This window comes from Hibiscus syriacus, unplaced genomic scaffold, assembly GCF_006381635.1.
Source record: "Hibiscus syriacus cultivar Baekdansim isolate YM2019G1 unplaced genomic scaffold, ASM638163v2 tig00110934_pilon, whole genome shotgun sequence".
NCBI lineage: Eukaryota > Viridiplantae > Streptophyta > Magnoliopsida > Malvales > Malvaceae > Hibiscus > Hibiscus syriacus.
In genome coordinates, this window is record NW_024062920.1 from 1 (window position 1) to 72,089 (window position 72,089).

The window sequence follows — 72,089 nt, forward strand, 5'->3', positions numbered from 1 at the left end:
ACTAATTTAGATATGGGATGGAAGATCCTCGCATCTATGAATGTATAGGTAGCCAGGTCAGATTAGAGCCCTGTTCGAACATGGAAATTTGTTACTCTGTTGTTTCTAGTTGTCGATGATGGATTAAACGTTGTTTTATCCTTGAAAGATATTATGCCACTGGTATAACCAGAAGCTATGGTTGCACTATGGTTATTACGATGTACTTAAATTGCTGTACCCATAGTTAGTCTCGGATTAAGAGGGAAAATGAAGCCATCAACCAATTTGAAGTCTAGTTGAAACCCATTTATGGTTGATCATGAAAACTGTCTTGAATCATCTTCAATAAGATGAAAATCAATGTCATAATCGTCATTTTCGTCTTCATATTACTACTTTTATTTCTATGTTTGATTTTTAATTGAGTTGACGAATAATATTTATCAAAAAGTTTGATTTGAAATTTTTAACCAATGTTTAATAACCAATTGAGTTGAAAAAAAGAAATTTGAGACGATTGATGTTGAAATAAATCTATTATCTATATTAATATTTAAGTTTTGATTGAACTTGGTGTCACTCGTTAACATAATGTGAACATAGTTAGAAATTACAGAATTATCCTTATTTATAAAGTGCGGTTAATTATTGAAAGTGTATTGTTGTAATGCCCCCAAGTTCTTGGCGATCAAAGGATATCGTGAATCGATATGTATTGTTGGTCTGAACCTTTAGATGAGAGGTTACGAGTCTTAAATTGATGCTAATGTCAAGATTGAATGAAATTTGTGGAAGTTTGGGGTATAATTGTACTAAATCAAAGCATAAGGATTAAATTGAAGAGTTGAGCAGTTTAAGGGTCAAGTCGTGAAATCAGCCCGTAAGTATCGATATATTAGTAAGATATGATACCTAGGGGTGCACAAAAAATCCGAATATCCGAATATCCGAAAAAAATATCCGAAACCGGTTTGGGAAAAACCGGTTTTTTTTTAACCGGATTGGATTTTTTTTAAACCGGTTATTTTAACCGGTTGGAGAAAAAAACCTAGACCGGTTTTTTTACCGGATAAAAAACCGGTTTGAAAAAACCGGTTAAAAAACCGGTTTTTATCCGAAAAAAAAAAATCGGTATGGGTTTAAAAAACTAGCCGTTAATATAGCCGTTTGTGACCGTTTTTGACCGTTTTTTCTTTAAAAAATTACCATTTTACCACCCTAAACATGTATAAATAGGTTGGGGATGTATTTGGTGATTACAACTTTCTCAAATCTTATTACACAACACTTAAACATCTCTCAAATCTTAGTTTGTAATTTTTATTCATCATGAGTAACATGCTGAATCTTCCGTCGGGGAAACCTTGAAGTCGTGAGAGTGATCGAACACACTCGAAACAAAGATATTTGGGATCACTACGATTTATGTGAGATGTCAAATGGCTCGAGGAGGGCGCGTTGTAAACTTGTCTAAAGTTTCTTGCATCGGAAGGAAACACAACGTTGAAGAACCATTTGACAAAATCATGCAAGGCACTTCGCTCAAGATCGGATCCTAGTCAATCGAATCTTACACCGCAAGGTGGTGTTTTTGTTTACGACAACGAAAAATTACGAGAAGCGTTTACAAAGTTCGTGATTACAAAAGCATTGCCGTTCGACCACTTTGATGATGAAGATTTCACGACAACAATTCAACAACTAATGCAACACGTTATACTCAAGTAAGTCGTACTACCCTTAGAAGAGATGCTATAAAAATGTGGCGTACGGCGAGGGAAAAAATGATTTTAGGATTTCAAGAACACGTTATGGTGTGTCGCTTACATGTGACGTTTGGAGTTCCCTCATAATACCGGAAATTCTTTTTTAGCCGTTACGTCACATTGGTTAGATCAAGAATTGGCAAATGATGAAAAGAACAATCGCGTTGAATTATTCGGTGAGCCGCTACCGGTGCTAATTATTTACACTTTTAAAACGGGTAATTTGTCTTTATAAATTAGAAAAAAGTTTTTTCTATCTTTTGATAATGCATCGAATAATACAAACGCGATTCCAAGATTAAAAATATTACTTTCACCGATTTTAGACGGTGCGTTTTTTCATACCCGTTGTGTTGCACATAATTAATTTATCCGTGCAAGCCGGTTTGGAGGTTATTGAGCCAATTAGATTAGAATTTAAAACAATGATAAAATCGATTCTTTGTAACAACAACAAAAGACTAATGATTATAAACGATTTTGTAAGTCTGTTAATAAAAAAACTTTGGGTCCTAATTGGATTGTCCAACTCGTTGGAACTCAACTTGGATGATGATGCATACTGCCTTAAGGCAAAGGGAAACATTGCAAACATTTCACGATCGGCTTTCGAGAGGGGTCATGTCCCAGACATTTATCCGGATTCGAGTTGGGAAACTATAGCCAAAATAACCGATTTACTTGAGGTTTTTAAAAATGCAACAACTTTTTTATCCGGTGTTTATTACCCTACTAGCCCGTTGGTTCTTAATCAAATATTTTGTTGGCTACCCGACTAAATGACTTTGAATTTGAAACCGAAGTTTTTCAAGAAATTGGTTCTTAATGAAGGAAAACTTTTAAAATATTTTAAGGAGATTCCCCCCATTTTACTTGTGCCGCCGCTTTAAACCCAACGTTAAATGTTGGTGGGGTTGAAACACTAATTGAACAAATTGCGTTTGCTTTTAATCTAACCGATGATGAACCCAACTTTGTCCAAAACCAAATAAATTATTTTAACAAATGTTTTCGAGACATGTTTGCAATTTATTTAAATAAATACGGATCAAGTAGTGTAATACACGATCAAATGAGAATGAATGCGGAATCATCTAGTAGACGTCCAAGTAACATAAATTTGAATCTTTTTAACACTCTTGTAAATTCCCAATCCAAACGATCACGTACTACCACCCCAAGTAGCGAGTTGGGAAATTATATGTCATGCGATTTTCTATCAAAATGACATTTGAAGAGTTTGAAAGTTTGGATATTTTGGCTTGGTGGAAAGAAAAGGAAGCACAATTTCCGATTCTAGCCGCCATGGCCCGTGATTTACTAACCGTCCAAGCTTCTACGGTAGCTTCGGAATCCGCTTTTTCTGTTAGTGGCAGGGTTATATCGCAACGGAGATCAAGACTAAGTCCCGAGTCGGTGGAAGTATGCATTTGTTTAAAGGATTTGGATGGAGCGGCTCGTAAGCAACATATCACCACCCTAGAAGATGCAATTGATGCCGATTTGGAAGCAAACTTACACATTGAAGAAGTCGAACTTGGAATATCCCCTCCAAACGAAGAAGGCAAAGATGATGAAGAAGAGATGGCAATGTAGTTTATTTTATAACTTTATTTCAATTATCGTAAACTTTGTTTCAATTATCGAACTTGAAGTTTTTAAGTATTTGAATTTATCGAACTTGGAAGTTTTTAAGTATTTGAATTTATCAAACTTGGAAGTATTTAAGTATTTCAATTATGTTGAGTTAATTAAGTATTTCAATTAAGTATTTGAATTATCGAACTTGAGGTTTGATGCTTTTCTTTGATTCTCTCTTGATTCTAGTTGCTTGATGTTTCTTGTCTTTGATCAATGACTTCTAAGCTTGCTTAAATACACCTTGAATCACTTCTGAACGTTAGTGATAATTAATGAAGATAATATAGCCGTTTAAGTGTGAAAACATTTAATAAAAATGCTTAGAGCGTGGGGGAATCGGTACCCTCTCATAGGGAATCGGTTCCCTAAGTGTAAAATTCAAATATTTCGACCGTTGAATAGGGGAGAATCGGTACCCCTATGGGGGAATCGGTTCCCTCCGAGCATTCTGGAAATCTCGGAGCCAAACATTCAGTGAGGAATCGGTACCCCCTTGGGGGGAATCGGTTCCCTATGAGCAATCTGGAATATTAAAATCGGTTTTTTTATAACCGGTTTTTTAAAAAAACCGGTTTTTTTAAAACCGAAACCGGTTACACCGGTTAGGATATCCGGCCCTCCAAACCGGTTAGAAACCGAACCGGTTATTTTATAAACCGGTTTTTTTTTCTATGGGAAAAAACCGGATCGGATAAAAATCGATCCGGATCGGATTGAAATCCGAATTATGTGCAACCCTATTGATACCTATCATACGATATGGATACTCTTTGATATCAATGCCCATTTCATTTCTTGAATTTTAAAACATCAAAACCAAAGAAATATATATTTGAGCACATTTAAAAACTAACATTTGATTAATCAAATTAAATTTTAACGCATTTATAGCCTAAGGATCATACTAGTTGGAGTTAAAAAAAACTCCCCAAAGTTCAACAAACAAAACCCACAAGTGACCTATAGAGTTTTCGTTTTATGGATGCAGACTCCTAGTCCTATATAGAAAAGTGGCTAAAAAGGTTTAATCACCGAGAAATCCTTTTTAATGAGTTTCCTACTATAAATACATTAATAAAGCGAGGGTTTCGGGTTCGAGCATGATTTTTACGGGGTGTTTGACATTTATTTTCAAATGGTCGAAAGTCTTTTGAACAAATATTATTTTGTAATAACTCCATATTAAAAAAAATCCTACTATTTAATTTATTATTTATTCGAGTTGACATAGAATTAACTTGAATGATTTAATTGAGTTGAATTTTATTACTCCTTATTTGTGGTGGCGGATCCATCCTTTATTCACGATGTGCACGTACCTACTTGAAATTCAAATTTTCTTTAATTAGTTATCTATTTATTGTTTTTGTCAATCCTAAAATTTTATTTATACATCAAATATAAAAATTTTGTGGTCCTACAAAAATTTGTAGACCCGACTGCTTATTTGTCACCTTATATGGCGCCAAAGTTTGTCGGCCCTCTCGAAGCTAAACAATTACACCTTGTAGGCAATTAACAAAGCCTTTTTTATCAGTCGCCTTGGTGGTTTGATTTTAAATTATTTCTAAACACATTTTTAATTGTAAACGCTCGTTCTTTGGCTAACTTCATCATAAAAATACTTTAAAATGACAAAAACAATACTAAACACATTTTTAGTCTAAACTAATGAATTCAATTCATATTCACAAAATGTCCACGATGAGTTAATACTAAAATTTGAAACAATGATTTTTTAATAAAAAATAATTTCTAAATTTAATATTAAAATAATTTTAAAAAAATAAAAATAGATTTTCGGAGATAAAATAAAATTAAAAAATGCATTTATAGTTTTCAAAAATAAGATATGAAGTATTTGAAAGATAAATTTTGATTTGAAATTAAAGAATGTGAAAAGGAAATAGTATAAATACATGAAAAATAAAAAATAAATATTTTATAATATATTATATATATACAAAATTTGTAATAATAATGTAGGGGGGTGATCAGATGTTTAACTTTAAAAGTTGTTCATTATATGTTTGAATTTTTAGTTTATGATTATTTTATTAAATAAATTAAAATTTGAAGGTCTAAATTGATATTATTTTTATATATATTTTTAATGATAAAAATTTAGGGGGCAATGGCCCCCAACCCAACATAGTTCTGTCACCGATTAAAAGTGATAGTATATGTTCTAGAGATTCAATTATTTGATAATAAACGTTTAAATATCATGTAATCGTTGATTGTCGAACATATGACCTCTAGAGATAACAATAATCAAATTAATATCGAATTAACTTATCACATTCATTATGATTCTAAATAACATAAATGATTACATTACTTTTTTTATCATTGTATAATTCGCCAAGGAATGAGTATATACCTATGGGTCACAATGTAAGCCGGCTTCTTGTTTTACGAATTCTAATAAATAATTACAGGGCCTCCTTTCATTTGCTAAGTTTCCAACATTAAGTTTTGCTATATAGCAAGTTTAACCCAGAGAAAAAGAAACTAAAATCAACAACAAAAAATGGCAAAGTCCAATAACAAAATCTCACCAACTGGTCTTGATCGTTGCAGTCTTGGTCCTTGTTTCCATGGCTGAAAGCCGTGGACTTGTGAGTAAGTTCTCTAATCTAAAGCTAATAAAGCATAGTTTTTTTTTTTTGAATAGTTTGAGGTAATTACAATATGTAGTGTCTGTTCATAATTTTTTAATCTATGACACACAAGCATATTATATATACGTAGTTGCTCGAATCCAATACCTCTAGGGAGAACAACAATCCTTTTTGTCATTGAGGCCACTTGATGGATTCTAATAAGCATAGTTTTTAAGTGTTAATTAGGATTTAATGATTAAAAAATGTGCAGTTTCAAGGAAGAGCATACCGAGCTGTGTTCAGGTTTACGGCGTGGAGAGTGGCGATACATGCTTTGGCGTAACACAGACGTTTAACTTGACCACTACGTTCTTCGATTCGGTGAACCCTAACATCAACTGCGATTCGCTCTTTGTTGGTCAGTGGCTTTGTATCGCCGGAACTGCATAACAATGTTAAGCAGCTCGTTCAACATATAAAAAAGTACCTAAGTCCACGAATAAGGAGAGAGCTAGGTTTTCTCCATGTCAACTGCTTCTTTTTCTTGTATGTTTGCAGTACGATTCATCTTTAAAATGTGTTACTGTTACCAATGAATTATGTTTAAAAATTTTAAATATCTTTTAAAAATAACATAAATATAAAGCGATACATTATAAATCAATACAGTTACATATCAATGGTAGTAAAAAATTAATTATTAGTTTAATAGTAGAATGAAACTATATATCCCTCAAGAAAGATATATGATTCGAATTCAAACGATGGATTAAGTATGTTAGATTAGGAAAACCGTCTCTTTAACAAATCTCTTTAATACTTGATCTATATTAATTAGTCAAATTCCTAATTAAATAAACTTAATCACCAAATAATCTTCAACCAATAGAATTATAGCAAAATCCAACTTAATTTCTAATTAAAATCTAAGTCAATATCTAACCGATGCAATCTCAGTAAGGGGAACTATAAGTGATGGCACCTGAATGGGAGGTTTCACGCCAGCTTCGCCAAAACGTCCTATAGCTTGTTACCTTTCCGGTAGACATAATTAAAACGGAGGTTCAAATGATCAAATCACAATTAAGAAGGTCCAAGATATGAGGCATCGTAGACGATCCAAGGCTAGCAGAAATTCTTCATTCCAACAGATGTAATACCCCAATTTTTATTCATCTCAACTATGACACGTCGTATCCACTTATATTTCAAACCCTCATAGATACTCCAAAGTTCCACATCTAACATATAATATTCCGATAGACTTTGAGAATCTGACCAGCCAATTTCCAATAGTGTCTCATGTAGTTCCTCCCGATGACGCAAAACCATCCACCATCCTCCTTGCTCCGTCAGTGTAAATCTTGAGCCACTCTAGTGACGATGGCTTCCACCTCCCTTGGTGCCGACTACACATTTGGGTTTTGATCCACTTAATATCTTCCTTTTTCTCTTGATCAGATTCTCATTTTTTCTTTCTTTTATTTTCTCGCCTTCCTTTTCAATCCATTCTTGCAACCCAAACAAAAATCAATAAAAATAATAACACATGTCAACTAATATAGGAAGATCATCTACAGTAAATACATGTATTTTCCTTTTATCTATGCTATAGATGTTGTTGGTGCATAGGTTTGGTTCCTTGGGTAGTTCCCTCGGTTACAACTTGAACGCATTATAATTTGTGTACAATAACGAATTTAGAAATATTTTGAAGATTGGTAAGTATATATGTTAAAAATATAAATATCTAAATGGGATAAACATAAATAAATTTTAGGATGAACACTATCAGTAAAATAAATAATAACTGAAAAAAATTTAGATTTCAAGATAGACCCGTACTCAACCTCGAAAACTATAGATCCACCACCGCCTGTGCCGTAGGTTGTATATTGGGTTTTTTACTTTATTGGTAACCCTAAAACAAGTATTGAAGTCTACGAATAGAATACTATTTACGTTGCAATGAGATGCGATGGCGAAATAAATTAGATAATGGCTCGTGCCAAAGAGCTGGTGTTGGCAGTAAATGAGGAAGGCGAGAGGTTGGTGAAACTTACTGCCTCATAATCGTTAAAGCCAGCAAGCAATTTGTGGTGGTGTACCGCACCACCAGAAATGAAAATCTCGACCTCATTCACCGCGCTGCTTAATAAATATACTCAACCGTGTTGCAGTAAAAAGAAGACGATGACAATTGTAAATAAAGAGTTTGTAAGAACCCGAACCCCAACATCGCGTGATATTCACTGTTTGTAGTAAATATCAATGAGTAATTACCTTACCTTCTCAATCAATATCAATGAACTAAGACATTCATGGGTTTAAAATGTTGTGTTCTGAGAGTATTATAGTCATTAATGTTGGTAAAATCAACACGACCTTGTATTGATTCAAACGGTATAACAAGTATACTAGAATTTCGAGATTTTGTTAATTTATAAATTTTAACTTATTGATGATGTTTTAGCCCTTCAAGATAAAGTATTTAAAGTTATCGTCTGATATATCGCATTTTAACTTGAAAAGGGCGTTGGGACCATTTCTTTATATCGCATATTTTATAGGGATGTTGGGAGATCACACTAAATATTTTGTTTAAAGGTCATTTTAAGATAAACACGTACAACTTGAGTTAATGGATTTTCAACATTTAGGAGGGATGTGTTCGAAGTATTTCATTGAATAATCGATAGAGTCTAAACTATAAGCTCTAAATTATAAATCCTTCAATATTAAACCCATTAAAAGATCTAGCCGCTGTTCAATGGTTAATACTTCAAAGATTATTGTGTAATATTAAAATTAGATCCCAACGTTTATCAAAATAATCATTTTAGCCTTTATTTTGCTTTTTAGAGTATTTTAGTCCCAATATTTTATTTTAAGGCAAAAAAAATCTTAATGTTTGACTGAATAGTTAGTTTGACTCTTATTCTCTCTCCTTTTTTTTTCTAGATTATTTGGCCCACAACATTTTATTTTAGGGTCAAAAGACCTCTATTTTAAAGTGTTAACTATTTGTTAACTAACGGATTTCATCTACATATAGACCTTTCTACCCCAAAATAAAACGTTGAGGGCAAAAATGCTCTAACAATAGGGACCAAAATGATTATTTTAATAACATCGGGATTAATTTTGGCATTATGCCAAGATTTATATAGAAAGTAAAAGAAATCCAACAACAAAACTAAACAAAGGGAAATCTAGGTTTTATGAAAATGGTGTGTAGTTGACTCTATGTAAATCTTCCTAGAGTTATAATATTGCTACTGTTATTTAGTTCCACTTGCAGGCAGGACCACAATGGCATTTGTCATTGGATCTTGGTAAATACCATTTCTCTTGAGTCATTCAAGAGGTTCTCAAAAGCAATTGATATTAGAATCAGCTAGCTGCGTGGAACACATTTGGGCTGAAAATTTCCATGTCTGGTTTCATGACTCCAACCCAGCCTGTCAGAAAATCAAGTTGGCTAACTAATCGCCATTATATTTGTGTACCCTAACAATATAGTTCGGTCCCAACATTGGGGGGGTATGAAACCATAGTTTGACAATCTAATTTAAAAAACGTAAATTGTCTTAGTGTTGGCAAAATGACAAGCAAACAGAGATAGAACCTTCATCTATCACTATCCCTTTTGTCCCACATTGACAGGATACAAAAAGCTTGATTGCCACTGTTCACATGTCCTTCTGGTTTTTCCATAACTTTCCCACATGCAAGAAAACTGCACTTTTCTTTCTGATGGTTAATTGTAATAACAGTACTTATGTAAAATATACAGTGGAGAAAACAAAAATTACACTCAAGAATGCCAGAAACGGCTCAAAAAGCTATGGAATCTATTGCTGGACAACTTCCTGACAAGTCTTTTGGCGTCAGAGACTTGTTCTTCTGCAAGTTTTTCTATGTTCTTTAGATAGCCAGAGCTGGCGATTTTCCTTCTTCCACTGTTGCAACTTGTCAACGACATTAATATGGAGAGTAAGAGCTGCTTGTTGCCCGAAATTCCCTCGTCTTCGTCGAGCAATTGAAGAAGGTACTGGATGTTTCTGTCGTCTTGAACGAATCTCTTTCGGTTTCTCGGGACCGAGACTAAGCTCGAGAGTGTTTCGATTGCCATTTCGCGCATATCGTACGACTTGGCATTGAGCAATCTGGCGAGCTCTGGCATGAAACCGGCGTCCCCTATTGTCTTTTTAGCATCGTCCGATGTGCCACAAAGCCTAAACGTTAACTTGAGTGCCAATTCTTGAAGTGAAACCTCACCGTTGCGTAGGAAGAAAAGTAAATGGTCTGTGAACATGTAGTTCATCAGCATGTTTATGTGATTCTGTGATGAAAAACAGAGATTCTCGATTGTTCTTAATGCTACTTCCCTTGTTTTCGAGGAGGTTGCTGATTTCGGATCCGAAATACGCACCAACGCTCGGATTCCTCCTGCTTTCACAACGGTTTCGTGAACCAATTCGTCCCCGGAAGATATATGTTGAAGGAACTCGACTGAATTTATCTGCACGATTTCGTCTTTCGATCTAGTTAGCTTGATGAATGTCGTAATAGCACCTTCTTCGACCATAAACCTCTTGATCTCTTCGACACCGACAAGATTCCTCAACACCCCACAAGCGAGACCGATCAGTTCCCCTCCGAATTCACTGCTCGAACATATCTTCAACAGTGCTGTCACCCCACCGTGAGCCGAAACAGACCAAGCATTGTCTGAATTTACAGTCAATGTCTGAAGACACTTAACAGCTCCTTCTCTGCTCAAACGACTTCCGGTTTCCAAAACACGATTCAACGGCCCGACAATCCCGCATTCAACAAGAACCCTTTTGTACAAATCGAAACCGGACATCAAAGACACAATCTTCGAAGCCTCTTCTTGAATCTCCATCTCCGGTGAATCGAGGAAATCGACTAAAACTTTCACAATGTCACCAACTTCAAGTGCTACGAGTTTAACATACCTTTCGTCTTCATCCATAACTTGATAAAACTAACCAACGCTTGCCTTTTCATTTCTGTATCACCAATCTTCATCCTCGTCAACAAATCTCTCACGTAAAACCTCATGTCGTCTTTGCAAGCACCGAGACCGGGCCTGGAAACAACAATGGCGGAACCGTGAGTTAAAACTCCGGCAGTCCAAATCCCGGAAATGTTCTTAACATGGAGACCGACTTTCGCAGCCATAACATCGAGGTCGCTTTGCATCAAGAGCTTCCCACTGTAAGAAAGATCCACGCATCTTCTTGCAAGATCACAACACTCGTTTACAGTAACCAAAATGGAAGGAACCAAATCGGAAAAGGCTGCAGTGTTTTCACTTGAATCATTACAGCTCTCGACAGCCATTAACCCAGAACTCAACTCTTCAAGCTTCTTTCGAATAAGTTGCCATTTAACATTGAAAACTTTGATGGAATGAGAAAGGGAAATCAAAGAAGATATAACCTCAACAGCCTGCTTCACACTAGATTTCATCTTTTTTTTTCTTCAATTTGAATGCTTCCTTTGAAGAAATGAGTCAAACCAACCAACTAAAAAGGTAATCTATATCAGAAAAAGAGAGAAAGAGAGGCAATGAATGCAGATGATTTAATGGTGTACATTTAGATTAGAGTGGTGACCTTTTGGGGTAATGTAACAATGACAAGTCAATAGGAAGAAGATAAGGGTATAAATGTTGTACGCCATTACAAATTTACAACAATGGTTAGAAGGGTAGCTAAAAACACTCAAGTGCGATAATGCAACTGAGAAAGGAAGATTAAAAGTACTGAGGGTGTTTGATCATAGGGATTTCATCAATTTTATGATGATTTTATCTGTACTACTATGTATAGATATGAATGTGTTTTACAATGGGTTGCTCTGGGACACCTATCTACAATTAAATTCTTCTTTTAAAATCTGATCAGATTCGATCAACTTTCTGCTACTTTTTTCCACCGGTTGATATGGTTGGACAATTTTAATAGTATTGGAATTTGTACAAGGTAAGAAGATGAACTTTTAATTGTATGAGCTGATGTATTAATAGATAATGGATGGTCCCAAGAATTGAGACTTTTATTGTACAAGGTAAGAAGATGAACGTTTAATTGTATGGGCTGATGTATTAATAGATAATGGATGGTCCCAAGAATTGAGACTTTTAGATTTACTTTACCATTAATTTTTGGCCGTTGATGGTACGGGTATCACAACTAGCTTCGTGGCATTGATCTCATACATGCATCATATGGTGCACTCAATGCTAATCAATTTTCCTTAATTTTATGGGATTTAAAGGTATAGTCGAAATTGAATTATAATTTTATAATTTTTAAGATTAAATTATAATCTTATTATTGTAGGAGTTAAAATATTTTTATATTGCATTAACTTAAATTTAATAATTTTAGAAGAACTTGTACTCTATTTTACTTTTGTAAGGAGACCAAAGTCTACAATATTTAGAACATCTCACCAACTTCATTCTTGTAAAGCAAGAAAATGAAAATTTATACTCTATTTATGACATTAACATATTTTATACTTGTTCATATTTGGTTAGTCATAGTAGTCTTAGATTCTGAATAAATCTCTAATCATAGATAAACAATTCGACCATAAAAGAATATAACTTTGATAAAAATAAATATATTCGTGTCATGCTTCAAAATTGAACTTAATTTGATTTAATTTCAAAGTGTTTTTCGTTTTTTTTTCAATCTCACTTTGCTTATTTCTTTTTGGAATTGAAAATGAAATCACAAGGCTTTACTTATTTAACAAGTAAATGAATATAGTATTTAAGAATCACTTAGAAAAATTACCGATTAGAATAAAAAAAAGACAAAGTTGGTGGTGGGATTTTAATACTTTGAGAAACAACAAAACAAAGCCTTTATGGACCACTAAGTTATGAGGATTCCCTTCCCATTTGATGCAAAAGAAAGAAAGTAGCTTGCTTTCAAGAGGTTCTAAAGTCCAACTCGGTTTGAGAAATTGTAAAATTATATTTATATTTAAATCAGAATATTTTTATTTAATAGTTTATTTTAATCAAATAAATATTCATATTTCAACATGCCTAATTTAAATTCAGATGATCTGAATTATTTATCAAATACTTGAGCAAATCTAATTTCTATTTTTCAACCCATGAAGCCCTAATCTCTTTGTTAGATTCATTGAGTCAGGGATAGATCGAGAAGTGTTTATGTATTTTCTTTATATTTTCTATAATGATTTAATTTCACAACTCGAAAATTTTATAATTTTATGATAATTATGAATATCGGATAATTTCTTAAATTCATACTCCAAACATAAATTTTGCACATGTACTTATTTTAAACAATCTCAGCAGCCACCTTGTCAACAGGAAGTTGACATGAAGCAATATCATTTATCATATTGGCAATAAAGCTATCATTCATTTTCTGAACTTTTTTTTTCCTTAAAGAAAAAAAAAGGCAAAAGATGTGTTCTTTGTCAAAGTAAAATATGGTATATGTGCTTACAAAATAATGAGATAAAAGCATTATATGATTAATATCCCACATCGACTTTCTCCTAATTCTACACTGAGTTCTTACCGTCTTTGAGCAGTCATGATAAAGACTACTGCTACTACTACAGGTGGAGCCAAGGGTGGCAAAGCTAATGGGTTTTTGGCACTCTATTGTAGCTATCTGTGAACATATGAACAGGAGACCATGAATTGCGACAGATCGATGCAAATAGAAACCTCAAAACATGTGATTAAACCCTGAAATCATGGGGATTTAATGCCCTTTTCAACTATCCCAATTTATGCTTACTTTCCTTGCCATCGGTTCTTCTGGCATGTAAAACACGAGTGCTTTTCAGTTGAAAGCTTTCGCCTCTTTAGATTTTAAACATTATATTTTACGAAATGAAATATAAACATTTAAATACGTATGATTTTGCACAAACCAAGCGGTTTCAGTGGTTAAAGGGGTGATTGTTATCCATAATGGTCCCGAGTTGGAGCATACCATCTACAGGGATGTTTGAGTGTTTATTGTTAAATGGTTAAAAGTTTTTTGAATATATATTATCTTGTAATCACCCAGATTAATAAAAGAAAATTTGGTTTCATAATTTTTTGTATGTTACATCAATAATAATTAGGGATACTTAAGTTATTAAAACCCGACATGTTATAATGAAAATTTTACGTTCGAATTCAAATTAAATTTTGTAAATGATAAAATTATATTGAATTCAGGTTTATGAGGAAAGACTCTCTCTAATTTGATCCGGTTTGAAATAATATTATAATTCTCCTATACATTAATTATTACAATACCCCGTATATATATATATATATATATAATATTCCGTTATCTCTCTATTTTCTTTTAATAAAAACAATAAGAAAAATTGTATCAGACGGGTTTTAACCTATAAACATATCATACTCAAGGCAAATGGAACACCCTCAACTTAGGAGCCGTTTGTTTACTGTTGAATGGAACGATTCAGCGCCGAATGTTGAACCGTTCAACGTTGAATGCTGAACCGTTCAACATTCAGCGTGTTTGATTCTCACCTCTGAATGAAACTATGTTGAATAAAACAACAAAACATTGCTGAATGATTCAGCATTAAAGTACATTCTGAATCATTAAGCATCCGATATTTTACCATAATACATATTTTTTCACATGTTGTCTTATTAAACAATCATATCTATAATATAATAAATCAATATGAAGGTAAAAATGAAAATATTCATAATTCAGATTGTACATTCAGAACCATTATCAAACAACATGTCACATTCAGAGCCAATTCATACAGAGCCATTGAATCATTCAGGCCATTGAATCATTCAGTGCTTAATCATTTTATTTTATCAAACAACCTCTTAGGTTAGGGTCTAGTAAGAAGTAAGACTATATTGTCGACTTATATAGTGAGTAAATAATACAAATTAGATTAGAATGATCATCTCATGACCTACATAAACCTCTGCAAAACATAATCTAAATTAATCGACTAATAAATTGAATATAAGTAATTAATTAAAAAATGTTATTTGTACACTTAGGATATAGATAACACATATTTAAAGTTACACTTACGTAGTTGTTGATTGGTTTTAGATTAATAGAAATCAAACTCATCCAAAAAATAAATAAATAAACTTCATCTTCCGTTGAACCAAAAAATAAAACCATCTTCCTCTGTTTTGCAATTAATGAATTAATTGTTTTAACAAATTCACGTTATATTTTAAACCCTTAAAAACTGTAATTTCTTCGAGTGTAAATTATATAAATAAATAATCACTGAATTTTTAAGGCATTGTATTTTGATCATCAAGTTTTAAAACTTGTAATATAAACACTGAACATTTAATTCGTTTCACTACAATTACTAACATCAACTATCGTTAAGAAAGTCTAGCATTTCAAGTTAGTCATCTTATCTAACCAAAAATCCTATAATCTTACTTCAAATTAGTAATTGTCAGCCTCCTTTTGCCTACGTGGTCGACGTTCGACGTTTTTTTAATCGTTGTTGTCACTAAACACGACCCCCCCCCCCTATACTCAAGAACTTCATCACTTTCCCATTGAATCATTCATCACCAAGAACTTCATCACTTTCCCATCTTATTGTCTGTTTTCATACCAACTCAAAACCGGAAGAAAACCCATTTCCAAAAAAATAATTCAACTAAACTGAATTTTTTTAATCTTTATGATCTATCAAGTCTTTGTTTAGACAGCATAAAGTTTTCTGATAACAGAATTTTTGTTTCGGGACAAAAAATAAATAAAATTTATTTGCAAAACCGCCTAAGCTCTGTTGCAAGGCAGCAATTATTGACAAATGAATGAATTGCTAAAAAGGGGAAGGAAAAAACTTCTTTTTTTCCTACAGCAATCCATCAAAACTGTAGACCTTGTCATGTTTAATATAAGCTGCTTTGAAAGTGACACTCTTAAATGCCACTGGTATCCCTCCCGAAAATAAAACGCCTCAACCAGTCCGAGACCACCAATGCCCTTGGGCGCCAACTAACTTGTTTGCTGAGTTTAAAGTAAAAAAGAATACATTTTAGACTAACAAGTCTGATGTTGAACATGGAAAAGAAAGAATCTTGGAGTAGAAAACTAATTCGTACCTTGCGTAGACGGAATACCAGAGCCACTGTGAACTGTGTCCGATAGAGACCCAATCACCAGGAAGTTGTGCACCTGTTTGTTCCCCTCCCAAAGGAGCAAATTGTCCCAAGTGCCTGTACCTGTAACAACCATCACCAACGTTTATGGCAAGGGTTATTTTTTCCTTGGTTGATGTACTAAAGCATCACATTTGAGGTGTTATATTCATAGCTTTCCCCAAGCAAGTATAAGATGGAAAATGATGCTCTTTAAATAGATAATATTTGACTTGGACAACAACCATGTACAGAGGCGGGATATAAGTCGATAAGTACCTGAAGGGGTGGAACCGATGGAAACCTGTTCCCCTGAACCTAGGAGGACCTTCAGGATTCTTTTCACACTCTTCCATACGGTTGAAGCATTTAGCAAGATAGGCACCTTGCTGATTTGCAACCTGAAACATTTGTAGATGGCTAACGTGTTAGGCATTATTTTAGTCCGACTGCAAAATTAAGTAGAATAATTACTTGTGCTGTTGCAGGAAGATTCTTCATCTGAGAATCGACTTCAGACAGAGCTGCTTTAAATTCTTCGATATTGAGCTCCATGGATTCTTTAGCAGCATCCCCATTGGCTTCTTACACAAGATCAACAATGTTGCGCTTCTGCTTGTTCTTGAGATAAAGCTCCACTTGGGGGTATCTTTCACAAATATCAGTAAGGGTTTCTTGAAATTCCTTGACTGTAAGTGTTCCTGAGTTGTCCTTGTCTGCTTTTTTAAATATTTCTACTATATCTTCCTATACTTTATAGGAATTTAGAAGAGGAAGAAGAAAGAAAAATAAAATAACAGCCATAACCAAAAATCATCAAGGAATAGCAGAAGTTTACAAATGTGTACCATGACTTTCCGCTGATTAATAGTTGCACAGTCACCGAGTGCATATATGTTATCAAATCCCTCAACTCGCAGCCATTCATCAGTCGCTAGAGCACGCCTATTACCCTTTTACAACAGAATCAATAGTCGTACAGTGAGTATAATTAGAAGAAACAAAATTACTTGTGAGAGTGACGTCGAAAACACAGTTAGTGGAGGATGTAAAGACTTCAATGAGATAACTTAGTTACAAAAGTATATCACCTGACCAATTTGCTTCATAAACTCCTTTATGAGAGGGCGAGGCCCAATGCCAGTTGACCAGAGAACCATACCGTATGGAGTAGAAGTTGTTTTGCCATTACCTCTGGCTTTTGTAGAAATTTCATTTTCATTTATTCCTGTGACCATTGACCCCAATTTCACATCAATGCCATCTCTTCCAAATTTATTTTCTGCAAAATTTGTGATTCTTTTGTCAAACCTGAAAACAAGAATGCATTAGAAGCATTAGAAAACTTCAGATTGTGAAATAAATACCTTGAATGTAAAGAATTCGAAATGTTTTCTTAAGTTATTTCATGTTAATATGCGCAAAAGTAAATCGATGTACTGGTATATTAATATTAGGCTTCGCATTCTTACATGTTCAAAATATGATCTGTAGCCTCAAGAAGTGTTATTTTCACCAAGTCTTTGACCTTTGGATATAGTTTGACAACATCCTCGTTGACAAAGTCATGAAGTTCTGCAGCAAATTCTACACCTGTAGGGCCACCACCAACAATCACAAAGTGAAGGATTTTCTTCCTTTCCTTTTCACTTAAACTTGGTAAGCTTGCCTTCTCAAAGGACTCAATAACATTCTTACGAATCTTCTGAGCATCTTCAATTTCCTGCACAGAGAATCACGTTGCTTAAAATGAAAGAAAAGAAAACAAACATATTGGTATATGAAATGGAAATGGCTCTTATCACCATAAACCCCAAAATTCTAAAGGCAGTATGGAAACAGACATCACCTTTAAGAAATGGCAATTTTCCATGACACCAGGAGTATTAAAGGTGTTAACCTGAGCTCCCACGGCTATAATAAGGTAGTCATAGTCTACTGCATTCTCTTCTCCCCCTTTGAATGGCTATCTGTAGTAGCGCGACAGTAAATTTTCTTATTTTGAGGATCTATTTTGACACATTCAGCTTCAGAGAAACTGATGTCAACATTTTCTGCTCAAACATGAAGCAGGAAAACCATAATCAGCATCCATCTAGAGCTGATTTTTCTGAATTCCACAATATATTTACATCTTCATAGTAAATCCACATTACCTTTATGATGATGTTGCGAATTGGTTCAGCAATGCTGCGGGCTTCTACTTTACCACATGTAACACTTGGTAGCAATGGAGTAAACACAGAAATTACGAGACACAACTTCCACCTCGTAAGTAGGGTTATTCAGATTCTTCAAGAAACTCATTCCTGCCCACCCAGTTCCTAGCAGCACCGCTTTCTTTTCTTGGGAACTACTTCAGATAAAGCATGACCTCCATCGGATGCAGTTGCATCAGCATGAGCAATGTGGCCCTGACTGCCATTGTATGTGTTTGCCTCAGCATAAGCTATAAGGCCCCCACCACTGCACAAAAGAAGTAATAGGCCAAGCTGAAGGAGAGTTTCAAAATTACAGTTTTCTTTTAATTTATCCAAAGAAGCAGCTGAGTTGCTACAGCAGACAATATATACGTTAAATTACTGTATCAGTATCAAAGATTAGCATAAGCTATGTGAAGCAAAAACAGCCACACATACAAAAGAAAAACATTAGTTATGTGCAACTGCAGCAAAACAGCAGGATAACAACCCAATATCCGTTTATGAAAACATATCAGAATTTGGCTCCCAATTTCCACAAAGACTTCGATTTAAAAAGTCGGGTGTGATCAGAGATGGACGCGAGGGGCGACTAAAAAACTAAAATTATCATATATTTAATTTTTTCTATTAAAAATCTATTTTCACCCACCATAGAATTTTATAAATTAGTCAATTCTTAAAATTTTAAAAGTTTATCCCCTAACATAAAATCTTGCGTCTATCTCTAGGTGTGATATCTTTTATGCATTAGCCTCATTCTTATTACTACTTTTAGCCTCCCCGTTAATGCTTCTGGTGATGCAAGAAGCCTGTTCAAGCATCTATTATTTTGTTCCCACCATATTAGGTAAAAAGGTAGTATTAAACGAATAAAAGAAAATACAGAAGAAAGTGTATTAAATCACTGTCACTATTAAACTATTATCATCACTGTCAGTCTATAATAACTGCTGGTACATGTAGATAATGGGTGTTTTGGTGAAGAGAACTAGCTGTTTCTTCTAGTTTTTCTCATTCAATAATCAGCCTTTTAAAAGGCTGGTTACAAGGAGTTAGACTAGGATTAAACTCAGTAAAGTTAAGACTTTATCTACATTATCTATATCAACAATTTAGATAAGAGTTGGGATATAACGTAACTACTAATGTTTAATCTGTACAATACATACTTTACCCTACACGTCTACAATCTACATTCCCCTCAAGCTGGAGAGTATATTGTAGAGTCTCAGTTTGAATGTTAACTCATCAAAGGTGGTGCTTGGAAGCAGGGTTTTAAATCACGGTCCGAAAACGTGATATCGCCTGTGAAATAGTGATTTTGCCGCGTCCGAGTTACATGCAATAGCGCCCGTGACAGCCACAATCACGGTAAACTCGAAATGACCGAAAACGCGATCGAGATCGCGATTTGAAACCCTGCTTGGAAGTGCCTTGGTGAGAACATCAACTAGTAATTTTTTAGTGCGAGCAAAAACTCATTATAACTGCACCACTGTAACTTTCTCGAAAATGAAATGCCTTTCTATCTCTACGTGGTTAGTCCTATCACGAGGAACAAAATTATTTACAATGCTGATGGCAGATTGGTTCACTTTGCAAATCAAAGTGATCACTTTAATTAAGCTTTAACTCTGTAAGCAACCTTTGTAATCATAAACCTTTGCAACTCCCATGGGCTAGTGCTCGGGACTTTGCTTCAGCACTGTTTCTAGACACCATCAACTGTTTTTTGCTTCGCCAAGTGACCAAATTGCCCCAAACAAAAGAGCAGTAGCCGTTGGTAGGCTTCCTCTCTGTTAACTCACCAACCCAGCTTTTCTTGAAAATGAGGCCATGTCCAAGTGTCATCTTGAGATACTTCAAGATTTTGTTCATTACTTCAAGGTGTTCTTCTCTAAAATCATTCATGTATAGACTTACCACACTTAAATTAGAATAAGGGTTGGATGATGATCTAAGGGCCAAAGCAGATCAAGACAAGGTGAAGTCACAACTTTTGAGCTGCCCAATGGGAGATGGGATATTTTCAGTGGCAAATCATCTTTTAGGGTGGGAACAAATATGTTAACAACATAAATTTTTTAGATAGGGCAGGTACAAATAAAATTTCATGGTGGGCATATTAATAAAATAAGTAACTAATTGAATAAAATTTAGATTTAAGGGCGAGCACGTGCCCACCCTCGACAAGTTGTAGCTCCGCCACTGGATATTTCAAAGAGAGCGGCTGCTAAGAGTGTTCAACTTGAGCAGGTGTAGTTGTTCAATTTGACTCATGGCGGCAGTGATTTAGAATGTGAGAAAGTTGTTCAGGCTGAGTTGATTGAGTTGGAGGCTGCTTAGATTTCTTTTTATAAGCAAAATGCTAAAGTTCATTGGGTGCAGGAAGGGGATTTAAGTACTAGATTTTTTCATTCTATTGTTGATAGAAATAGGGAAAATAATACAATTAGATTGCTTCATGATTGTGATGGTAATCGGTTGGAGACTTTTGAAGTCATGTCTAATGAAATGATCCAGTTTTTCACCAATTTTATTGGAAGGTCTGATCCTCAAGTTTAGGACTGCTCTGTGGATGTTCTTGGAGATTTGTTGAATGGGGTCTTACATGAGTCTGTTGGCCCTGAGTTGGAGAAAGAGGTGACTGATTTGAGATAAGGGAGGCATTATTTAGGCAAGGGGATGATAAAGTCCAGGTCTTGATGGGTTTACTACTGGGTTCTTCAAAGCTGCGTGGGATGTTGTTAGGGGTGATTTATTATAGATGTGAGGTTTTTCTTTCAAAACTCTTATTTGTTGCCCGCATTTAATGCCACAACCATTGTCCTTATTCCTAAAGTCCCTAATGCTTCTACAACAAAAGATTTTCGGCCTATTTATAAAACGATCACTAGTATTCTTGTTAGCATGCTTGCTGTTTATTTTCCTAATTTGATTTATCCAAGCCAATCTGCTTTTATCAAAGGTAGGAGTATTGTTGACAACATTTTAATGGCACAGGAATTGGTTAAAGGTTATTCTCGTAAGACTCTCTCCCTGAGGTGAGCCATCGAGATAGATCTTTAAAAAAGGCATTTGATTCTGTTAGCTGGAATTTTTTGTTGAAGGTTCTTGAAGCTGTGGGTGTGCCTCCTAGCCTTCAAGGCTGGATTGAAACTTGTATCACCAACTCTAGATTTTCAGATTCCTTCAATGGTAGCTTGGTGGGTTTTTTAGAGGTGAGAGAGGGGTTAGACAAGGTGATCTTCTATCGCCCTATCTCTTTGTTCTGGCCATGAATGTGCTCTCTGCTCTTCTGGATAAGGCTGTCAAGGAGGGAATTTTTAGATTCCACTCTAAGTGTAGGAAGGCGAGTTTTACACATCTAAGCTTTGTAGATGACTTATTAATTTTCTGCCATGGCTCCATAGATTCTGTTCTAGGGGTTCTTAGTGTCTTAGTGCTATTTTATGATATTTCTAGCCTAAAGCTCAATGCTGCCAACACAGAGTTGTTTGTTTGTGGCTTGACTGATGATCAGATTAGCTCCATCCAGGCTGCTACTGGGTTTAAGCTGGGGCATTTTCCAATTCAGTATTTGGGTGTTCCTTAGTTACAAGGAAACTGAATGACAAGGATTGTTCGACTTTGGTTGACAAGATTAAAAGTAAATTGGGGCAGTGGGCTAGTAAGAATCTCAGCTATGGAGGTCGGTTGCAGTTGATCAAAGCTGTTCTTTGTAGCATGGTGAATCATTGGAGCATGCAACGTATTGCCTAAGGCTGTGGTTTGGAAGATTGAACAATTGTTCATGAGGTTTTTCTGGCGCGGTATTGATTGTTCTGCTAGAAAGGCTCGTGTCAGTTGTACCCAAATATGTTCTATCAAGTCCGAAGGTGGCTTGGGGTTGAAGAGTCTTCTTGGCTGGAATAAAGCATGTTGTTTGTTGATAATTAAAAAGATTTTGGAGGGAGATGACTCTCTTTGTATGGTTTGGATTGGGGCTTATGTTTTAAAGGGGATTGATTTCAATGTTTATAATATACAAGGACCAAGTTCCGTAATTAAAATAGAGGGATTAGTTTCTCCATTTCTCCCCCTTCGACAAAAATCAAATCAAATATTACTGTTCAATAGAATTTTAACTTTTTTAATTGTAATTGCAAATCTTATTATAATCATGGATATTACCTTTTTTTTTGATAAAACTAACTGATTCTTTCAACAACAACAACAACAAAAAACTTAACAGGCTTTACGTATTTCTTTTGTATGTTCATCATAAACATGGCTGAAAGCCTGAAACCCATTGTTTTCCTTTGCTCACCAGATTCATCCTATGTTGCTCTCAAACAACAATGAAAACAATAAACATATAACAGCAACAACGTGGGAGACGAGACAAACAATGAAACAACAGTGACGTCTTCGCTTGGATTTGGCGTTTTTTGTCACCACTGCACTAGCAGCCATAGCCACCTGGATCTTATAAAATGGGTAAATTATATGATTGATCCCTTATGCTTTTAGTCCATCTGATTTTGATTGAAAAATAGGACTCTGCATAATTCAACTCTATTTAAAAAAATAAAATCAAATTTGAGTTATAAAATAAAACTCATCTACTCTATCTTTTTTTTACTCGACTTGACTCAACCAAATTCGAAACTTTAAAAAATAATAACTCTTTTACTACTGAAGTCTTTAATTCATAATGTGTAATTATATTGAATTCTCTTAAATTCTTCAACTTGTTCTTTATGAAGAAACGTTTAACTTATTTAAATTTTCATGAAGAAACTTTTAACGTGTAATTATATATAATATTTATTCATTTTTTAAAATAATTTAAGGTGATTATAGAAATTTTATTAATGCACACACCTTGCAAACGTAACTGTTCGATAAGGTGAACAAAAATTCCCTTTTAATATTGAGACAATTAGAAAAGCACACTAAACAAACCAAAAAAAATCATCGAATGCTCCGAAACTATGTCGTATAGAGCCGATGAATAAGGGAAAGATTCATTCCCGTATATTCCTGCACTTATCTTTCTCATTGTCAGCTCACATAATATGATACCGCAGCTTTCTTCTTTATAAATGTATATTATTTCTGTATCTCTATATCGTCAAAATATGTTATGCTTATTTTGCTCAACAAACTTCCTTGCGCCTCAAGTTGGCTGCTTTGGGCTTTGAGCATAGAGCTTGATCTATGCTTCATTTTAGTATTTTTATTTTCTTTTAGCTCACAGCATCACCAATCATGAAAGAAACTTTCTTGGGTTTTTTATTCTTAGTGTGAAAAGCAACGCCGTTAACATTTCTCTTAAAACCCTTTCCAAGAATCTTGGGTGCAATCGCCACGTCAACAACAGAAAGCTCAAATATTTCCAAAGTATTCTTTTTCTTGTTTTCAGTTAAGCAGATCTTTGTGCTTAAAGGCTCTTCATTTATTACAATTCCTTCTACCGCTTCACCGTATATGTGTATGTTATGTGTTTGATATTATTTTTCTGTTTGGGGGGGGGGGGTTACAAATGTGCATTCACTTTGCCAAAGTTTGTCAAACTTGATATTGTAGCGAAACTCTTTGTTTTATAGGAATCTTTTGTCCTTAAGCTTTGTACGTATATATATACGAGGCAATGGTTATTTGTTTGTGATTTCATAGGTTAAACATTTCATTGTGCTTCTTCATTTTTATTAATAGAAGGGTATTTATCATTTTCAAATATTGATTAAGCCCCCTCTGTAGTCTTCCCATGTTGATCCCAGTAACCAAACGAAGATTCTTGAAAGAGATGTCCACTTTTCTTACCACTTTGTCGTTTATACTTTGTAAATTCTGCTATTCCCCCCATTTTTGATCTTATTTGTACAAATTGTCGTTGCTTCTAATGTTACATTTGTTGCAAATTCAGAACTCTCTTGGCAATGATCGATTAAGTTTTCTTCATATGTAGTGTTTTGTGATGGGTTTTAGCTGGTATTGTCACTCCCTTAAGCAAATGTTTTTCACATGTAATGACTTGAAACTATCTTTGGTTAATGTGGCCAGTCAGTTTGTTTTAACCTTGTTGTATCATGTGTTTGACCTTTGTGAGACTCTTTATGACCCATAATCTCGTGGTACTGGTATCCTGGCATCGATCTATCATTATCACTAGTCAATGACAATTAGTATGGGAATTCCATGGTTAAAACTTGAAAGATTCGAATGGTACAAATTGAAGACACTAGCATATGATAGCATTCCCTACATGACGTTAGATTTCGAGTTAGGTCTTTGATATCCCTTTAGGCTATGTTGTACCAAATCTCTTTTTCTCATGTCGGGTATGATCTTTCAAAATCCTTCTACTGTAGAAAAAACTTAAGCAAAATTGAATATTGATACTCACATGGCCTTTGGAATTGCATAGCCTCAAATCAGGCCTTTCGCGATATTGGAATTTCGTAGCTTATCTTCTTCTTTTTTTCCTTTTTACCCCCTGAGCAGATATAAGGGTCTTGGTAGAATTTGACAAAAGCAAGTTCTTCTTGGCACTTGCACGGGTTGCCAGGAGTGGCTTGAGAAGATCCGGAGGTACCATCGGCCATTACACGAGAGAGAGAAATACCTTCTCTGAAAGAGTATCCGACCACAACAGTTTCTTTCCTTCCCTTAAAAAAAGCAATGTGGACAGCAACTTGACTACATTACATGAGTTTTTGGAGCAGGGAAATTAGGATAACCCCACATTATCAGTTCCCTTTAGCCCAGGACAAGAGGCAACCAAGCCAAGTGAAAAGCCTAGAGTGGTTGTCCTTGGTACCAGATGAGCAGCATGCCGATTCCTCAAGGGGATTTACACCAGAATCTATGATGTTATTTGCATATCACCTCGAAACCACATGGTCTTCACCCTTTTCCTTGATAGAGTCTGCATTCAAGCTCCAACTCATACTTCTATCTTGTTTCTTGCATAGGCCTTGATACTAACAATCATGAAGTGAGTTAATATATACCAGATTCATTGGCAACTTGCTTGTCATGCGTTATTAAACCTTTAAGCACATACCTTGACAGGCATATTGCATTATTGTGAGGCAACGAGCAATGGTGGACTACCTCACGATCCTTATTGATTTAAATTTGCATATGACAAACTTGTAATTGCCGCTGGAGCCAAGCCATTAACTTTCAGTATCAAGGGTGTGAAAGTAAATGCTTATTTCCTTCGTGAAGTGAAACAAGCCCAAGAAATAAGGAACAAGCCCAAGAAATAAGGAATAAACTTCTTTTGAACTTAATGCTCACTGAAAAATCCAGGTGAGTGATTTGTTTCAGGCCATAGATTTTTCTATCTGGTGTCTCCTTTGAATCCTTGGTCTGTGCTTGTTATATAGAATCATGCCAAGAACCTCCCATAACGAGGACTCTCTGTCTCGGTTCCAACTACCATAATTAGTGGTTTTTATAGACGAATACATTCCCTTAGGGTTCAGTTTGTTGTTGCAGGCATATCCAAAGAAGAAAAGAAACGCCTATTGCACTGTGTTATCTTTGGGGGTGGCCCAACAGGAGTCGAGTTCAGTGGTGAGTTGAACGATTTCATAATGAAAGATGTCCACGAGAGGTACAGTCTTGTAAAAGATTACATCAAGGTCACACTTATAGAAGTATTCAGGACCAACAAAGCAATCCCTCTGTCATATTTCTATAAGAAACATATGTATATATGGATGCTGATATTGCCAATATCTATACCTTAATCAGGCAAATGAGATTTTGTCATCCTTTGATGTTGGACTACGTCAGTATGAAACAAATCACTTGAAGAAGGTACTTTGAATCCCTTTCTTCATGTAATTCGTGACAGATTGAAATTAAACACCGGAATATGTTTCCCTCCTTGGATCGGATTTAACTAACTTCTAAGGGCTATTCAGGATTGGTGTTGATCAATGGTTGCATGTACCTTCAGTGGAAGATGTATTTGCACTCAGCAATTGCGCCGGTTTCCTTGAACAGACAGGGAAGCCTGTCCTTCCAGCTCTAGCTCAGGTTGCAGAAAGACAAGGTAAATATCTGGTGGAGGTGTTCAAGAGGATTGGGAAACAGGATGGGGGCAAGGCATTTAGTGCCGAAGACATGTCTCCAGGAGATCCTTGTCTATAAACATCTTGGATCTTCGGCAATCCAAGGTAAAATCAACAAAACCCCCCATTTCAATGTTCAAACATAGACAAACCAGACGCATTCCTTGAAAGATTTTCAACAAACATAGATAAACCACGTTGGTCTCTGGCAGAGATGCCTCCAGGATAGGCTAAACATGAAAGAATCGTTGGTTTTGATTGGTGTTTAATGAGTTCAAGTCTTTTACACTATAAATCTTTATTTGATTCCAAATTTACTCTTTGATCTTGTATATTTTATTTCAACCTTGTCTATGAATTAATATGCAGTAAAAGATGGGGGGGGGGGAAAGCGAAAATTCATTTATTTAAAAGCTGTACAAAGCAGACATGAACATCAACAACAAAAACACAAAGCTCATATTTTTCTTACAAACTCGAGAATCAAAACTTGGGTTGTTTTTAGGAGAAAGAAGTAAGCAAAGACAAGTGACTAGTGGGTGCTCTGCGAGTAAAAATAGAAGCAAAGGAATGGGCAATTCCGACTAAAATAGCCACTTTTACTTTACCCCGCCTTGGAATCGGACGTCCGGCGGTCCTCGGTGAAGAGCTGCCGCCGTTGATCCTTTCTCTCCTTGCTCCAGCCATTTCTTCTGAGATCTAAGAGATGATATCTGTTGCGCAATTCGCAGGTGTTGTCCATTGCTTTATATAAAGAGAAGAATAAATGATTGCCCTTTGTTTCCTGCAAATATTACAGTCATGCCAGCTGTGATACTTTGACTGTGACTTAAGACTCTCTGTTGCATTCACACCACTAGTGCTTTTCTTTTCTCGGTCGGAGTGCATCTCCAATCACTATATTATATTTTTTTACTGGTAATATGTATCGACTATAATATATTATTTTGTTAAGTCTTTTAATTATTAAAAGGTTATAAAATAATATTTTAATGGGAGGGAGTTGCTTTATTGATATGATCGATTATTAAAAGTTACGAAATGATCATTTGATTATTTACTATATTTTAAACTAATTTTTTTCTGCTTAAAAAATTAACATTAGTCTAAGCTAGATATTAACCTGCTGACTAAAATATGATAAAATATTATCTTTTAATCTAAAAAATAATAATATCTCAATCAACATGTCAACATCAAATTTAGACGAAAAATTATTTTTAATGAAAAAAATGATTTTGGAAAATAATGAATAGTTGAGTGATTATTTTATAAATTTTAATAGTTGAGGGACTCAACAAAGTAACTCTCTATAGTCAGAGGACTGCTTTATAACTTTTAATAGTCGATCGACTCTACAAAATAATATCCTATAGTCGGGAGACTTTCAGTGTACTTTACCATTTTTTTATTAAATTTGATTTAATTTTATGTTAGTTGGAGGATAAAAATAAGGAAATAATTTTTTTTATTTTAAATTTAAAAATTAAAAGAACAATAAAATTACATTTTAAATATTAATAATGATAAATATTTATTTAGTATGTTAAAATTTATAAATTAAAATAATTGTAAAAATATTTTAATTTTTGAAAATTTATAATTTATTTTTGAGTGCTTGTGTAAACTTACAACTTTGCCTTTGTAAGGTTTTGGTTTACTCAATCATACGTGAGTAAAAATTGATTTGAAAAATTATTATTTTCAATTAGGCTCGACTTAAAAAAATTTGAATCAAATTATTTCAACTCGTAATTTTATAAATTCTACTCGGCTCGAAAAATTTTAAATTCGAGTAGAGTTATAAAACATAACTAGATCGACTCAACTTTTTAATAATTAATGGATTAATTTTCAAGTTTGAGTCAAGCCTCTCAATTATGTACGATATATGTATATCATATGTAAAAAATATGAAAAAAATATATATGTATTGTATATTGTTATAGAAAACTGTTTAAATTAAAATCAAATAATATCATAATATTATAAATATTAACAATTAAATTTAAATATAAACTCAAAAAAATCGACTCAAATTTTATAGACTAAACTAAAAAAATTAAATAAATTTTGAGTTATAAAATAAAGTTCGTTAACTTAAATAATTCAAAATCAACTCGACTTAATCGAATGTATATCCCTATACTCAAAGGTTATGAAGGGTAAACTCATCCTCAAAACCATAAACTTATATATATATATATATATATATATATATATTATGGACTAGGACAAAACAAATTATATTTTATCGGTATAATTGTTTTTTTATTTAAAAAAATAATTATTTTATATTTTTCATCTCTTTTAATGGATAGGCAAATGTTATCTTTTTTATAAATTTAAGGATAATAACAAAGTTGTTTCACGCACGACAATACACACTCTCAACAGTCACCGGCCAATTCAAGTACCGAGTGAAGTGTGAACACAAAATTTATAAATGCAAAAGGCTGAGTTGGTGCATTCAGAGACATAGACAAATAAAGATTCTTTGTCTTGTAATAATATAAAACAAGGTTTCAGCTTTTTAATCTAATGTTCAACAATTATTCATGTCTCCACTTAAATCACGTGTTCCGTCGCTTTCCCACTAACTTTGAACAATATATATTCTCTTTTATTAATTTTTATAATATTTATTTGAATTTTTTTAATTCATTAATAATAAATATTTAAAATTTTTGATAGATATTATATTTAAATTTAAAATCTTTAGAGATAACCATTATTCCTTTAATCTTTAAGGTCGTTTAGTTTGTAAAAAATATATATACTCTACTCATCTCATTAAAAAAATTATAAAATCTTCTAAATTATTTTAAATAATTATTTTATAAAATATATATTTAAAATCTATTTAATTAAGTTTTTTTATAAAAATATTTTTTTTATAAATTTTTTATAACAATGATTTTAAATAATGAGAAGTCAAAATATTAAAGAAAATTGATCTAAAATTCTAAACATGAATTTAGGGATTTAAATAGTTTAAGCGTTCAAAACTCTAAATTAAGTATACAAATAAAAACTTATAGAATTTCATATTGAATGATATTATTAATTTAATCATTCTCCAAACGTATGTGAAATCTTAGAAGTTGATCCCATTTAAGGGTTTATGTTAAATTAGGATTTATGATAATATTAATTTTGGGCGATAAATATAGGTTTCTCTGTTGCTAGAGCAAGGGAATTTGATGAAGATTCGTTATCGGAAAGGAAAGCTAGAGTTTAAAAAAGTCTATAATCTGAGGCAATCTATGCAACTTCGATTAAGTAGATGTAGTCATTTGAGTTAATGTATTGTATTGTTTGTGTTGATCATTGTTATATAGGTAACCTTGTTTATTTAATTATTTTTTAACATCAATTTTCACATTCTAGTTCAGGATTACATTTAGTGGGTCACAAGTAGTCATCAAACTTTTGTTAGTGTAATTATTATTTTGCTAAACTCTTGGTATGGTGGCTATGTATCTGGTTTTGTAATGTTTGTTGAAATGACATTTTGAGTTATGTTTAAGTTGATATTGTTGTTTTGTATAAATCATTTTAAATATGCATGTCTGTGATATGATATTTGAAGATTAAACATGTTATGTTGATAAAGTAGTAAGAATGTAACCAAGCATTAATATATGAATAATAAGGTGAGTTTGGTATGAGATCATGCATAATCCATGATGAAATGTTGATTGATATGTAATTGATAAGTATGCTTAATGATCTTAATGAATCATATGTGATCCTTATATGTTTAGAGCATATTTTGATAAGTATGCGTAATGATTGGTTTAATGGGTCTAAGATAAGTTTAGAACAAGATTTTGACTATTTGGTGCATTTAGTGTTGGTACCATATAAGCGATATCGATATTAAATCAATAGGAGGTATCAATACTACTTGTGAGAGTATCGATACCAATAAGGGTTTGTTTGTTTCCCTGTAATTAGTTTTTAGGAAAACATTTTCCTCATTTTTCAGTGTTTGATTGGTGGAAAACATATGGTCAACATAATTTATTTTCCTGATCAACATAATTTCTTTTGCATTTCTGAAAAAGGACTTACGGATTGATTTTTCCAAAGTTGTTTTCCAAACTTTTCACTTCAAAGCATAAATACTCAAAACAATATTATTTTATATATCTAATATTAATATACTATTTTAGTATCATTTTAATAAAAAATATTAATTATTAAAATATATTATTAATAATTTTAATCATATAATATTATATTTTATTAGTATTATAAAAATTTATTAAATTGTACCATAATAGTATATGATATTATATTTTTATTTTAATAATATATAATAAATTATTAATAAAATTATTTTCATTTATAATTTCATAAAATAATATTATTAAATTATTAAAAATATAAAATATATTTATTAATAATTTTTAGAATATAATATAATTTTTTAATAGTATAATTTTTAATTATAATAACATTCTTATTTTAATAAGTAATTAATATAATTAATAATATAATATTATTATTATTTTAATAAATAATTTATAAAATTTTTATTTTAATAAAATATAAGTCTTAACAAATTTGTTTAGAAAATTTTAGAAATAATATTTTAATAATAATATTTACTTAAATAAATTATTTTATTTAAAAATAATAATAATTATTTTCTAATAAAATATTATTTATTATACTTGATATTTATAATAAATAATTTCTAAAAAAATACCAATCAATGGGAAATGGTTTACATTAATCATTTAAACACTGTAAAATGATTTCCAGAATTTATTTTCCAGGAAATGTAATTCATTTTACTAAATTCATTTTCTAGAATTCATTTTCCGTGAAACAAGCGAACCCTAAGTTTAATTCAAATAATAATATGTCATTTTAATATTGACACTAGAATTAAGTATCACTATTGCCTTTGTAACATTGTACCCAAATCTTGGTATCGATGCCAAATAGATGATTTAGGGTATTTGTATATCAAATTAGTATTGATACTATCCAAGAATACCATTTTTTTAATCGTATAGTATTAATACTCATTGATTAATATCGATATCAACTACTTAAATTAGCTAAATTATTTATGTAGTCACTCAATTGTGCAAGGTTTATGATAAGACCTCGTAACTTGGGTTTAATATTGATATCAACCGCTTATATTAGTTAAATTATTTACGTAGTCTCAATATTAACTAAATTATTATTGACTAAGCATTTAACATTTTCTTTATATAGTATGATCTCAAATAATTAGTTTTTTAAATCAATTATTATAAACACATATTAGTTACGTGTTTAATTTATGATTATAATTTAATATTTTCTTATAATTTTAAATATTTCTTTTTTTTTAACAAAACTAGCCGATTCTATGGAAAAATAAAATTAAAAAGAAAAAGAGATACACTTAATACTATTCATATCAATATTATTGTTTCGTATTCAAGCTTTAATACATTTCCAAATGGAAGATGAGCCTTAACAACAAAAAGAAAAAAAATACACAAAGCTCACATCCTTCCAGCTCTTTCTTACAAACCCATGAACCAAAACTCGGGTACTTTTTAGGACAATGAAGTAAGCTAAGACTAAGACAAGTGAGCAGCGGCTGCTCTACGACTAGTTGGAGAGAAAAGAGAAGCAACAGAATGGACAATTCCGACCAAGATAGCCACTTTTACTTTACCCCTCCTTGGGATCGAACGTCCGCCGGTCCTCGGTGATAAGCTGCCGCCGTTGATCCTTTCTCTCCTTGCTCCGGCCATTTCTTCTTATAGTTTGTTACAAAGATCTAAGAGATTAAAACAAACAGAGAGCTACTGTCGGAAAATCTTTTAGAGTTTTGATTTGCTGGGTGAGTTTGTGTTGTGTGATGAGCAGGGTTGTCCTTGCCCATTACATTATATAGAGAGAAGAACAAATGATTGCCCTTTAACCTTTATTTGTTGCGGATATTACATTCATACCCCTTAGAATTAGTTTGATTGTATTGTCCTTTTCGTTTCTGTGAACTGTTGCATTCACACCATGAACTCTGCTATCCTCCGTTGGGGTCCATTTCGTACCACTTTCTTTTAGTTTTGAGTAAACAACATTAGTCATTTAATTATTAGTATGTTCTGTTTTTGTCATCAAACATAATTCTTTTTCAATTCGACCACTACTGTTATCAATTATTATTTTTAATCTCCTACAGTTAAATTGACAATGGATTTAGTTATTGACACTATTGCATTCTATTAATTTAATACTGATTATATATTGTTTAATAAATGCCATTGAATGGCATAATGACGAAACTACACTAATGTTTATACAAATATTTTAATTTTTGGTTAAAACAAATTATGCTTGATGAAAATCATTAGTTGACTAACCATCAATCTATGTTACAGACGTGGTATTTTTACATGTGTCCAATTGATGACGTGGCATGTGGCATGTCAGTAATTAGACACATATGAAAATGTCACTTTAGTAACATGAGTTGATTGTTAGTCAACTAACGGTTTCCATTTAACATGATCTATTTTGACCAAAAAAATAAAACTTTAAGGATTAAGATGTTAAAAATAATGAGATAAAATCATTATTTGTGCAAATATTGAAAATAATTTTATCATTATGCCAAATTGAATCCAATGGTGACTCAATTAAAATGGGGGAGGAGGTCTCCCAAGGTTAATACTAGACTTATCCGAAGGAAATGAACGTTTTTTTTTTTAAGATATCAAAGATCAAATTACGAAACATATACATCCAGTACAGGGTTTCCTATGGAACATGTACCAACAGTATCCTATTATTTATTTTATGAAATCAATCCAAATTAACTGAATCTAATAGGAAAAAGAAGAGGTAAAAATCCATTCATTTGAGATCTGTACAACACAGACATGAACGTCGATAACAAAAACATAAACCTCATATGCACATTGGACGGTGCCAGTGTTTATTAGTTAATGAACTTGTTTCATGTACGATAAATAAACACTCGCACCGTCCAAGTCAAACGATGATGTTTTGTTTTGTTTAACGGAAACGGTACTAACATTATTGAAAAACGAAGTGCACTTATTGTTTTAGGATTGATTCGAACATGGCAATGTTAATACAAAATTCATAGTTCTATATTGCAAAGGCTGAGTTGGTCCATTTAGAGACAGCAGACAACAAAGATTCGTGTCTTATAATAATATAAAGTAATGCTAAAAAGTTTTTTTTGATGTAAAGTTTAATAATTATTGATGTCATGTCTGCATTTAGATCACATGTTCCATTGCGGTCCCATTAACTAAAAGGCAGCACCCGTTGTTCTTAGGAAGATTTAAAATAAACTTACTAATATAAAGTTAAAAATTGACAGAAATCGATTACAATTTTAAGAATGTAATTTTGTAGGTTAGAGATAATAATATTTTCGATTATAAATGAAAATGTTATATTTATTTTATAATATTTTTGGTTATAAGTCCTAAACTCTGCAATGTAACTTTACAATTACAACAAAAAATGTTGTAAATTTGTGTAAATTTTCAGCTTGAATAAGATTATATTTTAAGTTGAAAATTGTTTTAGATTAACCTTAAATTAGACAGTTGTTCGACAAAACTATCCTCATTTGCATTGCACCCGAAAGTACCAACGGTGACCTAAAATATTAACTATTCTTGCTCAACTAATTATTAAGCTAATCCTTCACTTAATCTTTATATAATAACGAAAAGAGGATATGCACTGTTGGGTTGATTCGTTGAACTTCCAGAAATCGTTGCATAATAATATTAATGTTGGATTTGTGTCTTAACTCTGAAGGAGGGAATAGATTCGAGTCTGCAATAATTAGATACGCCATATCAACTTTATTAATTTAATAATGTACCACCCAAAGTACCTTCTACTCAAGGTATTCCCACATGGGGCGCACTTTATAAGTACGATTTATTGCAATAGCATTGGTTCAAATTAAAAATTTAAGTATTAAAATAGTCTCCGACTATGAGACGTTGTTTTATTAAATTTCATGATTATTAAAAGTTATAAAACACCACTCGATTATTGGGTGTTGCTTTATTAAGTTCTATGGTTATTAGAAGTTACAAAATGGTCACATGACTATTCATACGTTTTAAATTTGTTATTTTTTGTTAAAAATTTGGTGGTTGTTTGAGTTGAACATTAACATGTAAGATATGATGAAATTTGATCTTAGAATTGTTTGAGCTTTATTTTGTAGATCGACTATTCATTTACATTATGCCATCGAGCAAATGCTTAAAAACAATGATGGTGCCAGTAGACATCATTAAAATATAAATTTATCATATTTTAGTTAGAGGATTAACATCCAACTTAAATGACCGTCAATTTTTTTTAATGACAAAAATGATTTGAAATATTTGAATAGTCGGGTGACTATTTTATAATGATTAATAGTTGGATGACTCAACAAAATAACGTCCTATAATTAAGGAATATTTTGTAACTTTTAATAGTCGAGGTAATTAACAAAACAACGCCTATAGCGGGGACCGTTTGTATACTTTACCCTAATATGTAATGAAGTTAAAAAATACCTAAAATTATAAAAAGCGTCTACATGAATAAATTAATTACATAAATCAGAGGTCTCATAAAACCATCGGAGCGCACAAACTAGCCACATAAGAATTTTAAAGATCATACAAGAAAATTGTTTAAAAGTTCAACCAAATAATTCGAACAAATTATAAAATAGAGTCGACATCGATCGTTTTGAACTATGCATAACCGAACACATATAAAATCACCCTCTTAAAAAGAATTTCGAAAGTTTTTTTTAAATAATTTGAAATGTCTGCATCTAAAATTAGTGTAAATTAAAAAAAATGAATTTAGAAGTTTACTACAAACGAATAAAGTTAGAACAACATCATAGTACTAAAAAATTGATACCTTTAAAATCATGTCCTATAGTTTTGAAGGGAAAAAAACACAAAGCTGGCTTTTCTACGTAAGAGTAAGGTTCATTTGTTTTACGTAAAACGTTTTTCGAAAAATATTTTTTTTATTTTTCAGTGTTTGGTTAGAGGAAATATGGTTGGTTAACGTAAAATATTTTTCTGGTCAACATAATTTTTTTGTTTTTTCTGAAAAAATGACTTACGATATGATTTTCCGTAAGTCATTTTCCGAACTTTTCACTTCAAAGAATAAATACTCAAAATAATTTTATTTTATGAATTTAATATTAATAAAATATTTTAATATCATTTTAATCAAAATATTAATTATTAAAATATTTAAAATATATTTATTAATATTTCTAATAATATAATATTATATTTTTAATATTATAATAAATAATCAATTATATTATAATAATATAAGATATTATATTTTTATTTTAATAATATATAATAAATTATTAGTAAAATTTATATTATTTATTAATTTCATAGAAATAATATTATTTAAATTATTAATAATGAATAATATTATTTATATATTTAATATTAATATAATAATCTAATAATATTTTAATAAAGATATTTAAAATATACTAATTAAGATTTTTAAAATATAATATAATATCATTACTTTAATAAATAATTAATATAATTTATAATATTTTTATTTCCATAAAATATACCAATATTAATATTTTTATTAATAAAATTATAGAAATAATATTTTAATAATAAATAAATTATTTTAATATTTTAAAAATAATAATATTAGGTTTTATGATAAATAATATTGTTTATTGTATTTAATATTTATAATAAATATTTTTTTTAAAAATTCATCAACTAGTGGAAAATGGTTTAAACAACATCTTCCAAACATCGTAAAACTTTTTCCAAAAAATATTTTTCAGAAAATGTAATTCATTTTACGGAAAACATTTTCAGAAAAATATTTTCAGTTAAACAAACTGACCCTAAACTAATTACATAAATAAGACGTCTCTTAAAACTATTGAAGTGCAAAAATTAGTCACATAATAATAAATTTTAGAAAAATATGTCACACAAAAGAAATGGGTCAATAATAATCATAATAACAATAGAAATAAATAAATACTAAAAATAATAAATAAACACAAATAACTTAACTTGCACTAAACATGTTCATGGTTTGTATTGAAAATAATCAAAAGATTATGATTTAAAATCTTATTAAATAACTAAGTTATTACCAAATTAAAAGCCATTAGGATTCTAAAGCCAAAATCTTATTACACTAAAAAATTAGGATTAAAGTGAATGGAATTAAGGGTCTAAGGCCAAGATTATTAACTAATGTTATTACACTTCTAGTTTGGGTTTAGTTTTGGACTTGGACACCAATGAAATTGATGACTACGATTATTTTTTATAATATTTAAACATGTTTTCATAAATTAAATAATTATTTATTTACTCATTCATATAAATAAGTATAGAAATATGTTCCTATTACATAATATAAAACTTTTTTAGTTTTATATAAATTTAAAATCGTTAGATGAACGAAAATAGATAACTAATATTAACAATAAGAAATGAGAATATATTTATTAAAAAAAATAAAAATTAATCTCAATCATCTATTTTCATTCATTCAACTATCCAAATCTGTATAAAATTAAAAAAGTTTAACATTATGTAAGTGGATCATAACTCTTAATTATAAATTTAAATTGCATTTAGATGTATTTAATTATAAACTTTTAAGGTTAAAATGAGATTAATCTTATGAAACCAATACAGATAATGAATAGCAGAAAAAGGGTTTAGATTCATTTATGTAGAAGCTGTACAAAACAGACATGAACATCAACAACAAAAACATAAAGCTCACATCTTTCCCTCTTCTCATTTGAACAAAATCATCAACCAAAACTTGGATTCTCTTTAGGACAATGAGCCTAAGACAGCTGACCACCGGCTGTTCTGCGAGAAAAAATAGAAGCAAAAGAATTGGCAATTCCGACCAAGATAGCCACTTTTACTTTACCCCTCTTCGGGAGCTGACGTCCGGCAGTCCTCGGTGAAAAGCTGCCGCCGTCGATCCTTTCTCTCCTTGCTCCGGCCATTTCTTCTTACAGTTTTACAATTGTCGCTTAAGATATTAGGAGATGAGAAATGTGTCTTGTGTGATGGTATGCTTGTCCATTGCTTATATAAAGGGATTAACAAATACTTGCCCTTCATTTGTTACAAATATTACGGTCATACCCCGTACAGGACGAATGTATGTAAATGAGAGGAACTCTTACCTCTCTAATAATTTTTGTTCTAATATTTCAGGTTTTTATCAATTTAAATTTATCTAAAATTAGAATTTTACTTTGTTTAATTTTTAGATTAAATACAAAATCTTTATTATTTTAAATTTAAATATTTTATTTTTATTAATATTTAATCTTAATTTCGTCATGGATTCATAGGAGGAGTTGTGCACTTAGACTATAAGTTGACTATATTGTCATTTTTGGTCTTTGCGAAGTGTTGCACGTCATGGACTCTTCTAGTGTAAGGACATGACATTTGTTTAATACAGAATTTATAATTATATATTGCAGAGGCTGAGTTGGTCCATTTAGAGGCAGCGACAAGAAAATATTCTGTCTTGTAATAAAATAATGCTTAAAGTAAGATTCGAGTTTTTAAAGTTTAAATTATTGATGTCATGTCTGCACTTAAATCACGTTCTCCATTGCGTTCACACTAACTTTTAGAAAAAGAAAAGCACATTTATTGTTGATTATTTAATAAAATGATTCCTCTCTTCGGTATCTAATAGACAAAAGTATATAATATTAATCGTACTTATAAAAGTAGTTTGGCATGACATGTTTTTATTTACGTGATATTAAAAAATATATTTAACCAGTTCAAATATATATATTTTAAGGATTAAATTAAAAAAATAATATATCTAAGAGAAAAATTAGGTATATTTTATTTATCTCTCCAAAAACAAAATAAATTTTATTTAAAAAAATAGAAACACACTTTATACATATCAAAAACATTTATTAGCACAAATACGAATCAATTCGAACTGTAGCGGCATATGTGTATGAATATTGTATTCAATTACTTATATGTTTGAAAAGTTATATTTAAACATTTAAAAAATTAAATATCTAATCAATATCAGATTTATACAAAATCTTATATTAGTTAGATTTTAAATTTTTAAATGTTTAAATATAATCTTTTAAATATATAATCTATTGAGTATTGTACACAAAATTTGTACATACATATTATCACTACCCAATTGTAACTCCTCCTAGCTCAACCTAAAATTATGGTAAAATCTCGAAGATCACGTCACTTAAGATCTCGACAATGTAATTTTCTTAATACTCTTACTTAAATACATAATTTAATCTCAATTACCATATATCAGAACTTAAGACACACATACAACGTGCATTCACATAACATACGTACTCAAACATTGAACACAAATTGCAATCTCATACTCAAATTATCTATAATAATAATAATAATAAATTAATCATTTCATACATAATCAATAGGAAAAAGAAAATGTAATATTAGATGAGTAATACACGTCTAGAAAGCTAATAACTTTATCCACGATTGATATGCTTCTGTAATTAGTTGTTGTACTAGATCTTGAAGCGTGAGAACCTACGTGGTGCGTCGAGTGAAAATGGTAGTGTGGAGTTCGAAGTATATATGGTCTGAATAGATGAGGATATAGAAGTTGGATTGTCTCCTCAGGTTCCCAAGTGACCTCCTCGATACCATGATTACGCCATAGAACCTTCATAACAAGGATGCACTTCTTTCTCAAGACCTTCTCATCACGAGATAAAATTTGGACTAGTTCCTCGAACGAAAAGTAGGGTCTCACCTAAATCTCCTCAACTGAAATAATATGATTCGGATCTTATTGTTAACGTCTCATCATAAACACATAGAAGATGCCATGAATGTGGTTAAGCTCAGGAGGAAAACCGAGCTGATGGGCAATTGTTCAATCCGTTACCTGTCTATCAGTAATGATAAAAAAATAGGCTAACTGAAATGAGACGAAAGCAGCTAATTTTGACGTAGTTTCATGGTAGTAATCTGGAGTAATGTGAAGGATTCAAAAATATTCATACTCTGACTTTTATTTCCAATGTTTTGAGCTCGAGTAAAGCGAATTAAATTTTGTGTTCGATTCGATTATGCTGGATTGGAGCATTTAAGCAACGATATGCTGGATACCATGTGAATCCTTTCGGTGTCTGAAATGAGTCCATTCTGCAAAAGATGTTCAAAGCCTTGTTGGATCATAAACTTGATCCATTATGGGAGCCTAAACCCAAACCCAAACTAAATTGATGTCATTACTTACATCATTTAATTAAAGATGTCATTGCTTACATCATTTAATTAATGATGTCATTGCTTACATCAATTTAGTTAGGTGAGAGTTAGATATTTGTTGAATTTGTAATGGTTTAAATTAGTTTATTTGTGTGGTGTAGGATTGTTCTTGAGTAGTATAAATACCCCTTCCCATTTTAGTTTTAAGCATAAAGAAAAATTAAGAGCTTCTAAGTGAGTGAAGAAGCAAAGTCTTATAAGAGTGAGTTGTAGTTCTTGTTTTTGAGTGAGAGTACTCTTGTAATATTTGTTTGAGTTTCAATAAAAGTTGTTTGTGTGAGCGTTTTATTTCCAACAAAGTGGCATCAGAGCGAGTTGGAAAGATCGAAGGTCTCGACGAGAGGAATACGCCGCCGCCAGAATTTTCTCAATCTGAGTTCTGACGCACCGCCACGCACCGCCGGAAGACTGCTGCCAGAAAATCGAGTTGACTCACCGAGTTGAGCCGATTCAGCCGAGTTGGAGCCCTTGACCGAGGTGTCCAAGTCCCACCAAAGTTTTTTTTTCATCGTTCCGGATTCATCCGTGCAATCGGATTTTACAAAATCTCATTATATTGAGAGATATGGCAAATGGTATGGCACCATTCCAAGTTCCGACACTCAACAACAACAACTACGACAATTGGAGTATCAAAATGAAGGCACTTCTTGGATCACAAGATGTGTGGGATATCATAGAGAAAGGCTATAATGAGCCTGCGGATGATGATGTTTTTGCTACTCTTACACCAGATCAAAAGACAACTTTGAAGGATTCAAGAAAGAGAGACAAGAAGGCTCTCTACCTCATCTATCAAGCATTAGATGATGATGGTTTTGAAAAGATTTCAAGTGCAAGCTCTAGCAAGGAAGCGTGGGAGAAGCTGCAAACCTCTTACAAAGGATCCGAGCAAGTGAAGAAGGTTCGTCTCCAAACATTAAGAGGTGAATTCGAATCCTTAAACATGAAAGCATCTGAGTCTATTTCAGATTATTTCTCAAGAGTAGTAGCTGTTTCTAATCAATTAAAAAGAAATGGTGAAAAGTTAGACGATGTGAGGATAATAGAGAAGATACTCCGTTCGTTGGATCCCAAATTTGAGCACATCGTCGTGACGATTGAAGAAACTAAAGACTTGGAAGAAATGAAGATCGAACAGCTCCAAGGATCATTGCAAGCATACGAAGAGAAGCATAAAAAGAAGCATGAGTTTACTGAGCAACTCCTCAAGCTGCAACTCAAGGATATGCATGAGAGCCAACGCAATGATAGAAACCAACGTGGCCAAGGCAGAGGTAGAGGCCATGGACGAGGTGGAAGTCGAGGTCGTGGACGAGGCTGGAATTACAACAATAACAATTCCAACAACAACTATGAGAAAGGAGAAAGCTCACACGAGGCCGTGGAAGAATTAATCCAAACTCAAAGTATGACAAATCTCAAATTCGATGTTATAATTGTCAAAAATTTGGGCATTATGCTTCAGAATGTAGAGCTCCCAACAACAAAATTGAGGAGAAGGCCAATTACGTGGAGGAAAAGACAGATGGCAAAGAAACTCTTCTTCTAGCACGAAAGGAAACTGATGGTGGCCAAGCAAATTCCTGGTATCTTGACAGTGGTGCAAGCAATCACATGTGTGGAAGGAAAGACATGTTTGTGGAGCTAGACGAGTCAGTAAGTGGAAATGTTTCGTTTGGAGATGATTCCACAATAGCAGTGAAAGGGAGAGGTAACATTCTTATCCGTTTGAAAGATGGGAGACATCAATTTATTTCAAATGTCTACTATGTGCCCAATATGAAAAGTAACATTTTAAGTTTAGGGCAACTGGTAGAGAAAGGTTATGATATTCATATGAATAATTATAACCTTTCTATAAAAGATGATAAGAATAACTTCATTGCTAAAGTGCCGATGTCAAAGAATAGAATGTTCTTGATCAACATACAAAATGATGTTGCAAAGTGCCTGAAAGCTTGCTACAAAGATGCATCATGGCTTTGGCATCTTCGATTTGGGCATCTCAATTTTGGAGGTCTAGAGCTATATCTAAGAAGGAGATGGTGAAAGGACTACCTCACATCAACCATCCTGACCAACTCTGTGAAGGGTGTCTAGTCGGGAAACAATTCAGGAAAAGCTTTCCAAAGGAGTCAGAGACAAGAGCTAAGAAGCCACTTGAGCTCATCCATACCGATGTGTGTGGACCGATCAAGCCAAGTTCTCTCGGTAACAATAACTATTTTCTTCTCTTCATTGATGATTTTTCAAGAAAAACCTGGGTATATTTCTTGAAACAGAAGTCAGAAGTTTTTGAAGTATTCAAGAAGTTCAAAGCAGCAGTGGAGAGAGAAAGCGGTAGAAAGATCAAAGCCATGAGATCCGATCGAGGTGGAGAATTTACTTCCAGGGAGTTTCAAGAGTTCTGTGAAGCAAATGGAATTCGTCGACCAATGACAGTTCCTAGATCCCCCAGCAAAATGGTGTGGCAGAAAGAAAGAATAGAACAATCCTCGACATGGCACGAAGCATGCTCAAAAGCAAGAAACTACCCAAAGAATTTTGGGCGGAAGCAGTATCGTGTGCAGTCTACTTGTCAATCGATCTCCAACAAGAAGTGTATGGGGAAAGACACCGCAAGAGGCATGGAGTGGAAGAAAGCCTGGCATTTCCCACTTGAGAACCTTTGGAAGTATAGCCCATGTTCACGTACCAGACGAGAGAAGAACGAAGCTTGATGATAAAAGCGAGAGTTTTATCTTCATCGGCTATGATGCTAATTCGAAGGGCTACAAGTTGTACAATCCAGACAATAAGAAGTTTGTGATTAGTCGAGATGTGGTCTTCAACGAAGAAGGAGAATGGGATTTTAACTCCCATACAGATGACTTCAATTTCTTTCCTCAGTTTGAAGAAGATGAGCAGACAATGAGGGAGCAACTAGATGAATCTCAACAAGAGCTTGCAACTCCACCCACTTCACCAACATCAACCACTCAAGGAGACTCATCACCTTTATCATCGTCAAGTGGGAGTGAAAGAGTTGTGCAACGCACAAGAAGCCTTAGAGATCTCTATGAGGTAACTGAACGACAAGATAATCTTACATTATTTTGTCTGTTTGCCGATTGTGAACCAGTGAGCTTTCAAGAAGCGGTACAAGAAAAGAAATGGAGAGATGCGATGGACGAAGAAATCAAGGCCATCGAGAAGAATGACACATGGGAACTTACCTCACTTCCCAAGGGACATAAGGCGATAGGTGTCAAATGGGTGTACAAAACAAAGCAAAACGCCAAAGGAGAGATTGAAAGGCACAAGGCGAGGCTAGTTGCTAAAGGCTATAGTCAAAAGGCTGGAATTGACTATGATGAGGTATTTGCTCCTGTTGCTCGATTGGAGACTATCAGACTAATCATTTCTTTGGCAGCTCAAAACAAGTGGAAGATACAACAGATGGATGTAAAGTCCGCCTTCCTAAATGGAGTTCTTGAAGAGGAACTTTACATTCAGCAACCATCATGCTATGAAGTCAAAGGGCATGAAGACAAGGTGTTGAAGTTGAAGAAGGCTCTTTACGGGCTAAAACAAGCACCAAGGGCATGGAATAGCCGAATCGACAAGTACTTCCAAGAGAATGGCTTCAACAAATGTCCCTACGAGCATGCTCTATATATCAAGATCAAAGATGAAGATATTTTGATCGTGTGCCTCTACGTGGATGATTTGATCTTCACTGGAAGCAACCCAAGCATGTTTAATGAATTCAAGGATGTGATGATGAAAGAATTCGAGATGACAGACATGGGGCTCATGGCGTACTACCTTGGCATTGAAGTTAAGCAACAAAATGATGGAATTTTCATTTCACAGGAAAGCTATGCAAAGGAGATACTGAAGAAGTTCAAGATGGAGAACTGTAAGCCAATAAGCACACCGGCAGAATACGGGATCAAGATGACCAAACATGAAGAAGGCGAAAGTGTAGATCCAACATTCTTTAAAAGTTTGGTAGGAAGTCTACGCTATCTAACTTGCACGAGACCCGATATTCTTCACGCAGTTGGATTGGTTAGTCGCTACATGGAATCCCCAACAACCACCCATTTTAAAGCCGCAAAGAGAATTCTTCGCTATCTGAAAGGTACAATTGACTTTGGCTTGTTCTATTCAGTTTCTAATGATTACAAGCTTGTTGGATATAGCGACAGTGATTGGGGTGGAGACATAGATAATCGAAGGAGCACTACTGGATTCGTATTTTTCATGGGAGATATTGCATTCACATGGATGTCAAAGAAACAACCGATTGTCACATTATCCACTTGTGAAGCGGAATATGTTGCTGCTACTTCATGTGTTTGTCATGCAATTTGGCTTAGAAATCTATTGAAGGAGATTGGTTTGATACAAGAAGAGCCTACCAAGGTTTGTGTCGACAACAAGTCAGCCATTGCCTTAGCGAAGAATCCAGTATTCCATGATCGAAGCAAGCACATTGATATTCGCTACCACTATATAAGGGAGTGTGTTGCAAGAAAAGATGTGGAAGTTGAATATGTGAAGTCACAAGATCAAGTTGCTGATATTTTTACCAAGCCACTGACCAGCGAAGACTTCTTAAGATTAAGGAACCTACTAGGGGTCACGAGATCAAGTTTAAGGGAGGGTGTTGGATCATAAACTTGATCCATTATGGGAGCCTAAACCCAAACCCAAACTAAATTGATGTCATTACTTACATCATTTAATTAAAGATGTCATTGCTTACATCATTTAATTAATGATGTCATTGCTTACATCAATTTAGTTAGGTGAGAGTTAGATATTTGTTGAATTTGTAATGGTTTAAATTAGTTTATTTGTGTGGTGTAGGATTGTTCTTGAGTAGTATAAATACCCCTTCCCATTTTAGTTTTAAGCATAAAGAAAAATTAAGAGCTTCTAAGTGAGTGAAGAAGCAAAGTCTTATAAGAGTGAGTTGTAGTTCTTGTTTTTGAGTGAGAGTACTCTTGTAATATTTGTTTGAGTTTCAATAAAAGTTGTTTGTGTGAGCGTTTTATTTCCAACAAGCCTCTCTAAAGCTGATGCAACTGATCTGTTAGATGCTGTGGTGAAAATAATCAACGACTTTCTAGCTGAGGCACCTTATTTCGGGCTGGAGGGTCCGGAAGGCCACTTGGGAGTTCGGATGTTCTTGAAGCCATTAGTCGCTGCAACAAGAGTCCCGACTGGAAGATTTTGGGCACTTGTTCCTGTTGATAGTATGTTCGAGTATGTACGAGATGATCAATATGCCGTTTCGTTAGCATTAATAGAGGATGGAGAAGTTGTGCTCGGTGTTCCCGGTTGCCCGAATTATCTAATGAAGAAAGAATGGCCAACTTATCAACATCACTATCACCGGATCCTATCTAAACTTGCCGCTGCAACGGCCGAATCGTGGGATAAAGAGTGTATGATTTATGCTAGGAAAGGTAGCGGTGAGTCTTGGATACAACCTTTACACCAGAAGAATAAGCTTCTAACATGGCCAAACTCTGCAATACCGGTTCTAGTATCCTTAATCGATAATCCAGCATTGGCTACTTTCTGTGATCCAGTTGAGAATTCGAATTCAACGCGTTTCTTCACAGAAGGATTAGCTCAGTCATGGCTTTAGGTGCATATATATGTGTTTTTCATGTTTGATCTCATTTCAATATACAAACTTCATATGTATAAACAAAAACTCCGATAATCTGTTTTTCTTTGCAGGAAACAACCTCTGTGTGTGTACAGCATCACGAAATTTGCGGCCATATATAGCCCGATGGGATGCCGAAATAGTTATGAAGTTAACGAGGATTGGGAACAAAGAAAAGAAATGGGATCATGCAGCTAGTGTTCTTATCATACAGGAAGCTGGTGGTGTTGTGACAGATGCAGGGGGATCTCCACTGGATTTTCGAAAGGCATTGTTAGGTATGGCTCATAAATATACCAGTAAAGAGGACAGGAGATGGAGCGGAGTGAGCGAAGCGAACGCAGCGAACATCAACTGTCCTTACAAAGAAAGTCTCGTTGTAATTATGTACCAGGGTTTTCTATTATAAATAGAGATGTAACCTAGACCTAAAATATCATTGAATAAAAACTTCTAGCGCCGCCTAGGCACCGAGGACGTAAGCACATTGCCGAACCTCGTAAAATTCTCGTGTTCTTTTGTTTTCTTTACCCGTTTTCGTCAACAGGCATGTTCATAGCAGGTCTCGATTAGGGTATAATCGTTTGTGCCGGAGCTAAACTGCATGAAGAATTCATCAATGCCATTGATGCTAGCTGGAACTCCGATATTTGATCAATATTACATTGCATATTGATTACATTGCACATCTGTTTATAAAGCTCGAGTTATTGGGTTGATTTAGCATCAGATAATAAGTTTGGTTATTTTTTCATAAATTCATTTTGGTGGGGTACGAGGGAAGATAGGAGCAAAAAGATTCAATGGCTTACGTGGGATAAATAAGGTGTGTATGCCTAAAGACGATGTCAGAATGGATCTCATAATCTTAGATTTTTTTTCATTTATAATGTAGAAATTCATACCTATAATCTTATTTAAAAGATTTGTTATATCATCCTACTAAATCAAATGATTGTTAGTTGAAAGATATGATATTTTGATAAACAAGGAAGGTGTTGAGTTAAATCGGGTTATCATGTGCCACCTCAATTCATTGTATGGTGCTACATTGGAAGACCCAAATATAAAATGGCTGGAGGTTTTTATGTAATTAAATCATGCAAAACCATACCAGCCACAAATTAAAGACTTGCAACGATGTATTCCCATGTGTAACATGAAATGTCCAACATTAATGGCTGCAATTGCTTCTTTTATGTGTTTTTTGACCGATCAACACGAATGGTTAATACCCAAATACTTTCCATGTGTCATGTGCTCCTTGTGATACCATGCCTAAAATAACCACTACATTTATGAGACGGCATGTCGAAAAGATAATATAACTACATCGAGTAGGATAGAATTCAAAATATAAAATTTTCAAATTTGAAGTTTGATTCGAGTTTAGTAAGTTTAGTTTTCAAAGGACCGAACGGTGTGAAAAAGACAATTTATTTGTAATTCAAAATTTTATGAAGAGCTTGTGTAGGGTTGCAGTTTGGCATGCATCTCCCCACCTAATTTTGATGGGTTATATGTGGACTTAACAGCTTGTAAAGGCAGAAAGAGTTGCGAAAATTTGATTGTTATTTTTTTTAAGTACCCGAGTTTGAGAAGTTGAATTTGTAGATATGTGTATTATCGATGATTAAAAAATTATAAAAAGATATTAGCAGAAATAGTTCAAGTGGTAAGCAATTTGATATCACTTAAGCATGTTTCGAGTTTGATTCTTTGTGTATGTAGAAAATTTTCATTAGGAGGCTCATCCACCAAAAGGCAAAGCCTTGGAACCTGGGGAGCAACAAAAAAAATTTATAAAAAGATACTATTTTCATATTTACTCATATTATTATAATGCATGTTGGAATTTTGATAAAATTATAGTGTTATTAACTTGCGAGCATGCATGCAGTTTGAAGGAAGTTTGTGTCATTTGAGCATTTTTCAAAACATTCACACTATATGAAAAAATAAATTTTCAAGTACACATTGAATATTTAAAAAAAATAATATTTTAACAATTTTACCCCTATTAAATTCGGGAAATCGAAAGCAAAAGAGTATGCCTTGATAATTAATAGTAATTAAGCTAAGATTGAGTCATTTAACATCAAGAATTAAGATAGCGTCATAATGGTGCCCAACCTACCCATCCATGGTGGATCCTCAACCCCAACTGTTACCAGCTCTCCCTCTCTCTCTCTCTCTCTCTCTCATTTACACGCTTTAAATATCATTTATTCCCCTTGAAAACTAAAATGAAATCTTCTGCAAAAATGATAAACACCAAAAGCATCTTCATCTTGGCTATTATTCTCATCACTGTTTCACTATCTGCAGCTCTCAGGCCTGATTTTTTCGAACCTTTATCGTCGTCCCAGCAAAACAAAGGCAGCAAAATAAGCGACCAAAACAACAACAATGGTGGGGTTGGAGGGTTGTTCGGTCCTGGACCGGGTGGTTTTGGGATTCCGGGGTGGGGAAATGGGATCATAGGCGGCGGTTATGGTGTCGGAGTCGGAGGCCCCAACGGAGGATACTCGAAAGGTGGTGTCATTAGGCCCAGTGTTGTTTGCAAAGAGAAGGGTCCTTGTTTCAACAAGAAGCTCGCCTGTCCTGCTAACTGCTTCTCCTCTTTTAGCACCTCCGGAAAAGGGTACGGAGCCGGTGGCGGCGGCGGCGGCTGCACCATGGATTGTAAGAAAAAATGTATTGCTTATTGTTAGTGGCTAATACTATATATATAATTGGTAGCTAGTTATTTCTACCATGCATGTAGGATTGATTATATAATTAATTGTTAAGAGATTTGTTTTTATTTATTGAAGTCTTGAGTTTTAATATATGTATGTTAGAAATATGAGTGTTTATTGACAAATAATTAAGAATCTATAAAATATGTTATCATATATTTACTCCAAAATTATATTATATTTACTCCAAAATTATATAAGTTTTTTCTACTTCATTGGAGGGATAAATTATCATATTTTAATTTAAATAAGAAAAATGAGATAATATAGTTATAAATTAGTTTCATTAATTTTTGCAAATTGTTGAAGAATCGGGCAAAATAAAAGAAAGAATACAAGAATTTTAACGAGGTTCGATAATGTACTTACGTCTCCGGTGTCTAAGCGGCGTTAGAAATTTTATTCAATATCTCATAGGTTTAGGTTACATATATATTTATAATAGAAAACTCTGATATATTTATGAGTCATACTTTACACAAATATTTATGATAGTACTAATGTCACGTATGAATCGGTGATGGACGATCGCAGTTAAATTTCTTCGATATCTGAAACAATATGATCGTACGATATAATGAAAACCCAATTTATTACAATGGTGGTTAAATGTCATTGTCCGATTACAATATTTGATACGATATGATTATACGATCTCAATAAAGACAATAGGGACAGTGATGTAACTGTTATGGTGGTGAGTCTCGTGACTCTCGGCATCACTTTTTCTTGTGTTGATCCAAACTTTTGAAGCATAGTTTCAGATCATCTTGTAATTTTTGGTCACTATGATATTGTTGAATCTATTCCATTTCCTCCATCGGCTAGGATTAAAAAGTCTATTCTCAAGGCAAGTCCTGATATAATTCGATGCATATCTTTTATTTTTGAATCCTAAACCTATTAGATTTCTATTTACTTGATGAATTAAGTCTCTCCGATGAACTTTTTGGATGGCTGCAAGTACAAACAATTCAATTTTGAATGCCTTTTTGGTTTCGACTTGTTGCTTAGAACTCCTCAGACGCCTATGTATACATAAGTCTCGAAATTTGATTCGCGGCCGGTGAGATTAACACTTCGGCTATATGATAGGACAGGCATATCTCTGTCACTTGAGACTCAAGGTCTTAGTTACACACTACACTTTGAATCAATTGCACATGAAACTCTATACATGAAAAATGAAATTCACTCGAGTCTGTGAATAAGGTGTCTGCTAATCAATCTCCAGACCAATATATATATTTTTATATCGGATGACATACACAAGAAATTACAGTGATTGGTGCAACAAAGTGCCCCGAACGAGAAATAACAAGCTCTACGCATATAAGGGGAATCAACACATGAGGTTTTTCGTATGTCTCGCTGCAGCTAGTGTCATTAGATGGCAGCCCTCATAGCTCCTCTTGCAGCGTCGCGTTTCATCTCGGCAGCTTGACCGCTGCCACGGAAATACATGTATACTTGCTGCAAAACCAATAGCCGATGATGTTAGAATCTCCGTTCGTGCATGTTTATGTGGTTGCTGCAATAAGGTTGGGAACTGAACATACCTGGAAAACCCAGATGCTTATGATCGATTCGACACAAAATAATCCAAAACCAATGAAGTAGAAGATCTATACAAACAAAATAATTTTCATCAGAATGGTTGAGACAAATCAAGAGAAACTGTTGATTCTTTCTGCTAACATCAATTGCATTCACAATGCTCAAGCCTTAACTAGTCAGCATCATTCTTTCTGCTCCTAACTATGTTCCCACAAAACACCTCAACGTGCATAAATTTCTCAGGTTAAATGCTTCACTGTTTTAATGGTTAAATCATCAAACTTTCGAGGTTTAAGGATATTCTTACCCCAACCAATGGATGGTTACCAATAAGATCAACTGCAGGTAGGATCCCGCTGTATCGGACAAAACAACACTGGTAAGATGTATGAAGAGAAAAATGAACCAGAACGCCTTAATTGAGATAGAAGAATCCGAAAAAACAAAATGCGCGTCATGTCAACTCAAATTCATTGATGTAGTGCAAATAAAGACAGATAGATGCAACTTATCAGTCCAAGTTAAAATTGAGAATGTGAAAGATAAGTTAAAAAATAGTTTAGGAACATACGTTAGTGACTTCCCTCTAAAAACTATAGGGGGAGCCACAGCAGCGAATATGCAAAAGCCGATGTGAACCTATAAACAGGAAAGAAAATGTGATAAAAAGCTCGGTACCTATCGACTCCTCGAACAAACAAAACATATCTGAGAAACACGAGGTATTACCAAATAAAAGAGGAAGAACCGGCCAAATGAGAGGGCACTTTCTTTCCTGCATAGTTGGCATTAGAGGCAATCCAACATTTAAAAAATATATAGGGAAAAATGAACTGCAATATTAAGGAACGGAGTGGAGCATGTTAAGTACCTAAAAGCACGATACAGTGGACGATACCACAAAACATAGGCTCCTGGAACCCCTGCTATGAAGAAGATAATAGCCAAGAACCATATCCTCACACCTAAACAATAATAAATACAGTAAAAACGGCATAATCCTAACATTATATATTCAGAAGAAAACAATAAGAAAGTGCATTTCTGAACTAACCTTCTCCTCTGATCCATGCTGTAGTAACAGCTACGATGTTCCATAGAAGGCACAAAAACAATCCTGCATAGAATCGCCATACATCACCCAACTGTACGTAACCAAATGACTTGCTCAAAAAACCTTTCCAGCTAAAGAGTTAAACAAAAGAAAAGCATGGTAGAAACAATCACACAATGCAATCATTCAGAGATTACAAACTCATATGAACAGAGCACAAATTTTCATTTTGGTCAACAAGATTGAACACTGAGTGATACATAGATAGACCAGGCGTAGAACAGAAGGTAAATAAGCCTTCAAAAAGACTTGCATACCTAAAAATGTTGAAAATGCGACATACTGCAATCTTTGTAGATGAACCGGTATGTCATTTGCAATATCATGATGAATGATAGGAAAAAATGGTGGCCAATTTTTCTCTTCCAAAACAATTCCAGCTGCAATATAGAGAAGTCAAAATCTTGCTCACGGTAGAAAAAAAGAATCAAGTCAGAAGAAAATTTTGCAAAAAATGTTGTCTTCAACAAATTTTGAAACAATGAGCAAAACAAAATGTTTTCAATGTGAATAGTCAAATTATAATGAAAGGTACCTCTTGCTGCTGCCTCTTCTTTCCGTCTCACTTCCTGCAGGGAATAAGCCGATCAGCGAAAATTGTATGGATCCAATAATTCATAGGGTGCCAAAGGGCAGAAAACAAATTAAGTTCTTGCTATTTATTTATGAAAAAAAAACTTGCATGAACAGAAATAAAATCTATGATCTGTAAAATAAGAATGAATTCAAAGTTCAAAATTTTCTTTCCACAATATACCTGCTCCCGCCTATTCAGTTCAGCCTCCTTTGCTTGGAGTTCCTTCTCTTTCTTCTTCAAATCCTAGATTTATGCCGTAAATCCATAACAGTGAGATCAAACGCCTAACCAAGCAATGGAAATAGCATTTAGGGACAGCTTTTCACTCTTCAATAACCTGGTATGATCCTCTTGAAGCTGTATCCAGAGGAATGCCAATTGTTGCCTCACGACCTAATTGAAACCAGCACGTTCTGGTGGTAGTGATGAAAGTCTTGAGTTTGATGTGGGTGGAGCGCTTGGAACATTCTGAAAATGTATTCATGATACATATTCAAGAAGCAAATATTATTATATGAAAACTTTCCAGTTTTCCCAACGTTGAAGCAATGCTAAGCAACCTATTTTTTCTGAACTCAACCATCCTAAACCTTGACATATCCAAGTTAACTGCTAAACCTATCAGCATTAGAAAAATAACTAAGTTTTTAGGTTGATCACCACAATCTTACAATAGAATTTACCTTCAACAACATAGAACTGCTAAACCTTGACATATTCCCTAGAAACTATATTAGCATGGGTTTCGTTTACCTTCGAAAATAGACCTACAAATTTAGACTGACCAGATGCCTTCCCTCTCACGGCTGGATCCTGCAGGTAGAAATCATTTAAACGAAAGAATCATATTAAAAGTGAATTTGGCTACCATCTGTATACTAAGTTATACATATGAATCAAGTCATAAAACCCAGAAAATGCATCATAGTCTTCTTTTCAAGGATTAAGCTTCATCAAAGTGCAAAGAACAAGTTTTTTTTAGCTCTGGGAAGTTTATTAATTTGATTATATTTTAATAATTGAATAAGCTTGATATGGATTTTCTACTTTATTTAATGCATTTTCAGTAACAAAAAAAAAACATAAAGTCGTTGAAATGACCACATCAACTACAACAACCAAGTAAAACACTTCCAATAACCATAATTCAACCAAGATTTCAGATCAAACAGAAATCCCAGAAAGTGATCAGTGAGTAAAATCAAGTCAACGTATAATCTGTTAATAAACCTTTCATCAAACAACTAAAAAACATCATCAAACAACAGAAAGAGAGAAAGAGAAACTAACTGAGAAAGGGTTAGCTTCGTCTTCTTCTTCAGCGAATGGGTTTTCATCCAAACGACCAGCCATCTGTTTAGAATCGTTTTCTGCAAAACCTTAAAAAAAGAAGCTGAAAATGGGACAAATATAAATGACGAGGAACTAAACTAGAGAGAAGAAAAAGGAAGAAGCTTTCATAAGAAGGTAGTTGAAAACTCAAATTTAAGAATTTTATTCTTTTGAATAAATTGTGTGTTCATACAGATAGAATAGCGAAATTCTCTAGAGAGAGAAAACTTGGTTTCGCTGTTGAGAAGATAGAGAGGGAAAGAGAAGTTGGACTTTTCGGTTGACGGTAAAATATAGAGCAAGAGGAACAGCGGGAAAAATAAATATGTAATGATAAATTGGCTTAAAGGTTCACATTGTTTCCACACAGAATAACCCGAACCCAACGAAGTAGAATATCTGCAAACAAAATCGACGAACAAAGCTTTTGAGAATCACCGGAAATTTCACAATTTATGCTTTCAAATCAAAGGATTCAAGAGAAAGAAATGATCTTTCATTTTACCACAACCAAAGCATTGTCGCTCATAACATTTATAGCACTCAAGAATCCCCTGCATCACCCATACCATCATATCAAGATACAGAAATGTGTATTCAAGGTGTGTACGAGTTTATTATAAATTTAAATTTTATTATGTTGACTGTTTATTTTATTAATAGTATTAAATTTTATATATATTCATTATATATAAAAATTTCTATTATTAATATAAATATATCTACAGTTCACCCTAAAAGGTGTTTTTAGATTTACCATTTATCACGCACAGTTAACCCAAATGCACAGACAAGTAACCGAAGCTCCATCCAAATCCTCAACGAAGTATTACGGGTTAGATAAATTCATGGTGATCCAATCTTGGATACTTTGGGACATACACCCATTGAATCTTTCGGTCTTAATAAGACATTATCATTTAGACCTGATAAATTTGATCCGAATTTAATTATTTAAATTAATTTAATTGATTTTAGATCTAATATGAATTTAAATATTATGATTTAAATTTGATTTAAAACTTGAAACAAATCAAAATTGATCAATTTTAACTACATCGATATAGACATTCAATTTGACCGGAATCAAAATTAATACGAATAAATTAGAAATAACCTAATACAAAAGCATACCAAATCCAAAGTAATCCAAATTTGATTTATTCAAAAATGATTTGACCTAAACATCAATCCTATTTTAACTCCATAATTGAATCAAAATGAAAGAATAAATTATAAATTATAAAATAATTAATGTTTTGTTCTGTCATTATATTATACTAATAGTTAATAATCACATTTAGTAATATTTTAATGGTTTAATATGTCTTTCTCGTTTAACAATGTGATAAATAGATTAGTTTTACAATATATAAATATTTACTTTATTTATATTTTAAAATTAAAATATTATCAGGATATAATATCATTTATAAAATTATTTAAGTGTATCTTTATTCATATATAATTATGTATTATATTTAATTAAAAAATCATATTTTTAATTAAATATTAATTTTATAGTTAAAATTTTTAGGGTAAAGTACACAAATAGTTCACCGACTATTGGATATTGTTTTGTTGAGTCGTCTCTTGACTATTAAAAGTTATAAAATGATCGATCAACAATAGGGAGTTGCTTTCTTGAGTCTTTCGACCATTAAAAGTTACAAATGGTTACTCGACTATGAATTATGCTCTAAACTCATCATTTTTCGTTGAAAAATTAATGGTCATCTAAGTTTGACGTTAACATGCTGACTGAGATATGATAGTAGTTTGAGATTACGAGATTAGATTCTATCATATCTTAGTCAGCAGGTTAACGTCCAACTCAAATTGTCGTTAAATTTTTAACGAAAAATGAATAGTTTGGAGCATAATTAATAACCGGGGGACTCAACAAAATATTATCCTATAATTAAGGGACCATTTGCGTACTTTACCCAAATTTTTAATTGAGAATAAAATTTATAATTAGATTTTTTTTATTAAACAGGTCGTATCACAATTTTTTCAAGCTAGACCAATACGAAATTCATGTCACAAATTCTAACACGTTTTATATGATTAGGTTCGGGTGAAATGGTCACCCTAAATGATGGTTGATTTCGAAACATTAAACGATTGAGAGTTGAAATTAAGCCTATATGATAATATTGACTAATAAAAAGATACGGTTTTTTTTACAATAATGTATCAATAATTCTGTATATACTCAATTGGATTCATACCCAACTCAATCTGAATTGACTCGAAGATCCAAAGGTTGATCCAAACAAAAAACAAATGATCTGATATTGACATGATCCAATTTGAAAACCAAACAATTTGATATTGATCCAAATTGAAAATTGATCGACTAAATATTAATAAGATCTAAAAATTGACCTATTTATTATAGATCCAACTTGATTTTCGATTCCATCCACCTAACTATAAACTTAAACTAAATTTAAATAAAAATCAACACGAATTAAACCTAAATAAAATACAATCTAAAACTAAAATAAATTAATCTAAAATGACAGGACCGAACCCGATTAAAACAATCCAATTGCTACCTCTACTACCATTGAGCCTGGAAAAACTACATGTGCTCACTGCTCATTCAAAGACAGCTCTCTTTGTTTTGTAAGTTGGTGTTTGTCATGTCACTTTGCATAAAAAACATTATCACAAAATCTAAGGGTTGATTAGATGTGGCCGTATGCTTAATCAATAATCTTTACTAGTCAAGATTCCGTCATACATAGCCTTCAAATTATTAGTGTCTTTGCTCCAAATATTTGAGACAATTTCCGAATTTTTCATAGCCCGATTCATTATTTCATGCAAATAACAGATCATTTTCCATGTAAACCCATGAAACTTGTGGTGGGGTCAACCAGCCAATCACCACCGTTGGATCACCTTGATAGTGGCCCACATCAACCGCCCATTCTGATTATATTTAGACATCACATGTACCGAGGCACATTAAAAGAACATACAAAGATTCCCCTTCTATACGACGTGAACATGCGCCGCTGCTTGAGAATTTGCACCAATCACGAGAATAGGCCGCTCAAACTAAAGCTACTCCTATTTATTATTTGCTCATAATAATCTCCTTTAAACACAATTCAATAAATTCGGATGATTTAATGATTTAGAATTAGAATTGATAGGATACGATTTTATTAATATATATATTTTATAATAATTAGATAATATTTTGAAGGAAAAAAAGAACTTCAAATATCGAAGTGAGAAATAATCCTTCAGTGAAAAATAATGTATTGGGCCTTATAATAATAATAAGTTATCAACAATTAATTAATTTAGTAGAATGAAATATTAACTTTTTTAAGGAAAATCAAATGTTTGAATTTTATTGTGAATGAAAAAGATTAGATTAAAATAGTCATCTTTATTTTTTATAATAATTAATCTAAATTAATCAATTAATAAATTAAATACGATCATTATTTTTTAATAGCAGAAGTTACTTAAATTATAGGTGAATGTTTACAATAAATGCAGTTCACTGCAACTTCTCTTATCGTCTTCTTCATTTCCTAGAGCCAGGAAAATACATGACAGAATCTTCATAAGAAGAAAAGGCTTAATTTTTTTTTAGCTTAACTCAACAATGGCTCTTTACTTCTGAGTCGTAGCTTCCAATTTCCTCAAATGGGTTGCTGTGTAAGCACTAACAGAGGTTCCCTTCGTGCAAAGGAATCGCATGCACAAGTGGGTCTCGAAATCAAAGCTTCGGCTGAAGAAGAAGAAGCTGTGAAAGAAGTTTTACCCGAAACCCCAAAACCCAAAGCTCACATCTTTATACCACAACAAGAAGACAGCGAGAAAACCCAGATTGAGAAACCAAAAGAAAGCCTTGATTTCTACGTCGAGACTGAACCGAAATCACCCGTCACCGGAGAGTACTCGGTTTCAGAAGAAGTTTCTGAGATTTGCAGTGTTAGTTTAAGTGAGAGCCTTTCGACTGTAACTAGAGATGAAGAAGACGACGAAGTGAGGCGGCAGAAAGTGTTGAGATCTCCGGCGAGATCCGGGTCAACGAACCGGGTCGTGGGACGATCTCTAAATAAACGAAATGGGGTCGTCAATGGGGGATCGTCGGCGAGGTTGGTTCAAGTGAGACGTGGGCCAAGACCCGAGCCGCAACGGAAGGATCCGAGTGGTAGTTCAGGGAGACATCATTAAAATTTAATTTCATCATATCACAGTTAGTAGGTTGACGTCCAATTCATACGATCGTCAAATTTTTAACAAAAAATGATGAGTTCGAATCATATGAATAATCATGTGATTATTTATAAATTTTAATAGTTGAAACTCAACAAAACAATACCTAATAATTGAATATTCATTTTATAATTTTATTCCATAAAATAATATCTTATAATCTAGATGTTGTTTGTCTACTCCACCTTTAGGTTTTTAAGACGGATTAAAACATAAGGCCTTGTCATGGGATATTGCTAAGCTAATGTTGGATTTGACAAAGAAGATAAAAAGAAGGTTAGGTTCCAAAGCAATGAAATTGCAGTGAATCCGATGGCTCTATTCTTGATTAAAAAAAAACACGACTTTATTAGCATATATATATAAACTATTTATTAAAATAAAAATTCTTAAAATTATTTATCAATCAATATGACACCTCATATTCGTATCCAAATCGAATATGAATTAGGGGTGTTACAATCAATCGTCATTGCTGACGATTGTTGAATCCAAAATTTTTACTTAACTCTTTTTTAGTCTCTTGAACACGAATCTAATGTCAATTTCACAAATATATATATATAACTTGAAGTCAACAAATCTTACAGAAAACCTTTCAACTTCCTTTAAATATAAATTGTAATAATAAATTTATCATTGATAATTGCTTAAAAAATAAAGATATCAAACAACTAAATTTATTTTATTCAAAGCCATAATATATTTGCTTATAATATAGTTTTCTTATAATTTTTTATTATGTTTATAATATTAATTATAATTTTTAATGTTTATAAATATTTAAGAAGTGTCATTATTATATATGTTTTTCATATGTTTAGATATCGTATAATCATGTAATATTTATGTAATAGTATATATAGGTTGGTTATAGTTACTTGAAACGTCTTAATAATCTAATCTCTTATTTGTTTATCGGTAATTAAAGAGACGCTTGAATGATTAATTCTCTTGTTAGTTAGACAATCCTATACAAACACTCCTATGATTTAATCTGCTCAACAATTTTATGAATTAGAGAAACTCAATCCTTAGTTAACCAATTCATACCAGCGCGAATGATTCAAATTATATCTTATATCTTCACAACTCGTTCTTAGGTCATTTTACAACTTGTATTATAACCCTTCCACAATTATGAATGAGAAGATTCTAAATATCAATATAAAGATTTAATAAATTGTAGAGTGAATAGTTCAAATAATTAACAAATAAATAAGAGATATAAAACACGAATCAAGCGATCTCAGCATTTAAGGAATTATTATTGTTTCTTAAGGTTTCGAGTTTGAGCATCATGTATATTAAAAGTATGTGCGTTCAATGTCAAATGATTGAGAACTTTTGAACAAATATTACTTTATACTCACTCTAAAATTGGATTCACATTTGTTCGTGAATGTAAAAAGAAACCTTCAAAGCACAAGATTCAAACAATTGAAATTTATATCATACTAATATAAAAATAAGTGCTCAAACTATAAATTTGTTAATAATAAGTGCCAAAAGAATTTTTTGCTCAAAATAGGTGCCTAACATTTTATATGTTAGGCTTTTAAGTGTCTAACACCATAACAGTCGTTAAATTTTACCGTTAACTGAAGCGTGTCTCACACACACACACATATATATATATATATATATATATATATATATTTGAAATTTTGTTAAAAAAATTTAAAAATATATTCCATTAAAAAAAGATAAACAAATTTCCCTCCCCTAGCTATCATCCCTGCGCAACAACCCCCCACGGCAGTCTCCCCTTTCCCAATTCCCCCTCCCTTGGTATGTTAGAATTTCGTTACCATTTTCAGCATTACGTCGTTCTACATCAAAGTAGGGTTAGGTTTTAAACATTTATTGGATAATTTGTGTTTAAGAGATTTATTGGATAACACCTGAATTTTAGGGTTAGGTATTTTAAATTTAGTGATTTATAGATTTAGAGAGATTCGAACGATAATAAGAGGGATGGTCGGCAATGAAAGTCCGACGAAAGGTGGGTGATCGTTCAACGATGACAAAAACAACAGGTGATGATCAGATATGACTGATATGAGAGTTGAAATGAATGATTTTAGAGTTTCAAAGATTTTTTTTATAATTTCAGAAAATTTTATATTTTCGTAAAATTAATAATATTCTTATTTTAAGAAAAAAAAACCTTCAAAAGAATATGAAGGCTACGTGTGTCTCTAATGGCTAAATGTATCGGCCTTTATATTTCAAAAATCTAAAAGTATAATGTTGAAAATATTATACATTTATTTTTTTTTAAAAAAATTATTTAAACACTAAAAATTAACTTAAAGTATATTTTAATCATTTAATTTTACATTAAGTCATTTATATTCCATTATTTTATTCATTGATAGATACATATAGATAGTAGCCCAATATGTTTAGTAGCACTTTATTGACGGTGGGGGCTGTGCTACCCTAAAAAATTAAGGTTCCTATGAAGTAGGAAATATAGCAATTACTATAATTTAATTATTTAGGCACTTTGGAGTTAATATGCTTGATTCATTTTGATCAATGAACGTGACGCTAAAAATATTTTTGAGTATTATAATTCTAAAGAACATGAGAAGATCTTTTTGGAAGTTCATTAATATTTCTAGAAGGTATATATATTTACAACTTAGTATTTAATATGAAAAAATAATAAATATAAACTATATGGAATACATGTTTTTATTAAATATAAATACAATGTATAAAATATATTTAATATGCATATATAAGTATAATATAATATGATATGTATAATATAAAAATATGAGGGTGACTAAATTAGAAACAACATAATATACAGCTGCTAGATGCATAAATTTAATATTGAAATTAGGGATTACAACGAACGAAATCATTATAGATAGGCTCAATTTGAAAAGAAAAAGTAAATAAATGAAATATCACGAGGGACTAAATCAAGAAAAATTAAATTAAGTTGCCAAAATACAAATGAATAGAAATTATACGGTCAAATCATAAATAAAAAACTATATTTCCTGGACTTTCCGAGAGGGAAAAAAACGAGTATATATTTTTAATACAAATAACTTTACATTTTATATTCAATATATTTTTTCAAAGATCATATGCAGAGTCGTTTCGGACATTTTTGAACCTTAATTAAAAAATGTATCCCCATAGAACGAAAATATATTTTATTACTTTGAACAAATAATTTAATATTACATTAATAAATCTTATAAAAATGAATAACTTAGGGACAAAAATTATAAAAGTAAGAAGTGAGGTTGAAAAAATTAGGGACCTCAATTATAAAATAAAATGTGAGATTAAAAAAATCAAGAGCCTCGATTATAAAGATAGAAAGTGATATTAAAAAAATAGGAGCCTCAATTATAAAGATAAAAAGTGATATTAAAAAAAATTAAATCCTTGATAAAAAAAATATGATTACAAAAATTACTAATAATTTAAATAAAATGAAAATTCATAATATATAATTTCAAAAAATGTAATTCTACAAAATAATTCAGATTCTTTTCCTTTCACATGCAGAGGTGTAATGGGTTGGTTGGTTGTTACCTAGAAAATTTTCAAGTCCCTTCGTCAAGCCCATTTGGTCAAGTCCAGTTCAGTCTTAATAGTCCATTTTATTATTTTAAAAAACAATAAATCTTTTATAATTAAATTTAAATAAAAAAATTAGTTTAATCATTAAAAATGTAATACAATCTGAGCCAAGCCGGTCTATCGTTTATTAAACTTGGTCCAAATCAATCAATTTATAAGAACAATTCAATATTTAGATAAATTTAACATATAATGATATATGTTTTCTTTCCAACAATAAATTAGATTTTTCGCCTGGATAACTCAAATTGAAATTCCACATGCCAAATATAAATATAAAAATAAAATAATTTTAAAATAATATTTTTGAATATATAATATTTATTATTTTTGAATATATAAAATTAAAATTAAAATTAAAATTTTACTTGATATGTTATCTCTGATCAATCAATTAATATCACATGACAACTCTATATACATCAATTATTTTGTTTAAAAACAAGCGAGACTTTCGGATAAAACCTCATGAATTATGTAAACATAGTACGTTTTTCCTTAGTACAATGATGGATCGAGAGGCGGGAGGGTGGGGCAGTGGTCCCCTAAAAATTTTAAAATTTAAATTTATACATGATTAAATAAATTCTTTGTATTTTTGTCTCCTTAAAATTATATAAATTATTTCTTCTTAAAATTTTATAAATCCGATTCCATAATATAAAATGTTACATCTATCCTTGCATGAGCATAAGCATAGATCCCATTATCCACATTCCAGATTAGTTGCAGTGGTTCAATACCAAAGCCAATGAAATAATAAAAGAAACAAGAAGAATTTCATTAAAGGCATTAGGTAGGCATCCATTTTGACCAATATAGAATTAGGTTTGCAGTAGTATATGAGTCAGAACAACATGTAATACTTGCTTTTTGGGTGCCTTTTGCTTTGTGCATAAAACAGACTGATGCACGTGTTGCATTAACACTTACCCGTGTTCTTTTTTACTTATAAAATCATTAAACGAATGAAGCAGAAATAATTATTGAGAAATTTCTGTCGTAATTTAAGCAACTAAAGGGAGTATTTGTCATATTATTAGAGTGGGATTTATCAGCAACACAACTAGCTAAAGGTTTTTATAATTATATATCTGATCATACATTGAGTGGCAATCAGCAATATACCTATACACCGAACAACTATGGCTATGAACTGTTTTCCATCTCAGTATTGAATGAAAGAAAGTTGGAATCCAGGTCATTATTCCACAAATTAATTGATGTTCATGCACGTTTCTTTGATTCACAGCTTCATACACGAAGTTAACCAAAAAAGCTCCATCTTTCAACTTTGTGATGATGAGATTGCTTGAAAACAGGTCTTTATTTCTGTGTTTTGGGATCAGAAGCTCCCCAATATACGCGACAGTGTCTTTTCTTGAACCTTTTAGTGAGATAATTTCATTGGGCAATTAGAACGAAATGAGGATTCGGGACCTTCGTTCTTTAAAAAGTTTAAATCATATATAATTCAAGTATTTGTAAATAAAAACAAGTAATGAACGTGAGAACATACTTTATATTAAGTTCAATAGTAAAAGTAAGCTGATAATCTCATGGCTCTCGCCTAAATTCAAAAAAAAAAAATCAATAGCAGAAATAAGTAATGGGCGTAGCCATTATCATGTATGAATTTTATTTAATTATATTAAATTTGATAAGTGATAATTATCGCTTGTTAGGGAGAATCTTAAATTTCGTAGGGTGTTGTTAAAAAAGGGTTAATTAATCCATTCATACATGAATTATATCTAATTCTCAGTTTCATACATAAAGTTTAAAAATTCTCGATTAACTATATAATGTTTTCTGTCGTTAACGGATTCACTCACTCCCATTACGAAAAGTGACGTAGAACCCTATAACCATAACCTGTGGCACATTAAAAAACATGTTTTTTTAATTTTTTAGATAAATTACACTATTCATCACTCAACTATATTCTCACTATTATTTTAGTCACTAAAACTTATTTTTTTTAATTTAATATTCCCGGAGAAGAAAGAAACGCCGCCCCTATCAATCACCTGATTCGGTAACAATGTATCGGTCGGTTTCTCGAAGCTCTCCCACAGTCGTTCGGAATCGCTACAGTAAACCACAAAGTTGCATGTATCGTTCATTCTGGCAACAGCAACTTCACCAGTGGCAATCTCAGATCGGCTGTTAACGATCTTTGATGTCTTTGGAGCAGGTTTATCTCCATTCACATACCAAACTATGGTACGGCTCTGTACTTTATAATACCAAATGGCGAGGATGAAAAGATCTTTGTTATTTTCAAGCTGTTGAAATCCAAAGGCCAAATCACTAGAAGGAGAAACCCACGGTTTTGCATCCCGAGACGCTTCGATGGAGCTGCCGACCCCGATTTCACCGGCACCACTTTGAGCAGTAAAAAAAGGTAGGAGCAGCAATAGGTAAGCTGAAAGTAAAGGCTGTAAAACTGAAGCCATGGATGAATTTGTTCCTAGTTAGAGGAGGCTGAGTTGCTTTGAAATATAGCTTACTACATGGTAAGAAACCAAAACCACTAATTCCTAATGTTGAATCGTTCAACACTTGAGTTTTCCTTGCAGCATTAAACACGATGGGATGACAGGAGCAATCAAGCACAGAAAGTTATGAAAAGTCTACAGTGGACGACCATTTTATATGAAATTAGCGCTTCCTTCGTTTAGGCCAAGTAATAGAGAAGCAGTGGTGGATGATATTTGAGCTTTTTGATACTGGTTTCTAAGAGAAGACGCAGGAGCAGCTTTTTGATAATATCTTGGAATTGGGGTGAAAGCTAAGCTTCGTAAGATTAAGAGTGGATGGAAAACTGGAGCTTGAAAACTCGGTTCTGTTATCAAATTTGACATGGAAACTTGCAGTGATTTCAGATGGGAACTGAGTTGGAGCAGTACCCATGAGGAAAAACACCGACACAACTCAGTGTAATTCGGTAAAACCCGCCGTGGGTGGATAATAATTAAATTAAAAAAATTTAAATTTTAGTGACTAAAATAAGAGTGGGAAAGTAATTGAATGATGTAATTTACCTAAAAATAATAAAAACATGTTTTCTTAAGTGCCACATGTTAGTTTGTTATATGTCATAGGTTTCCACGTCATCTTCAGTGACGGAGATGTGTATACCCATTAACGACAGAAAACATTATGTAGTTAATTGAAAAATTTTAAACTTTATGTATGAAACTGAAAATCGGGTATAGTTCGTGTATGAATGGGGTAATTAACCCAAAACAAATAGACTCATATAATTATATTCTCAATTTGTTACTTACATGAATTAAAATAAAAATAATCTTAACGTAGAATTTTACATTCATTCCTATTACAACTTAATTATGTAATAGATGAAATTTTATTTTTAAAAATTATGTATGCATATCTTTTTTTATATTTATCTTGTATTATTTATTTTCTGCTTAAAGCTTCCTAACAAAATCTAAAAGCATAACAAAGTTCTAGATAACCATTCCCCAACGAACTTTATCGGTTCAAAGTTATGACTGTTGAATTCCAACACTATCGTCGAAAGAAGCACAAAAGAAACTATAACTTTCAACGTGAACAACATTGGTCTACCTCTTTTCTCAATAGTCATAAAGACTTTTGACTGAATGAGGCATATGAGTTACTGTATATTTCTTTTGCTCATCTTTAACTTAAAATCAATATTACTTTCCTTCACCGTTTTTTGGAATATTTGATCTGTTTCCCCATGCATCTGTTCTTCTGCTTCATGCATGACAATATATGTGTGTGGTGATCACCATATGTTGTTGGTTATAAATTTTTGTTGTTTCCTTGTGTTGCGTAATTGGAAAGATCATAATATTACAGTGAAAATCCTTAACATAAGAAATTATAGGCAGAAGAAAAGAAAAAAATCACTACGATTATAAGAGATGTGTGTGTGGGTGGAGGGATAATGATCCATGTTCCCATGAGTCAACAACCCCATACCATTATCTCTCTAAACATTCAAGGAAATTGTCTTAAACAAGTAAAAAAAGACGAACATTAGATTTACGGTGAAAAACTCTTAACATAAAAAAAACTATAGACAGAAGAGTAGAACAAATCATTACAATTATAAGACATGCACATAGACCTTGTAGGAACAATTATTCAAATCCAAGTGTCTAATATAAAAAAGTGCTCAAACTATACCATTTTTCTCATTTAAGTGCTTAAACGACTTTTCGGTCAATCTAAGTGTTTAATGTTACCATTTTAAGTATTTCGACCGTGATGACCGTTAAATTTTGGGGTTTTTTAGAAAAATATATAATTTAAGTTTTATTTTAAATAAAATTTTTAAAATTATATAAATGTGATACGTGTCAGTTAACTGGATTTTTTAATGGTCGTCACGGTTAGAACACTTAATATATTAATGTTTGTAATGTTAGATACCTGATTTAACCGAAAAATAATTTAAATACCTAAATTAGATAAAGAGTATAATTTGAAAATTTTTTGTATTAAGCTTGAAGAAATAATAATAAGACATTAATCATGATTAATGTGTGTGTGGTGTGGGGGATAATGATCGACGTAGTCCATGTTCCCATGAGTCAACAACCCAATACCATTGTCCCCCTAAACACTCAAAGAAACTGTCTAAAAAAGCCATGTCAGATTGCCATAAACAAACCAACAAACATAAAAAAATCACAGTGCCACCATATTGATGCCAGTATAAATACTCGTGATATTTCTTGATAGTCACCAGTCCAAACCTTGTCTCTTTGAAGTCTATCTGACTTGTTTTGTTCATTGCCAACATGGGTTCTCGACCGAGAGTTTTGTTTTTCTTTACTTTGGTCTTTGTTTCGACTATTTCATTAATGCATCGAGTCACAGGTGAACGACATTGGCGATGGCGCGACGAAAACGGACCGAGTTCCCTGGGAAACCATGAAGATCTCGTTACCGACTTGCCCGGTCAGCCACCCGTAGATTTTCGGCATTACGCCGGATATATCACCGTGAATGAAAACAATGGAAGGGCACTTTTTTATTGGTTCTATGAAGCAATGTCTCAGCCTGATGAAAAACCATTGGTGCTTTGGCTTAATGGAGGTAACACTAATGGCTAAACTGTCACATGTTCTCTGTTAGTGGAGATCATTGATATAAATAAGCCTCATTTCCACAAGTCTATTTGTTTATTTATTTTTACTATATGTTTTATAATAAAATGACAAAAGTTGATTGTGTTTCAGGTCCTGGGTGCTCTTCTGTAGGATATGGAGCCACACAAGAGATTGGTCCTTTCTTAGTGGACACTGATGGGCGTGGGATTAAATTTAACAACTTCTCATGGAATAAAGGTACAAGTTTAGAATTTGTAGTTATCAAATCCATTGAGAGACCTCGGTAAAACAGGGTGTTATTAATTTTAGTATTCCCGGGATCGAGCAACAACGTCTGCAGGGGGTGTGCATTATCAATGATTAAGAAAAATTCTGAAGAAATATTATCTTGTAATCTTCTATATATATATATATATATATAGTTATCAACATCATGACTCTGTTTATCATTAAAATATCTGTCATTGCATCATATAAAATCAAAACACTTTCTTTTTGGTTGCACTTATCAACCTATGTATATGCTGCTCTCTCAATATTCCAATATACCATTATTAAGAATTGTTCTTTTATCTTTTTAATGTCATTGCTGATGCAGAAGCCAATATGTTATTCCTGGAATCTCCAATTGGAGTCGGGTTTTCATACTCAAACACTTCTATTGATTATGATAATCTAGGAGATGAGTTTACTGGTGAGTTCAACACATAAATTACACCTGCAAATTGCTGCTAAATTATTTTTATATTGTCCCTGGAGAATCATATCTTAATTTGTGCTTATTTTTAACTAGCAAATGATACTTACACTTTCCTGCACAAGTGGTACCTGAAGTTTCCATCATACAGAAAAAGAGTCTTTTATATTGCTGGGGAAAGCTATGCAGGTATTCCCTTACATATTTGCCTTCAACTCGACAGATTGATTCTCAATTGACTTGTTTGTCTCCTAGGAAAATATGTGCCAGAGTTGGCTGAACTCATTCATGACAACAACAAGGACCCTTCACTTTATATTCAGCTCAATGGTATTTTGGTAGGACCATGTTGTTAATCTGGTCCTATTTGTTTTAAACTAGTTAGACTATTGAATGCTTGCTTGACGTGCTGAAAATTTGGACAGTTGGGGAATCCCGAAACATACGATGCCGAGGACTGGAGAGGGATGGTGGATTATGCGTGGAGCCATGCCGTGGTATCAGATGAAACTCACAAAATCATCACCGAAACCTGCGATTTCAAAAGCAGTGATATATGGAGCAACGAAGATTGTAGTGAAGCCGTTGACGAAGTGCTCAAACAGTACAAGGAGATCGATATATACAGCCTATACACCCCTGTCTGTATCGGTGATACCGCGAGTTCAGATGACAAATCAGTACTCAAAATCATGATGAAGCGAAAATCGAATATGGTGATCATTGTCTATAACTTGCATTCTCCTTTGTTTCCGTAGTATATGATATAATGGTCTCATGGATTTTTCTTTCCTTACCAGATACCAAGGATTTTAGGTGGCTTTGACCCCTGCCTTGATGGCTACGCAAATGCTTTCTACCATAGATTGGATGTTCAAAAAGCTCTTCACGTTAGTGATGGTCACCGTGCCAAAAACTGGAGCATCTGCAAGTAAATAAATTGCTTGTATATTGCTATATTTGATGTCGCAATCGGCCGGAAATAGCCAATTTGTGACTTACGATTGTGGTTTTCCTAAACTGAACAATTCCATTGTCTTTTGTAATGCAGTATGGATATATTTTACAGTTGGGCAGATACAAAGCCATCAGTACTTCCCATATACCAAAATCTCATTGCAGCAGGAATTAGAATTTGGGTTTACAGGTAAATTCTGCATGCTTCAAATAGTGTTTTTAGATACTCATAGTGTTTCATTTTAATGGCTTTTGGAGTGGTTTTAGTGGAGACACGGATGGAAGAGTTCCTGTTTTGTCTACTCGGTATAGCATAAGTGCTTTGGGATTGCCCATCACTAAGGCATGGAGACCATGGTACCATGAGAAACAGGTACTCGTGTCCGAATCCGAATCCGAATAAAGGGGCAGTTGATTATTGCAGATGATGACAGCAAGTTGATGTTGTTAATTTGGTCAGGTGAGCGGTTGGGTTGAAGAATACGAAGGGCTTACGTTTGCAACATTTAGAGGAGCTGGGCATGCGGTGCCTTGTTTCAAACCAAGCAGTTCACTCGCTTTCTTCTCTGCTTTTCTCCAAGGAGAATCACCATCTTCCTCCCGATATTGAACTCTCTTGGAGGATTTTGGTCTTATATCTAACTATATGTATCACTATATATATATATATATATATATATAGTTAGCAGAAAAATAATATTTAAAATTAGAAGAAAATAAAAGCAGACCCATTAGGTTTTTTTTGTTTAAAACTTTTTTATAAATTTTGAATCTAATCCTAATCATACTTAGAGATGATGAGAAATGTAGACTTTAAGAAAAGAAGGGAATACTTCTAGTGAATTTAGAATTTATGACCTAAAAGAATATAAGGGAATAAATATTAACAACTTCGTCAATTAACCAAATATACTCCCTTATGTGATTTATCATATTTAAAATGTCATTTTTCATCATTGAGGAGATAATGGATTAATATTAAAATGAGTAAAGTACATAAATGATCCCTTCACTATAAGACATTACTTTGTTGAGGCCCTCGACTATTAAAAATTACAAAATGATAATCAAACTATTCATTTGTTCTAAACTCATCCCCTTTTGTTAAAAAAGTTTACGACAGTATGAGTTGAACGTTAACATACTAATTGTGATGTGGTAAAATTTGATCCCAAAATCTCAAACGGCTATCATATTTCAATCAACTGATTAACATCCAGCTTTGATTGTTATCAATTTTTAATGAAAAATGACGAGTTTGGAATATATGAATAGTCGGGTGATCATTTTGTACACATGACATGTATCATATCATCACTTGTGTACATGTAGCATATGTCACGTTATCGTTTTGTACACACGACATGTGTCATACCATCACTTATGTACATGTAGCATGTGTCAATTTATCACTTCGTACACATGACATGTGTCACATCATACTTATGTACATGTAGCATTTACCAATTCATCACTTTATAGTTTGTACACATGACATGTGTCGTATTATTACTTATATATGTATGATATGTTTCACTCCATCACTTATGTACAAGTGGTATGTGCCACATCATCACTTTGAACACATAAGACTTATTACATCAACGATCCGTGTTGATAGTTAGTCAACTAATAATTTTCATCTAGTCAAAATTTACTTTTTAAAAATAAAACGTTGAGAACTAAAATAATTATTTTATAAAAAAAATCCCCAGATTATCCCTGAATAAAAAGGTAAACAAACAAGTGAGAAAAATTTAAAAGCTTGCCATTTTTGGGGGCCCAGAAAACTCACTCTATGATGCCCATTCCGTTGTCGTAAGTGGCTAAAAGTAATGGGCTCAAAACATATATAGACTAGACTTGATACATAAATTTTCTTAAATTAATATCTAGACTTGAAATTTTCTTAAATTGATACATAAATCTTTTCTTAAATTAATATATGGACTTGAAATTTCTTTTAAATTCATCCATGATCAAATACAATATGTTAATAATCAATTAAGTTGTGACACGTGATATAGAATGATATTAACATTTTAATCACATCATTTATCTCATTAATTGTTGAAGTGACATGTCAATATATGTATCATGGTAAACAAAAGTTGTCAAATTCCCTAACTAATTTGGAAAAAAATAGAAATTCAAAGAAAAATAAATTATCTAGTTAAAAGAGTAAATGTTGGTTTATCACTGACAATAATAACACATACCTGTTAAAAAAAACATATTAATAAATTTAACCGTTAATAATTATATTTTTGACATTTTTTTATCCATCCTTACCTTCATCGTAAGACAAATTCCAAAATATTAGTAGTGGAGGTCTGTACATAAGTCAAATCAGTTGGGATATAATTTTTTTCAATAATTTAGAGACATTACGAAATAATTTAAATTTAATTTTTTAATAATTTATATATACACGAGTTTAAATTTAAAATTTTAAAAAAATAATAATAATTTTTATCACTAAATTTAATTCATGGGTTCAATCAGAACATAAAGTTAAAACAACAGTAGATATGAAGCCGAGTTTTAGATTTTGATTTTTTTAAAATACTTTTTTCAATAATTTTCAAATACTAAATCATTGGCCATGGTTCGAATGATACAAATGCAGCAATTTTCTTTATTTTTTAAATACTAAATCATAAGCCAAATTGTAGATAAAAGTCTAAGTCAGGGGTCAAAAGATATATTAACCTTTATGTTTACTACATTAATAAGAGAGACCATGTCAACAAACCGAACACACTAAAATAAAATTATATATATAAAACGTGTTTGAAGCTACAAAAAATCAGAAGAAAAATGGTTGACAGGTCAAGCCCTTCAAATTTCAAAAATGTGTTTTTTGGCCTTGAAAATCAAAAGAGTTAACTATCTATTTGGTCACTCATCTAATACTTAGTTTTTGTTTCGGTCATTCAACTATTATTTTTTCATAATCATACCTAATGTTACATTTTGGTTCTATTTTAGTCACCCATCATTATTAGCGATGATGTTGACATGTCACCAATAACATCACATCAATATTGAAAAATAATTAAAATTGTCATGTTAGCATCGCCGTTAATTTTCTAACAATGGGTGACTAAAATATAACTAAAACGTAATGTTGGGTATAATTTTGAAAAAAGTAATAGTTAGATGACCAAAAGGGAAATTAAGTAATAGGTGGGTGAGTAAACAGAAAGTTTACCCAAATCAGAATTTTGTTTTAGTCCTTTAAATACCTCATTTTCCTCCGTCTTCTCCGTCGTTACTTTTTGTCACTTCAATAATGCAGCAGAGTTGCTCATCGTCGGCCAAGTACTTATGTCGTAAACTGGTTCAAGTTCCACCGCCAACCCCAAACAAGGCGGCGACCACAATGACTCGACCAGTTTGTGACATCTTTATCAACCACCGAGGGATCGATACGAAGAGAACCATTGCCGGTTTACTTCATGATCATTTGTTCAGGTTGGGTTTAAGGCCTTTCTTGGATAGTCGGAGTATGAAGCCCGGTGACGGGTTGTTCGGGAAAATAAATCCGGCTATCCGGAGCTGTAAACTCGGCGTGGCAATATTTTCTCCCAATTATTGCGATTCATACTTTTGCATGCAAGAACTTGCCCTTTTGATGGAGAACAAAAAGAGGGTCATCCCAATATTTTGCGACGTGAAACCTTCGCAGCTTCAGGTTATGGATTATGGGATACGTTCGGCTAAGCAACTGGAAAGGTTTAACTTCGCTCTCGAGGACGCCAAGTACACCATCGGACTTGCATTCGACACTTTGAGAGGGTATTTGTATTTTTGATAATCTATTTTTATGAATTCACCCTTAACGTAAGATCATGTGTTTGTCAGTGCTATTAACTATGGACTACAAAACTCGTTTTTGAATGTTGTTTACTTATCTGTTGTCGATTTTTTGGTATATAGGAACTGGCCGGAATTCTTGAACTCTGCAACTGAAGCTGTGATTGGGAACTTGGTGGAGTTGGAAGCTCAGAATACAAGCAAGAAGAGGACATATATTCTGCATGGCCGTGAATAATATATGTAAATGATGATTTAGATACTCATTCCTTAAGGCATAACTCGATGCCTTTAACCCCATTTAGTTTATTTAATGTGTATTCATCTTTCATTTGTTCTTTTGACAATAAGCAAAACGATAGGTAAAATTCAAGAACCTTGTTGTAACATACATTAGGATACAAAAACAATATTCTTTTGTAATGTGTTCGTGACTCAATAAATGTGAAGATTTTTTCATTTTTAATGTACATATTGCTTTAAGACTTGAAGACAATGGAAGAAGAGGTCGAAGTTTCAAGGATGAATCTGGGAAATATCCACAAACTTTGATTATTTTTTCAAAGGAAAGAAAAGTGAGGTTAAGTTTCATATTGAAAATTTCCCGGAATTTTCATCGATCGGTTGTCGCACCATAGTGAAAATTTCCCGTGGACGACGTCTATAAAATCATCTGTTAAAAACTAACAATATTATAAAATTTCAGATTGTAAGTCCAGTAAGGATAAACTTTACAATTAATATATGGGTAAGCTATAAGTTTAGTACCCCCAACTATTATTTCTAT

At 32.7% G+C, this 72,089-nt stretch overlaps 4 protein-coding genes and 4 pseudogenes across 4 annotated transcripts; 5 read left to right on the forward strand and 3 right to left on the reverse strand.

The window, feature by feature from the left end:
- Positions 1 to 9,746: 9,746 nt before the first annotated feature.
- On the reverse strand, positions 9,747 to 18,145 carry LOC120147271 (annotated as a pseudogene).
- Positions 16,783 to 18,202, reverse strand: LOC120147273 (external alternative NAD(P)H-ubiquinone oxidoreductase B2, mitochondrial-like). The gene is made up of 5 exons (XM_039160689.1): positions 18,049 to 18,202; positions 17,672 to 17,922; positions 17,291 to 17,510; positions 17,048 to 17,152; positions 16,783 to 16,946 (listed from the first exon to the last, which is right to left on the reverse strand). The coding sequence occupies exons 1-5, from the start codon at positions 18,070 to 18,072 to the stop codon at positions 16,785 to 16,787; spliced, it is 762 nt and encodes a 253-aa protein (XP_039016620.1). The 5' UTR covers positions 18,073 to 18,202; the 3' UTR covers positions 16,783 to 16,784.
- A 3,994-nt stretch (positions 18,203 to 22,196) lies between these two features.
- Positions 22,197 to 26,704, forward strand: LOC120147263 (annotated as a pseudogene).
- A 10,875-nt stretch (positions 26,705 to 37,579) lies between these two features.
- On the forward strand, positions 37,580 to 46,182 carry LOC120147265 (annotated as a pseudogene).
- Positions 46,183 to 47,740: 1,558 nt separating this feature from the next.
- Positions 47,741 to 48,258, forward strand: LOC120147269 (glycine-rich cell wall structural protein 2-like). The gene has a single exon (XM_039160687.1). It carries the CDS (start codon positions 47,775 to 47,777, stop codon positions 48,240 to 48,242), a length of 468 nt encoding a protein of 155 aa, XP_039016618.1. The 5' UTR covers positions 47,741 to 47,774; the 3' UTR covers positions 48,243 to 48,258.
- Positions 48,259 to 49,414: 1,156 nt separating this feature from the next.
- Positions 49,415 to 53,017, reverse strand: LOC120147268 (annotated as a pseudogene).
- A 12,463-nt stretch (positions 53,018 to 65,480) lies between these two features.
- On the forward strand, positions 65,481 to 68,123 carry LOC120147261 (serine carboxypeptidase-like 31). The gene is made up of 10 exons (XM_039160684.1): positions 65,481 to 65,815; positions 65,959 to 66,066; positions 66,428 to 66,523; positions 66,623 to 66,715; positions 66,782 to 66,864; positions 66,952 to 67,242; positions 67,327 to 67,457; positions 67,578 to 67,673; positions 67,751 to 67,856; positions 67,944 to 68,123. The coding sequence occupies exons 1-10, from the start codon at positions 65,518 to 65,520 to the stop codon at positions 68,091 to 68,093; spliced, it is 1,452 nt and encodes a 483-aa protein (XP_039016615.1). The 5' UTR covers positions 65,481 to 65,517; the 3' UTR covers positions 68,094 to 68,123.
- A 2,653-nt stretch (positions 68,124 to 70,776) lies between these two features.
- Positions 70,777 to 71,540, forward strand: LOC120147266 (TIR-only protein-like). Its single transcript, XM_039160685.1, has 2 exons — positions 70,777 to 71,284; positions 71,426 to 71,540. The coding sequence occupies exons 1-2, from the start codon at positions 70,779 to 70,781 to the stop codon at positions 71,538 to 71,540; spliced, it is 621 nt and encodes a 206-aa protein (XP_039016616.1). The 5' UTR covers positions 70,777 to 70,778.
- Positions 71,541 to 72,089: the final 549 nt, after the last annotated feature.

Coding starts and splice junctions, on each gene's coding strand:
- LOC120147266 (XM_039160685.1), top strand. CDS start 70,779: ATGCAGCAGAGTTGCTCATCGTCGGCCAAGTACTTATGTCGTAAACTG. Junction 71,285..71,425: donor GCATTCGACACTTTGAGAGG/GTATTTGTATTT, acceptor TTTGGTATATAG/GAACTGGCCGGAATTCTTGA.
- LOC120147273 (XM_039160689.1), bottom strand. CDS start 18,072: ATGGAAAATTGCCATTTCTTAAAG. Junction 17,511..17,671: donor ACAGATCATATTTTGAACAT/GTAAGAATGCGA, acceptor TCTTGTTTTCAG/GTTTGACAAAAGAATCACAA. Junction 16,947..17,047: donor TTAATCAGCGGAAAGTCATG/GTACACATTTGT, acceptor TATAAAGTATAG/GAAGATATAGTAGAAATATT.
- LOC120147269 (XM_039160687.1), top strand. CDS start 47,775: ATGAAATCTTCTGCAAAAATGATAAACACCAAAAGCATCTTCATCTTG.
- LOC120147261 (XM_039160684.1), top strand. CDS start 65,518: ATGGGTTCTCGACCGAGAGTTTTGTTTTTCTTTACTTTGGTCTTTGTT. Junction 65,816..65,958: donor GGTGCTTTGGCTTAATGGAG/GTAACACTAATG, acceptor ATTGTGTTTCAG/GTCCTGGGTGCTCTTCTGTA. Junction 66,067..66,427: donor CAACTTCTCATGGAATAAAG/GTACAAGTTTAG, acceptor TTGCTGATGCAG/AAGCCAATATGTTATTCCTG.